The 72,089-nt window shown below is 35.4% G+C and overlaps 2 protein-coding genes and 1 pseudogene across 3 annotated transcripts in view; 2 read left to right on the top strand and 1 right to left on the bottom strand.

Moving 5' to 3' along the window:
- The first annotated feature begins 14,604 nt into the window (after positions 1–14,604).
- LOC148949177 (uncharacterized) lies at positions 14,605–38,454 on the top strand. 2 transcript variants are annotated; one of them, XM_089092855.1, is made up of 4 exons: positions 14,605–14,678; positions 29,163–29,338; positions 32,436–32,646; positions 36,668–38,454. In XM_089092855.1, the coding sequence occupies exons 2-4, from the start codon at positions 29,172–29,174 to the stop codon at positions 38,345–38,347; spliced, it is 2,058 nt and encodes a 685-aa protein (XP_088948981.1). In that variant the 5' UTR covers positions 14,605–14,678; positions 29,163–29,171; the 3' UTR covers positions 38,348–38,454. The 2 variants fall into 2 exon arrangements, with proteins under 2 accessions (XP_088948981.1, XP_088948982.1); XM_089092856.1 differs by lacking the exon at positions 14,605–14,678 and adding an exon at positions 14,707–14,736.
- Positions 38,455–46,804: 8,350 nt separating this feature from the next.
- Positions 46,805–47,840, top strand: LOC148949176 (protein YIF1B pseudogene; annotated as a pseudogene).
- A 14,703-nt stretch (positions 47,841–62,543) lies between these two features.
- The window catches only part of Ost48 (dolichyl-diphosphooligosaccharide--protein glycosyltransferase non-catalytic subunit Ost48), a 53,017-nt gene continuing 43,471 nt past the window's right edge, over positions 62,544–72,089 (bottom strand). Inside the window, exon 8 of the mRNA XM_089093219.1 lies at positions 62,544–62,831. Within this exon, the coding sequence (XP_088949345.1) occupies positions 62,679–62,831 (153 nt within the window). The 3' untranslated portion in view covers positions 62,544–62,678. The remainder of the gene's footprint in view (positions 62,832–72,089) is intronic.

Here is a 72,089-nt window from a genome sequence, read left to right as displayed (position 1 = left end):
ATTTTGTTCAGCGTAGTTGATTTCCAAATAGAAGGGTTTTAAGTTGTGCCCTGGGGGCACATAAGGTTTATATAGAAAGTGGTTGTATAAATCATAGGCAGCACGATCGCGCTGCCTAAGTAAAGAACGGGGACACTCGAGAACGAGACAAGAAACGGGGACTAAGTAAAGAGGAGGACAATCCCCCACAACAGGGCAAGAGTTTTAAGTTATGCCCTGGGGGCCTATAAGAACGATGTTGGCAAAATGTATTATTTATTAATTTTTTCCTTTAGAGCAAGGCGCTTCGCATCGAAGAAGTTGTCGTAGAAACTTCGAAAAGTGCTCATTCAATTGGAAATCGGTGTGGCTTGTGCCCTTTTTAATAGTCAAAACTGATTGGAGGGCGATTAACACCCCTCTGATGCCCACGATTTCCCCTAACACATCCAATCAAAATTTTGAGATAGCCATGTGGCACAATGTGTTTTTTTTTCTTCAGTCGGGCACTTCGTATTAAAGGAGTTGCCGTAGGAACTTCAAAAAGAGCTGATTCTATTGGAAATTGGAGTGGCTAGTGCCCATTTTAATAGTAGAAAGAGATTGGAGGGCAACTAGCCCCCCCTCGCCCCTGATTTCCCCAAACACATCCAATCAAAATTTTGAGATAGTCATTTTGTTCAGCATAGTTGATTTCCAGATAAAAAATATCTTTTTTAGGACGACCCTCCCCGACAACCCTCAGGGCAAGGATTGTAAGTTATGCCCTGAGGGCATATAAGAACGATGTTGGCATAATGTACTATGCATTATTGTTTTCCTTTAGAGCAGGGCACTTCGTATGGAAAGGGTCATCGTAGAAACTTCAAAAGGGGCTCATTTGATTGGAAATTGAGAGTTCTAGTGCCCTTTTTAATAGTCGAAAGTGATTGGAGGGCAACTACCCCCCCCCTCCCTCCCCACGGCCATCATTCCCCCAAAAAAATCCAATCAAAATTTTGAGATAGCCATTTTGTTCAGCGTAGTTGAATTCCAGATAGAAAATATGTTTTCGAGGAAGACACTCCCCCACAACCCTCGGGGCAAGGGTTTTAAGTTATGCCTGGGGGCATATAAGAACGATGTTGGCGCAATGTACTATGAATTATTTTTTTCCTTTAGAGCAGGGCACTTCATATGGAAGGGGTCGTCGTAGAAACTTCAAAGGGGGGATCATTCGATTGAAAATTGAGAGTCCAAGTGCCCTTTTTAATAGTCGAAAGTGATTGGAGGGCAACAAGCCCCCCCCCCACGCCCATCATTCCCCCAATAATATCCAATCAAAACTTTGAGATAGCCGTTTTGTTCATCGTAGTTGATTTCCAGATAGAAAATATGTATTTGACGAGGACACTACCCATCAACCCTCAGGGCAATGGTTTTAAGTTATGGCCTGGGACCATATGAGTTTTTAAAGAAGGCGTTGTCGTAGAAACTTCAAAACAGGCTCATTCGATTGGAAATCCGAAGGGCTAGCACCATTTTTAATTGTCAAAAGTGATTGTAGGGCAACTAGCCCCTCCCCCCTACGACCATCATTCCTCCAAACACATCCAATCGAAATTTTAAGATAGCCATTTGGTTCAGCGTAGTTGATTTCCAGATAAAAATTGTTTTTGAGGAGGATACTCCCCCACAACCCTCATTGCAAGGGTTTTACGTTGTCCCCTGGGGACATATAAGGTTTTTATAGGAGGCGTTGTCGTAGATACTTCAAAAAAGCCTCATTTGATTGGAAATTTAAAGGGCTAGTGCCCTTTTTGATAGTTGAAAGTAATTGAAGGGCAACTAGCCCCCCCACGCCCATCATTACCCCAAACACATTCAATCAAAATTTTGATATAGCCATTTTGTTCAGCGTAGTTGATTTCCAGATAGAAAATATGTTTTTGAGGAGGACGCTCCCCCACACCCTTCAGGGCAAGGGTTGTAAGTTATGCCCTGGGGGCATATAAGGTTTTTATAGAAAGCGTTGTCATAGAAACTTCAAAAGACGCTCATTCGATTGAAAATTCAAAGGGCTATTGCCCTTTTTAATAGTCGAAAGTGATTGGAGGGCAACAAGCCCCCCCCCCCACCCATCAATCCCCCAAACACATCCAATAAATAGTCATTTGTTCAGCGCAGTTGATTTTCAAATAGAAAATATATTTTTGAGGACCTAGCCTCCCCCACAGCCCTCAGGACTAGGGTTGTAAGTTATGCCCTGGGGGCATTTAAAGTTTTTATTGAAAATGTTATCGTAGGAACTTCAAAAGGGCTCATTTAATTGGAAATTGAAAGGGCTAGTGCCTTTTTTAATAGTTGAAAGTGATTTGATATATACTAACGCCCCTGTCACGCCCACCATTTTCCAAAACGCATCCAATCAAAATTTTGAGATATCCATTTTGTTCACCGTAGTTGAACAAAATGTATATAGAAAGTTGTTGTATAAATCATAGGCAGCACGATCGCGCTGCCTAAGTAAAGAACGAGGACACTCGAGAACGAGACAAAAAACGGGGACTAAGTAAATAGGAGGACACTCCCCAACTATCCTCAGGGTAAGGGTTATAAGTTATGCCCTGGGGGCATATAAGAACGATGTTGGCACAATGTATGATTTAGTAATTTTCTTTTCCTTTAGAACAGGGCACTTCCTATCGAAGAAGTTTCGTAGAAACTTCGAAAAGCGCTCATTCAATTGGAAATCGGAGTGGCTTCTATCCTTTTTAATAGTCAAAACTGATTGGAGGGCGATTAACACCCCTCTCACGCCCACCATTTCCCCAAACACATCCAATCAAAATTTTGAGATAGCCATGTGGCACAATGTGTTTTTTTTTCTTCAGTCGGGCACTTCGTATTGAAGGAGTTGCCATAGAAACTTCGAAAAGAGCTCATTCTATTGGAAATTGGAGTGGCTAGTCCCCTTTTTAATAGTAGAAAGTGATTGGAGGGCAGCTAGCCCCCCGCCCCCGTCACACATCATTCCCCCAAACACATCCAATCAAAATTTTGAGATAGCCATTTTGTTCAGCATAGTTGATTTCCAGATAGAAAATATGTTTTTGAGGAGGACACTCCCCCACAACCCTAGGGGCAAGGGTTTTAAGTCATGCCCTGAGGGTATATAAAAACGATGTTGGCACAATGTATTATTTTTTTTCCTTTAGAGCAGGGCACTTCATATGGAAGGGGTCGTCTTAGAAACTTCAAAAGGGGCTCATTTGATTGGAAATTGAGAGTTCTAGTGCCCTTTTTAATAGTCGAAAGTGATTGGAGGGCAACTACCCCTCCCCCTCCTCCACGCCCATCATTCCTCCAAGCACATCCAATTAAAATTTTGAGGTGGCCATTTTGTTCAGCGTAGTTGATTTTCACATAGAAAATATGTTTTTGAGGAGGATACTCCCCCACAACCCGCAGGGCAAGGGTTTCAAGTTATGCCCTGGGGGCATATAAGAGTTTATAGAAGGGCTTGTCGTAGAAACTTCAAAACAGGCTCATTCGAGTGGAAATTCAAAGGGCTAGTACCCTTTTTAATAGTCGAAAGTGATTGGAGAGCAACTAGCCCCCCCACGCCCATTATTCTCCCAAACACATCCAATCCAAATTTTAAGATAGCCATTTGGCTCAGCGTAGTTGATTTCCAGATAGAAAATATGTTTTTGAGGAGGACTTGAGATAGCCATTTTGTTCAGCGTAGTTTATTTCCAGACGGAAAACATGTTTTTTAGGAGAACACTCCCCCACAACCCTCGGGGCAAGGGTTTTAAGTTATGCCCTTAGGGCACAAGAGAACGATATTGGCATAATGTACTATTTATTTATTTTTTTTTCCTTTAGAGCTGGGCACTTCATATGGAAGGGGTCGTCGTAGAAATTACAAAAGGGGCTCATTCGTTTGGAAATTGAGAGTTCTAGTGCCCTTTTAAATAGTCAAAAGTGATTGGGGGGCAACTAGCCCCCCCCCCCCCACGCCCATCATTCCCCCAAACACATCCAATCAAAATTTTGAGATAGCCATTTCGTTCAGCGTAATTGATTTCCAGATAGAACATACGTTTTTGAGCAACCCTCAGGGCAAGAGTTTTAAGTTATGCCCTGGGGGCACATAAGGTTTTTATAGAAGGCGTTGTCGTAGAAACTTCAAAAAAGACTCATTCGATTGTAAATTCAAAGGGCTAGTGCCCTTTTTAATAGTCGAAAGTGATTGGAGGGCAACTAGCCCCCCACGCCAATCATTTCCTCAAACACATCCAATCAAAATTTTGAGATAACAATTTTTTTCAGCATAGTTGATTTCCAAATAGAAAATATGTTTTTGAGCAGGACACTCCCCCACAGACCTCAGGGCAAGGGTTTTAAGTTATGCCCTGGGGGCATATAAAGTTTTTAAAGAGGTCGTTGTCGTAGACACTTCAAAAAAGGCTTATTTGATTTGAAATTCAAAGGGCTAGTGCCATATATAATAGTCAGAAGTCATTGGAGAGTATATAGCCCCCCTCACGCCCATAGTTTTCTCACACACACCCGATCCAAATTTTGAGAGAGTTATTTCGGTCAGCGTTGTTGATTTCCAGATAGAAAATATGTTTTTCAGGAGGACACTCCCCCAAAACCCTCAGGGCAAGGATTGTAAGTTATGCCCTGCTGGGCATATAAAATTTTTATTGAAATCTTTATCGTAGAAACTTGAAAAAGGGCTCATTCGATTTGAAATTCAAAGGGATAGTGCCCTATTTAATAGTCGAAAGTGATTTGAGGGCAACTCACCCCCCTCTCACGCCCACCTTTTCCCCAAACACATCCAATTAAATTTTTTAGATAGCCATTTTATTCAAAGTAGTTGAAAGTTTTGGAAATTAGGTCTTTAAGGATGACAACCCACTCCCCCCACAGCCGTCAGGGCAAGGGTTGTAAGTTATACCCTGGGGCATATAAAGTTTGTATTGATAGTGTTGTCGTAGAAACTTCAAAAGGGCTCATTCAGTTGGAAATTGAAAGGGCTAGTGCCTTTTTTAATAGTTGAAAGTGATTGGATAGCGACTAACACCCCTCTCACGCCCACCATTTTCCAAAACACATCCAATCAAAATTTTGAGATATTCCCATTTTGTTCAACGTGGTTGAACTTTCTGGAAATTAGCTATCATCTTTTAGGATGACACCCCCCTCAGAGCCCTCAGTGCAATGGTTGTAAGTAATGCCCTGGGGGTATATAAAGCTTATATAAAAGGTTGTTGTATAAATCATAGGTAGCACCATCGTGCTGCCTAAGTAAAGAACGGGGACACTCGAGAACGAGACAAGAAACGGGGACTAAGTAAAGAGGGAGACACTCCCCCACAACCCTCAGGGCGAGGGTTTTAAGTTATGCCCAGGGAGCACATAAGAACGATGTTGGCATAATATATTATCGATTAATTTTTTCCTTTAGAGCAGGGCACTTTGTATCGAAGAAGTTGTCGTAGAAACTTCGAAAAGCGCTCATTCAATTGAAAATTGGAGTGGCTTGTGCCCTTTTTAATAGTCGAAAGTGATTGGAAGGCAACTAACACCCCTTTCGCGCCCGCCATTTTCCCAAACATATCCAATCAAAATTTTGAGATAGCCATGTTGTTTAACATAGTTGAAAGTTCTTGAAATTCGGTCTTAAAGGATGACAACAGACCTTAGGGTAAGGGTTGTAATTTATGCCCCGAGGGGGTATAAGGTGTTTATAGAAAGCGTTGTCGTTTCCAAAAGGGCTCATTTGACTGGAAATTGAAAGGCCTAGTACCCTTTTCAACAGTCGAAAGTGATTGGAATGCTTAACATTTTTATCGTAAAGATTGAAGTGGGTATAATGTATTATTTTTTGTTGTTGTTGTTGTTTAGACCAGGGCACCTCGTATCGAAGGAGTTGTCGTGGGAACTTCAAAAAGGGCTCATTCGATTGAAAATAGAAAGGGCTGATGCCCTTTTTAATTAAGTGATTTGAGGGCAACTAATCCCCCTTCCACTCCCACCCTCCCTCGCCCACTCTCGCACGCCAACCCTCCCATTTCTGCTCTTAAAATTTAACCAAATCAAAATAGCGTAAGTGTATCCAAGCTATCAAAGAAAGTAAACAGATTTTACTGCGAATGGTATCAACTTTTCCATTTCAGGTCAACTAGAGAAGGTATGAAACTAAATTAAACAGTACTATTTGCGTCCAGATTTTTAAAGGGGTGTATATTGTTAAAAATTGCTGAAAGTTTTTCTCCAGCATACAAATAGCAGCCCAAACTATAAAGTCTTAAAAAACGAAAAGATTTAAAGTATTATTCTCCTTCTCCCTGAAAAGATTATGTCAATATAAAAAGAACAGAAATTAATTTAAAAAACTTTTTCAATAAAATAATCTTTTCAGAGAAACGTAAAGAGCTCCATTACACAAAAAATTAGCAAAAATAAAATCAAATAATCTACCAAGCGTGAAACCACCACAAATCAGAATCGATAAATAAATAAAAACAAAAAGGACATAAATTACAATAATTAACCGAGTCAAACTCAAAACGAGCAGAAATTAACATAAGTTGGGCCCAAAACCCCCTATACCTTCCCAAGGTCAGAACAAAATTTGCACTTTATGAAAAAATACAAATGAATGTGCATTGTAAGTTTAATATACATATACTGATATTTAGTAATCAAAATTTTAATATTATTTGATTTATTAAAGTTATAAAAGCAAAAACATTTATATGTTTTCAGTAAAGTGTAAATTTTGTTCTGACCTTGGGAAGGCATAGAGGTTTTGGTACCATATGGTACCATAGTTTCTTTAATAATTATGCTTAGGGTTAATTATTTGAATGGATTCAATTTTTTCTGATTCATCACGGGAGATGCCAGGATGCCAAACTGGACAAGTATATTCAAGATGCGGACGGACAAAGGAAGTATAGATCCTTAAAGAATGGGATGGGGGGACTTTAAATTTATTCAAGAGCTCAAAGAGAGACATGGACGCATTAGCTCTATGGACAATATCTTTCACGTTGATATCCCAATTTAAATTAGAGGAAATTGTAACCCCAAGTAATTTAAAGGAAGACACAGAAATATCTGGGGGGATAGGGTTGAGGAACAGGAGTGAGGTTTTAAGGAAACAAATTGGCATTATCATAAATTTAGAGGGGTTTCATGTCTAACTCCGCAGCGTCATCTGCCATATCACAGAGAATACTCATAGGGTTACTTATTAAGTTTCGATAGCAGGTTTCAACAACCGTTAGTTCAGCCACATTTCCATCCGTTTGAAAATTCCTTAGCAATACAAATTTATCATGACAAAAAAAGGAGGGGACCTAGGAGAGTACCTTGGGGTACTCCATTGTGTTCAGGGAGGGGGCTGGAATAAAGATGGGGGCTGGATTGATAAGACAATGCTGGAAGGCTCTGGATGATGGAAGCCAGAAACTTGTTAAGATTATTCGCAGTAACTTCTGGGGATTCAGGTGGGTTGAAGTCAAGCTGGTCTAAACTCCTACCACACAACTTTTTTTTGCCTCGGAATACCGTTTTTTTTTTTTATTGGTAAACAATTCTTTCACTTATTCTTGTAGTAGGATCGGGCAGATTTGCGTATTTCATTTTCAATCGCATTTCTTAGATTATTAGCTTCGTCCAATTTACCATTTCTGAAAAGATTCAATTTTTTCCTAATTAGCGTTTTTATGGGTTAGTTAATGAATGGTTTGTCACTGGAGCACTTTTTAAATCTTTTTTCCGGGAAAGAAATTAGGAATTTATCATTTCGCTTTTTGTGAAAGGTAGTGATTTTGTCATCAAGATCGTGCAAATTATAAATATCAGAACAATTCTCAGTACTCAGCCACGTTCCAAAAGAAAGAAGGACAGCGTTTTGAAGGGGGCGAAAAGAGGCATACGTTACTGAGAATGTGTGCTTGAAATTAAAAGAGGGGGACAGGAGGAGGGGAAAATGGTAACTCCCACCCAATGGAGGCAAAGCTCTGGGGGGACTGTAAAAATTATTCAAATTAGTTAGAATGACATCTAGAGAGGTATTTCCCCTAGTTGTTGGTATTTTAACTATTTGCTTAACGTTTAGAGAGGAGCAAATTGAATTCATCTTAAGTTCATTGGCTTAATTCTGATTAAGTTCTGATTAAGTTCATTAATCAGAAAAAGTCCAGCGTTTGGGTACTTTGAGATAACAAAATCAGCGCTGGTCTGCAACTGCTGGAGAAAATTGTGTTTCGCATCAATATTTTGGTTTGGCGAGTAATAGAAGACAGCTATTGCAATGATATTATAGGGACGGGGGATTACTTTAGGTCTAATAATTAGCCAAAGGATTTCATCGTACTCAGATAAATTAGGAACAGGAATAATTTTTGGGAAAAGGTTGCATGTTGCATTTAGTAACAAACATGACACCACCTCCTTTTTTTCCAAGTGGGTATTCCAAAGGACAAAGCTTAATAAATTCTGAATAATTTGACAAACGAAGAGAACTTTGGTCATGAGACTGTACTTCTGTAACAGCTATTAAATAAAAAAAACAAGTTTTTTAAACTGAAAGTAAGGAGCGACATTAAAACTTAAAACGAACAGAAATTATTCCGTATATGAAAGGGGCTGTCCCCTCCTCAACGCCTCGCTCTTTACGCTAAAGTTTTTTATTGTTTTAAAAAATAAAGTTGTGAGACAGAGTCAAACTTTATCGTAAAGAGTGACGCGTTGAGGAGGGGACAGCCTCTTTCATATACGGAATAATTTCTGTTCGTTTTAAGTTTTAATGTCGCTCCTTACTTTCAGTTTAAAAAACTTGTTTTTTTTTTATTTAATTTCTGATCGTTTTTTAGTTAATGCAGCTTTTATTTTGGCTCGCCGTCATTGAATAAGTAGACAAAATTTGCATAAAAATTTTACTTTTCTTTTGCTAAATGGCTGTCTCTAAATTTGGTTCTGACGTAATTTACAAATTAACTTACGTAACGAACTTCTATAGTCGTATATTTTTCTTCTGGGAAAAAAATACAAAGTCGCAGATTTTCTGATACGCTGAATCTGACAGTGATTTTCATTAAAATTTTTTCACTTTTAGGAAATGTTTCCCCCCTCTTTAAAAAATCAGGTAAGTTTTCTCAGGCTCGTAGCCTTTGATGAGTAATACTAAGCTTAACAAAATTTGTATATTTAGAATCAGCATTATAAGCCCATTCTTTTGATACATTTATTTACACCAAAGTTCCGTTTTTAAAATTTTCGCTTACTATTAAGCCGTATCGCTTGTTTTTTTTTTATTTTTTTTTTTTATTACTTTTATGTTATTACGTATAAAATGGGGTTCTACCCTTATTCAAAAACACACTCTTTAAGTTAAAAGGTAAAAAAATTTAATTCAAACACCCCTGAATCACAAAGGCCGTTTAATTAGAATAGATAGCTTTTTTGAAAGCACTAAAAAAAATTGTAGCGTAAAGAGCGAGGTATTGACTTGGGGGAGAAACCCCTCATATACGTAATAATTTCTGTTCATTTTGAGCTCCTTACATTCAGTTGAAAAAACTTATTTTTTTTTATTTAGTTTCTGATCGGTTTTTAAGTAATGCTGGGAAATCCGGCGCCCCCTTCATAGAAATGTCCCTTACCCCAAAGAAACATCCTCCATGGAAACATTATTCCGATTAACCCCCTCCTCAAGCCCCCTCCCCCCCCACCAAAAAAAATTCTTCCTGAAAATGTCTGTATACTTCCCAATAACCAGTGCAATATGCAAGCAATGGGCAAAGTTGCAGCCCTTCCCCTGGGAACTGTGGGGGATTAAGTCATCGTAAAAGACATATTTATCAGATTTTCGACTATGCTAAACAAAATGGCTATCTCAAAATTTTAATTGGGTGACTTTGAGAAAAAAATGAGCGTGGAAGGGGGCCTAGTTGCCCTCTATTTTTTTTTGTCACCTAAAAAGGGCACTAGAACTTTTAATTTCCGTTAAAATGAGCCCTCTTACTATTTTCTAGGACCACTGGGTAAATACGATTGCCCCTGGGAAAAAAAAAAAAAAAAAAAAAAACCCGCATCCGTGATCTTTCTTCTGGCAAAAAATGCAAAATTCCACATTTTTGTAGATAAGAGCTTAAAACCTCTACAGTAGGGTTCTCTGATACGCTGAATATGATGGTGTGAATTTCATCAAAGCTATATAACTTTTAGGGGTTTTTCCCCCTTTTTCGAAAATCAGCCAAATTTTCTCAGGCGCGTAACTTTTGATGGGTAAGATTACACTTGCTGAAACTTATATATTTGAAATCAAAATTAAAATCTGATTTTTTTGATGTATCTATTGGTACCAAAATTCCGGTTTTTAGAGTTTCGGTTACCATTGAGCCGGGTCGCTCCTTACTTACAGTTCGTTACCAGTAAGTTTGTCGAAACTAAGGCTTTCGGCGTTAGTAATTAAAAATTTTGGAATTTTAAAACGACTGGGAAACATGACTGTCGTTGAGTTTTAGTAATTCTTGGGTTGGTTTTAAATTTGGGCTGTGGGATGGTGTGGATAATTTTTGGGGCGGACTATTTATTAACGGATAATTTTTGCATGTATTAGCTCTCAAACAAGATTACCAGAGTCCCATTGGTAGGGTACTCATGGGTCGGATTTACTTTGGCAAATGACGGGTGGAGGCCCAAGCCAGTCAACAAATTGTGGGTGCATGGAGTGGATAGGGTATGCAAGGGGGTTTATAACTGGGAGGGATATGAGTAAAAAGGGATGGTGGGAGGGTCTGGATGCAGTAATGTCTGCGATGGTAAATTGACTGGTCGTGAGTAAATTTCTTGGTTAGAGGGGCGTTTTGGGGAGAGGATACCTGGGACATGTTGCATTGTATCGGATAGGGAGGTAGGTAACGAGGGGTATTTAATAAGGAAGGAATGGGATCTGTAGTGCTGTCAAAAAAATGGAGCTTTCCAGTGTGGAATCTCTGACTGGTAGCAGCTGGGACTGCCCAAGATTGTGCACTTGGCTTTTGTTTGCGGATTTATTTTTTTTTTTTTTTTGCAAAAAGGATGGTCAAAATTACACTTTGCTTTAGCACACTTGCCAGTGAGGTAAAAACGACATAAATGCAGTAACGAGCAATTCTTTTGGTCGCACTTGTTATATAAAAAACGGGAACAAACTCTTGAACTAGCTTCCTTATATTTTTTGAGGTTATTGATAATAGATCCATGATTATAGGGACACTTCTGACCTAATTTGCAATTTCCTTGCTTAAAAAATTTGCAATTTTTTATATCACTATTATCAGGAACATTTTTTTCCTGCAGCTTGCTTGGAGCAACATAATTCAAAATCACGATTATCTCCTAATTTGCAAAAACCTGCCAATAATTTATTAGCACATTTGCGAATATTAGCAGGGAAGTCTTTATTATTAGGACGATTCACTTCCGTTCCTTCAAAACAAATACAGGCATCTGTAATTGAGTTCTCAAGGTCAGGATTGTAATTGGTTTGAATAGAGGTGAGATTTAGGTCAGGTATAATTTGTGAACTTATATTTATTTCATTTGTAGCGGCTAAAGTTGATTGACTTAATCCTCTACTTCCTTCATTAATATTCATTGAGCTTGGGGACAATACACTTTTTTGATGTTGAGAGTCTAAGTCTAAAGTATTATTTACCTCGTTTGGGATGGGATTATTTGTAGGTTGACCTCTCGAATCACTTCCATAAACTGACTAAAAATCTGTAATAAGCATTAACACATCTGTTATATTTTCTTTTAAAGTAAATATTTTTGAAAATCTAGTTGTAAGAAGGGGGCTGCTGTAACGCTGTGTGTTTGAATATGTTTATCACTGCTGCATTCAGTGGTTTGGCACGATACGTGCGTTGAGCCTTCGGGAAGAACTTCAAAAACTTGGCGCTGGGGTGGGGCATGAGAAATTATAGGACCGATTGAACTAGACCCAGCCTCCTGAGGCACGTTTGATTTTTCTGTTAGAAAAGAGAGCTGGCTGTGTGGAGGGTCAAGAAAAGGAGTAGGACTGCTTAGGCCATTTAGGATGCTAAGCATTCTTTTTTTTTCAACTGGGGTGCGAGGCGTTCGAGGGAAGTCAGAATGGGGTACAGAAAGACTCGGAGAAGGAGCAAGGTTTACCTTGGATTTAGTAGAGCAATCAAGGCACATCCAGGAATTGCTCTAATTAATTAAATCAATCCTAGCACACTTTTCGGCTCCTGCGTGGAACCAAGAGTCACAATTCGCACATTTAATTGAGTTAGATTTAACTCGAAGTCTGCATTCTGGACAATATTGTTTTGTTTTGCCATTTGGTTATGCAAAGGTCAACAATCACGGAATGTACAATAGCTTTGAGCTTAGAGAGATGTTAACAGGTTGAACTCTGACTACCAACTGATGAAATGAGGGTAGGTTTCATATTAAATCAGGTGTTAAGCAGGGTTGTGTTCTATCCCTCTTTATATGGATCATTTTGATGGACTTTGTCTTAAGTCACAAGTTTGTCTTTGTCACAGGAAAGGCAATGGGAGAACACGGAATCAAATGGTAAGGAAAATTTTTCCTTGACTTAGATTATACTGATTATTTCATCCTAAATGAAGTGTGAGTAAAATGAATGATTTTTTAAAGGTTTTACGAGTTCAGAAGGCTAGAAAATATTTGAAAATTAATGTTAAGAAGACTAAGCCGCTAAGGCTAGGAACAAATGAAGATGAAAAGGTGACGTTGGGTAACGAAAAGATTGATCAGGTGGACAGCTTCACTTAACTTGGTAGTATTATAAGTAAAGACGGTGGGAGCAGTGAAGATGTTAAAAGTAGAGTAGCCAAGGTTCAAAGTGTTGTTGTTTTTCATAGTTGAAAAAAGCTTAGAAGAATAAGAAGATAAGTCCGCAAACCAAGATTAAAATATTGGAAGCTACAGTGATGACAGTAGTCAAATATGATTCTGAAGCATGGACGCTCCAAAAAGCGGATGAAGATTTGCTAAATGTCTTCCAGAGAAATTGCCTATGGATTATTCTGGGTATCCGGCTATCTGACCGTATTTCTAACAGTAGGCTGTACGAAAAATGTGGTTCAATCCCGCTTTGTAGGGCTATAAAGAGAAAAAGGTCGAGATGGCCCGGGCACGTTCTGCAGATGAAGGATGACAGATTGTCCTTTTCGGCTAAACGTCTAGGGCTAAACAAAAAGCAGATCGTCCGCGGTTGGGGTTGGAGGAAGTCATAAAGAAACATTTAAGGACAATCGGTGCTTCTTGTGAGTGTGTAAACAGAGAGGCTTTGAATAAATTGGGGTGGAGGAGGAGTTCACGTTGCTTTGTTGGCCTCAGGTGGCTTGGTGCTGTGGTAAGTTGTAAGTAGTTAGTAGTAATAATATTGGCCCCTCGTATCAATTAATAATGTAAATACTTATGGAGCCGAATGGAGACTAAGAAAGACTCCAAAAGACCCTCTCGTAAAAAAGAGCTGAAAAGCCTTTTGCTTGATTTTTGTTGTGCGTTCGATCATTCCAAGATTACTTAACCGAAAAACCTCAATTATTTATTCTTAGCCTAAATGTCATCAGAGCACGAGATTGTTATATTTATTGGTAACCTGATCTCTTACCTTAAATAAGACATGAGAAGGTACTTTTTTGATTGCCTACCCCTTTTCACTCCAAAGAACACCGAAGAAATTTTTTTTGCATTTAATTGGAATTTTTAGACTTGACCAGACAATAATAAATACATAAACAATGAAAATTACAGGAGAAAACATGAATTAATTCAAATAGTAAAACAGTGCTAGATTAATTTTGAAAATACTGCTATTTATTTCAACAAAAATAAATTTGTGTTCTCGCAACAATTATTGTTGACCCACTATTGTTGATCAGCATTACCCACTATTGTTCTCACGATTGTTGATCAGCATTAACATTGTCCATCAATATTTTTTCGCCAGAAAAGTCCCTTAGCGACCAACAAAGATTTTGTTTACTAGCATTGTGGATGAAAAACGACGCACAACATAAATAGCTTTTTGGCAAAACTTAAGTAGGAAAATTCAAGGAGGAATATCATGGGGAAATTTGTTCTTGTTCTTACAATTTTAGACGAGAAAAAACAGTTACTCTGCCGTAAAGGCTGCTATATTTATTATTAGCTTCATTTATTACCTAAAATAAGACATGAGGAAGTATTTTATTTTAAATTAACAGCCTATTTTCAGTCCAAGGGCACTGAAAAATTTATTTGTATGCAACCGGAATTTTTAGAATTTGCTCAGACACTAGTAAAAGGTGTGTAAACAGGGAAAATTATAGGTGTAAAGTTGAGCTTAACCGAAAACAGTAAAACGTCATTCAATTAATTTTGAAAATATTGGCGTTTATTTCCAACAATAATAAAGATGTGTATTCTCACATTATTGTTACTCCACAATTGTTGATAAGCAGATCTTTCTCGTGACTGTTGATGAACAATCTGCTCGCCAGAAAAGGCCTTTAGTTTTCCGTATGCAATGGCGGTAGATGGTATTTGAAACGCTTGTTATTAAAGTTAGGAAACGCAACCTATATTTTTCTATCTAGAAGTGACCTGAAGGTTAGATTGGCCAGATAGAAAAATTGGAAAAGAGTCTGCAAAATCACAAGGTAGGCTAAATAAGTAGGCCTTGCCTAGGTATGTGTGAGCCATCTCTGGACAAGAAATGTAACAGTACAAAATTTTGTCTGTTATCTTCTATTCTTGAGATCTATGATTTGTGGTCCAAGAGAAGCTACACCAAACAGTGAGGTTAATAGGCCTAGGCTAAATGTATTTTTTTCAGCCTTTCTTGACAAATTTAAAATATAGCAAAGGATGAAAACAGATTACAAAAAATTTGGTAAAATTCTACTTTAGCTACTTTTGGGTATCTTGGAAAGGGGTTAGGTTAGGAAAATGAAACTTTCAGGGATGGGTCTACAGGTTAAAGTATGTCCCAGGAAGGTATTTTGAACTACCTACCTCTACTCCTTCTCTCTCTAGAAGGTCCAAAAATTTGCCTACATGACAGGTCTACACCTATTGAAATTTTGATAAAACAACATTTTACTTTAATTTTCACTTATCAGTTTGTTTTTCTCTGGCATTAGTTCTGATAATGCAACTTCTATTATTTGAGTAGAATTTTAAGCCATATCAATGTTTTTTTTTCAAAATTTAGGAAATGTATTTGCATATGTTTAAAACCTTATCAGTTGGGATTGAGTAAAGTTGTGAAGCTGAAAACAATTTTTTTATGCTTTATTTAGGCTAAGTAGAAGATCTAGGCTATTTTGCAAGGTTTCACTTTTATAATACAAAGAATATTAAAGGTCATCAAAGGTCAGGACTGTCTAGAGGGAGAAGGAGTAGAGGTAGGTACTTGCAAATACCTTCCCGGGACATACTTTAGCCTGTAGACCCATCCCTGAAAGTTTCATTTTCCTAGCCTAACCCCTTTCCAAGATATCCAAAAGTAGCTAAAGTAGAATTTTACCTACCATTTGATGCCTTTTTTATGCTCTTTCCAAATATACTTATTGCTTTACTCAGTAATTCAATTTTAAGTCCTTCATTGACCAAGTAAAATTCCACTTTATTTACTTTTGTTAGTTACTTTTGGCTATCTTGGAAAAGGGTTAGGTTAGGAAAATGAAACTTTCAGGGATGGGTCTAAAGGCTAAAGTATGTCCTGGGAAGGTATTTTGAAGTAGGCCTACCTACATTCACTCTGGTAAATATCTACCAAATCATTATATTGAGTTAGGAATAAAATGAATACACCATTTGATGCCTTTTTGGTAAATTTCTACCAAATCATATTATTGACTTATGCATAAAGTGAATATACCACATCATGCCTTTTTCTATGCTAATTACAAATATAGTAATCATTTCTTTCAGAAATGAATTTCAACCCCCCCTATATATGCCAATTCAGGGTAGCCTATATATTTCTGAAACCAAACCTAACCCTGAATTGGCATATATAAGGGGGGGGGGCTGAAATTCATTCCTGATAGAAATGATTATTATATTCATAATCAGCATAAAATAGGCATCAAATGGTGTATTCACTTTATTCCTAACTCAATAATATGATTTGGTAGAAATTTACCACCTTTTTATGCTGATTACAAATATAATAATCATTTCTGTCAGAAATGAATTTCAGCCCCCTATATATGCCAATTCAGGTTATATATTTCTACAACCTAACCCTGACTTGGCATATATGGGGGGGGGGCTGAAATTCATTTCCAATAGAAATGATTATTATATTCATAATCAGCATAAAGAAAGGCATCGAATGGTGTATTCACTTTATTCCTAACTCAATAATATGATTTGGTAGATATTTACCTCCACTCCTCCTCCTTCTAGAGGGTCCTGACCTTTGATGACCCTTAAAAAAATCTGTGTGTTATAAAAGCAAAACCTTACAAAACAGGTCTTCTGCTTAAATGAAGCACAACAAAATTGTTTTCAGCTTCACAACTTTGCTCAATCTTAATTTATAAGGCTTAAAAGATAGGCAAATACATTTCCTAAATGGCACTCCACCCTTTGACTATTGGAAAAAATTAGTTTATAAGCTTATATAGAATGGTACTATCTAATCTCCTTATAATTAAAAGCATTTTTGTCATCTAGTTGGAAAATTTGGCATATCTGTATAGGAAAAATCTAAATTTGCCAACTAGTTGATTAATAACTTCTCACCAGCAAAAGTTAATTTTTCCAACTAGTTGACTAATGACTTCTCCCCAGCTACACTTAAATTTGCCAACTAGTTGACAATAAATGTTGCCCCAGCAAAACTTTCCTTTTCCAACTAGTTGACTAATAATAGTTAGAATTTATTCTAAATTGCATAAAATATGTTAATAATATAGGGTTTTTTAAATCTAATTATCACTATTGTTACAGGATACCACCAGATGGCTAACTTGACAGTGTATATATATATACAAATCTTTGAATTAGCTAACCGACCAATCAGTATTTTAAGCCTAGGAGTCCAGTTGGACATAGGGAAACATATTAAGAAAACAATTCCTACTCCATAATATGCAGAATAATCCTAGTTGACACATTTTGCAGGGGGAGAGCCTTTATCTTCACTTCTTTCATTGTTTTTTAAGTTTTTCTAAGAAATTCATGGATTTTCTAGAACCTATATATTCACATTATATATACATAGAATTGCATCCTCAATCTAAATATAACATCCATTTGCATCACAAATGACATTTACTCCCATATTAGCCATGCGCTGGATGTCCCTAATGTTACTATTGTGTTACAACTTCCTTCTCTCTCCCTGTCTCCCTCTTAATGGGAGATATATTTTGAGTTATATATTGGGCTTTGAAGCCAGGGATTTTTTGTTTTAATTCCCATTATAATTAGTCTTATACCTGGTCCCAAAAGTAAGATTGAATTTGTCAAAGCTTGAAGGGCTATTCCTCCTGCCTGTTTAAAGAAAACAGATGCATATTTGAAGTTTTGTTCATTTCTATCTTGCATTTAATCAACATAAATTGTGTGTGTTCCTTTGTTTATCTATCTGTTTCTTTTCTGGAAGAATATTTTTGTCTCATTTTTAGAATGTTTAATTAATTGTTCCAACTAGTTGACTAATAACTTCTCCCCAGCAAAACTTAATTTTTCCAACTGGTTGACTAATAACTTCTCTGCAGCAACACTTAAATTTGCCAACTAGTTGACTAATAACTTCTCCCAAGCAAAACTTAATTTTGCCAACTAGCTTGAAAGAAACATTGCCCCACAAAAAAAAAAAATCATTTTCCAACTAGTTGACTAGTCACTTCTCCCCAGCAGAACTTTATTTTTCCAACTAGTTGACTAATAACTTCACCCCAGCAACACTTAATTTTGCCAACTAGCTGGAAACAAACATTGCCCCAGAAAACAATTTATTTTCCAACTAGTTGACTAGCAACTTTTCCCCAACAATACTTTCTTTATCCAACTAGCTAGAAACAAACTTACCCTATAAACACTTTTGTTAGCCATCTATTTGGCAAGTAACTTCCTCAGAATAATTTCTTAGCTAACAGCATGATGTAAAGAGAAAAGAAAAAACATACTATTCCTGGTCCAACAAAAATTGGCAGTAGGTGATTTTAACAAATGCACTACAGCTAAGGTAAATCAAACAAACTGAATTCAGGAGTAAATAGTCTTGAAGCCACAGAACTAAAAGTCTTCTCCTTCTATAAGTGTGCTTTCCAATCTTAGGCAACAGTCTGCAAGATAGTCTTACCCCAGGTTCACAGAGATGCAATTTCATTTAAAAATGCACATTTTTGTGGAACCTGCAAAGTTCTATTCATTGTCTGATGCCCATTTCTGCAGTTGTCCTTATATATATATATATATATATATATATATATATATATATATATATATATATGTTTGATTAATATATATATAATGGCAAAAATTAAGTTTTGCTGTGGAGAAGTTATTAGTCAACTAGTTGGAAAAGGAAAGTTTTGCTGGGGCAACATTTATTGTCAACTAGTTGGCAAATTTAAGTGTTGCTGCAGAGAAGTTATTAGTCAACTATGGAAAAATTAATTAAAAATTCTAAAAATAAGACAGAAATATTCCTCCAGAAAAGAAACAAAGACAGATAAATGAAGGAAGATACACAATTTATGTCCATTAAATGTAAGATAGAAATGAACAAAACTTCAAATATGCATCTGTTTTCCTTAAACAGGCCTGAGGAAGAACCCTCCAAGCTTTGACAAATTCAATCTCACTTTTAGGACCAGGTATAAGACTAATTATCTTGGGAATTAAAACAAAAAATCTCTGGCTTCAAAGCCCAATATATAACTCAAAATATATCTCCCATTAAGAGGGAGAAAGATGGAAGTTGTAACACAATAGTAATAATAGTGATGATTAAATTTGAAAAAACCCTATATCACTAACATATTTTATACTATTCAGAATAAATTCTTACTAATATTAATCAAATAGTCGAAAAATAAATTGCTTTCTGGGGCAATGTTTGTTTCCAGCTAGTTGGCAAAATTAAGTTTTTCTGGGGCAACATTTATTGTCAACTAGTTGCCAAATTTAGATTTTTTCTATACAGATGGACCAAATTTTCCAACTAGATGACTAAAATGTTTTTAATTATAAGGAGACTGGATAGTACCATTCTATATAAGCTTATAAAGTAATTTTGTCCAATAGTCAAAGGGTGGATATCCTTCCTAAATTTGAAAAAAAACATTGATAAGGCTGAAAATTCTACTCAAATAATGGGTGAGCAATGTTTGACTATTAAAGTTATTGATTCTTTATACTCTAAGCAACAAATATTGTCATTTACTCTTTTATAGAAAGTGCTATAAAGTCAAACAAAAGACAATATTGTGTTTTCTTTAAACATTAAGAATGATATAAAGTCTTCTGTATGGCTTTTTAAACAACAAATTATTATAGAGAAGTATGAATAAAGTTATACAGAAGACTTTATGGTTTTCTTATTTCATATATGATCCACTAATATGTCACACAGAAGAAATTATATTAGCCTACCCTACTGATACATAGAACAAACAACACAAAGTCATACAGATGGCTTTTTATAGCCTAGGCCTACAGGATTTCATATATAGAGCAGCCTCAATAAAGTCATACAGATGACTTTTTAATATATCATTCTACTATATAGCATTATGAATAAAGTCATACAAATGACTTTTATGCCTTCTGCTATTATAGAGCAAACAAAGATAAAGTCTTACAGATGGCTTTTTATACCTCATACTATTATAGAGCAAACATGAATGTAGTCCTATATATGACTTTTTATGCCTTTCTTTTATAGAGCAAACTTAAATAAAGTCATACAGATGACTTTTTATGCCTCCTGCTAGTACATAAAGAAAACAACAAATAAGTCATACAGATGGCTTTTTATAGCCTAGTCCTACATGATTTCATTTAAAGAGCAGCCTAAAAAAAGTCATACATGTGATTTTTTATGCCTCTTGGTATTATAGAGCAAACATGAATAAAGTCATACAGATGGCTTTTTATACCTCATACTATTATAGAGCAAACATGAATAAAGTCATACAGATGATTTTTTATACCTCATACTATTATAAAGCAAACTTAAATAAAGTCATTCACATGACTTTTTGCCTCCTACTAGTACATAGAAAAAACAACAAAAAGTCATACAGATGGCTTTTTATAGCCTAGTCCTATATGATTTCATTTATAGAGCAGACTAAATTAAGTCATACAGATGACTTTTTAATTTATCATTCTACTATAAAGCATTATGAATAAAGTCATACAGATGACTTTTTATGCCTCCTGTTATTATATATTGCACATTGGAGGGGTGGGGATATATATTCTGTGAATATATAGGCTCTAAGGACTTCATTAATTTCTTAGAAAAAACTGGAAAAACAAGGAAAGAAGTGAATATAAAAGCCCCCTCCCTGCTAAATGTGTTAACTAGGATTATTCTACATATTATGGAGTAAGAATTGTTTTCTTAATATGTTTCCTTTTGTCCAGCTGGACTCCTAGGCTTAAAATACTGGTTGGCCGGTTGGCTAATTTAAAAATTTGTATATATTTACACTCTCAAATTAGCCATCTGGCGGTATCCCCTTTTTATACCTCATAATATTATAGAGCAAACATGAATAAATTCTTACATATGATTTTTTGTTGTTTTCTCTATGTATCAGGGGGGTAATATAATTTCTTCTGTATGACATTTTAGTGGATCATATATGAAATAAGAAAACCAAAAAGTCTTCTGTATAACTTTATTTGTACTTCTCCACAATAATTGATGTTTAAAAAGTCATACAGAAAACTTTATATCATTCTCCATCTTTTCTCTAGAAATAGAAATATATAATTACAAACATACAAGGTATAAAAAGTCATTTGTATGACTTTATTCATGTTTGCTCCATAAAATTATGAAGTTTAAAAAGTTATCTGTAGGACTTTGTTCATGTTTGCCATATAATAGTACAAGGTATAAAATGTCATCTGCATTACTTTATTCATGTTATACATACTTTATTCATACGTCATGTTATACATACGTCATCTGCATTACTTTATTCATGTTATACATAAGATATAAAAAGTCATCAGTATGACTTTATTCATGTTTGCTCTATAATAGTGTAAGACATACTGTATGGCTTTATTTTTGCTTGCTCTATAATAGCATGAGGTATAAAAAGTCATCTGTATGACTTTATTTATGTTTGCTCTATAAAAGAATGAGGCATAAAGTCATCTGTATGACTTTTTATCATTCTACATAATAGGAGAAAGCATGATATTTTCTTATGTTTGGCTTTATACTGCATTCTATATAAGAGTAAATGACAATATTCTATTGCTTAGATATAAAGAAAAAAGTTTCTATATTGTCATATGTAGGTAACCCCAAATAACAAGAATTGCATTTTCAGAATTAGGCCTCAATCCAGAGAAAAAGAAACTGATATCTGAAAATTACAGTAAAATTTTGTTTTGTCAAAACTTCAATAGGTACTTGTGCATTATATGATACCCAGGAAAGAAGTCAAGTTTGGTTAATGCTAATGAAATAAAATAAAATAGGATGGAAATATAATAGTTTAGAAACAAATTTGGGTACTTGTGCATTATACACACTCTTTTATATACTGCTAGTTTGGTTAATGTTAATGAAATAAAATAAAATAGGATGAATATAGAATAGTTTAGAACCAAATTTGGGCTATATATTTGCACATTACAGGGGGGGGGGGGGTAAAGAAAAAAAAGCAGATAAAAAAAGACACATACCCAATTATAACATGTAATTATTGTAATTTTGTTAATAAATCATTATAACTTGGTATCTGTTTTTTTTTTTATATGTATTTTTACACTCTTTTGTCTTCAGCAATAACCCCTTATCCTGAAAAAATCCAACTACCTCTTTTTCTGTCTGGGAAATTCCAAATTATAATTTTATCATTCATTTTAGATCACCCATTTCACACAACTCAACTCTAACAACTGTTTTGTGATTGGGTATCTCTCCTGTATCTGTCCTGGTAACTGCTGCATCTCATTTGACATATATAAAAGAGTGGATATAATGCACAAGTACCCTAACCTAGGTACCTCCCCCCTCCCCCTAAACCCTAAAAAAACAGTTTAACTATTGTAAACTCAATGAGAAACCATGGTTTGTGATCAATTTATCTCTTGCAAATACCTGTTTGATGGGTTCCCATTGGTATTTCCTTGTACAGTCTATAGCAGGGGGTAACATATAATGCACAAGTACCAACCTGTCACATAGGAAAATTTTAGGAGTCTCTAGAGGGAGAAGGAGTGGAGGTAGGTGCTTCAAAATACCTTCCCAGGAAATACTCTAGCCTGTAGACCTATCCCTGAAAGTTTCATTTTCCTAACCTAGCCCCTTTCTAAGATAACCAAAAATAGCTAAAGTAGAATTTTACCACCATCTTCTAAAAGGGCTATGTTAGGAAAACGAAACTTTTAGGAATGGATCTACAAGATAAAGTATGAGGTAATGTTCATATTAATGGTTTATTCCAATAGCTAAGAAACAAACTTATCACTATATTCAGAATTGTATCCTGAATCCAAATTCAACATTCTTTTGCATCAGAAATGAACTTGACCCCACTCCTATAGCCTATATACCAATTCAGGATATATATTTGCATATTAGGGAGGTGGGGGTAAAGTTAATTTCCAATGCAAATGAATGTTAAATTTGGATTCGTGATGCAATTCCAACTATGGATGTAAGTTTGAGCTTTATCTCCACCCTCCAGCCTAATGTGCAAATATATAGGCTACCCTGAATTGGTATATATAGGGTGCAGGTGAAGTTCATTTCCAACACAAATGAATGTTAAATTTGGGTTCAGGATGCAATTGCAACTACAGAGGCAAGTTTGTTTCTTAGCTATCTGAATAATGTGTTAACATAAGCATTACCCAAAGTATGTCCCAGGAAAGTATTTTGAAGTATCTACCTCCACTCCTTCCCCCTCTAGAGGGCACTGACCTTTAATGATGTTTGTGTTATAGATGTAAAACCTTGCAAAATAGATCTTCTGCTTAAATGAAGAAAAAGAAAGATGTTGGTAAATATGGAACAGTTCATATAATTAATCTACAAATAAAGTTAACATGCCACTTGATGGCATTCTTTATGCTCTTTTTAAGTATAATAATTACTTTTCTTGCAAATTCAGTTTTAAGCCTTTTTTGGACCTTAGAAAATGATGATTTCTTTCCATAGTTTTTTGGTATAAAAGGGTTAAAAACTTTGTTTCAAACATACTATATCATAATAAAATCCATTTTGTTTAAGCTTTATAATTCACAAGTATTGATTTGTCACAAATTAAGTTAGATTAAAAAATTCAAAACAATTTCTCCATTTACCAGAAGTTGCAGTCTGATATTCAGCTACGAACCAGTTGTGAAGAACAAGACTTGGGAGTCCTTGTTGATGAGCAACTGAAGTTCCACGGGCATTGGCAACAAATTGTGTCAAAAGCTAATTCAAGTCTAGGCCTGCTGAAATGTACTATCACCAGCTACTCCTGTACTGTCTTCCTGAGACTGTACATGGCTATTGTTAGGCCATTCTTGGACTTTGGAACATGCCTGACCTCCCCCTCCTACAAGCATGACACCAGAATAACTGAAGGAGTCCACAGACGTGCCACCAAATGCATCATGGGTCTGCGAAATATGCCATATGATAAGAGACTGGAGCACCTAAAACTAATGCTGGTCTTCAGACGTCACAGATGTGATATGATGCTGACCTACAAATATAATAGTCAACCAAAAAACACCCTCCTCACAAAACACACAGGTCAACACAACACTAGAGGACACTCAGAGAAGCTAGCAAAGTGAAGAGTGAAGACCAGACACTAAAACTTTTTTACTGAGTGTATTTCCAACAACAGGAACAACCTCCAAGACAAAACTGTGACTGCACCCACTAGTGCCTCCTTCAAGTCAAGACTTGACAAAGAATGGAACAACAAGCCATGGAAATATAAGTGGGATAGTCCATCCATCTCAGTTGCCAACTAATGCAACATCACTGAGCCCATTTCACAGTGACGTTCCAAATTAAAATCATTGACGCAAAGCAGAACAGATCCAGCATGGACCTTATTTCGCTCCGAACTGCGAATTAAGGTGGCCATCTCAAAATTTTGATTGGATGTAGCCTGTTTGGGGAAATGGTGGTTGTGAGAGGGGTGTTAGTTATCCTCCAATCACTTTCAACTATTAAAAGGGCACAAGCCATTCGAATTTCCAATCGACTGTCCTATTTTTAAAGTTCTTAGAATATCACTATGTCTAAAAACCTTACATGTCCCCTGGGCACTAACTACAACCCTTAGCCCGAGGGCTCTGAGGGGGTTATACAACCCAAAGATACAGTGTGTGTGTCTTTTAACCATGTTGAACACACTAGCTATCAGATAATGCATATTGTGATTGTGTTTGGAGAAAAGGTCGACATGAGATGGGGGTTAGTTGCCCTCCAATCACTTTTGACTATCAAAAAGGCAACTAGTCCTTTGAATTTCCAATTGAATGAGCCCTTATTCAAGTTTTTATGACAAAGCTTTCAATAAAATCCTTATATGCCCCCAGGGCATAACTTACAACCCTTACCCTGAGGGCTGTGGGGGGAGTGTCATCCTCAAAGATATAATTTCTGGACCTTTCAACTACTTTGAACAAAATGGCTATCTCAAAATTTTGATTGGATGTGTTTGGAAAAATGGTGGGCGTGGAAGAGGTGTTAGTTGCCTTCCAATCGCTTTTGACTATTAAAAAGGGCACAAGCCATTTCAATTTCCAATAGAATGAGCCCTTTTTGAAGTTTCTACAGCAACGCTTTCTATAAAAACCTTATATGCCCCAGGGCATAACTTACAACCCTTGCCCTGAGAACTGTGGGTTGGTTGTCATCCTTATAGACCTAATTTCCAAAACTTTCAACTATGTTGAACAAAATGTCTATCTCAAAATTTTTATTGGATGCGTTTGGAAAAATGGTGGGCGTGGAAGAGGTGTTAGTTGTCTTCCAATCGCTTTCGACTATTAAAAAGTGCACAAAAGTGACCTAATTTCCAGAACTTTCAACTATGTTGAACAAAATGTCTATCTCAAAATTTTGATTGGGTGTGTTTGGAGAAAAGGTGGGCATGAGAGGGGGGTTAGTTGTCGTCCAATCACTTTCGGCTATTAAAAAGGGCAGTAGCCCTTTGAATTTCCTATCTAATGAGCCCTTTTCGAAGTTTCTGCAACAAAGATTTCTATAAAAACCTTGTATGCCCCCACAGCATAACTTACAGCCCTTGCCCTGAGGGGGGCGTCCTCCTCAAAAACATAATTTATATCAGGAAATCAACTATGCTGAACAAAATGGCTATCTCAAAATTTTGATTGGATGCGTTTGGAAAAATAGTGGGCGTGAAAGGGGTGGTAGTTGCCTTCCAATCACTTTCGACTATTAAAAAGTGTACTAACCATTTCAATTTCTAATTGAATGAGCCCTTTTCCAACTTTCTATGGCAACTCCTTTGGTACAAAGTGCCCTGGTATAAAGGAAAAAAAATACATTGTGCCAACATCGTTCTTTACTCAGGCAGCGCGATTGCGCTGCCTATGATAGCAAAAGGTACATACCTTGTCTACAATTTTACCCATCACTTGCTTTTCTGTATTAACTATCATATTATCAAGCAAATTTTAGTGCTGAGAAGTCTTTAATTTTATGAAAACAACACTCAAATAATGCAGTCTTTAATTTTATGAATATAGCATAGACTAAGAAATAAAAGTTAATAAAAAAAAGTTATAAACCAATGTTTTAACTCTTTTATATACCCATAAATTTGAGAAAATGTATTATCTTTAATGGCTCATAAAGGGATTAAAATTATATTTCTGAGTAAAGCAATTAGCCTATTATATTTGGAAAGAGTAAAAAAGGTGTTGAGTCATATGTTCACCTAATTTGTAGGTAAGTAATGGAAAGATCTGCATCTTTATCCCTTATTCAATGCTATTTCCAAATATAATAATTGCTGTCATCACAACTGTGGGTAAATTTGTAGTTTTCAATGTAATTTACCTAGTATGAAAGTGAATGCATTGCTTGATGCCTTTTTATGCTCTTTCATAATTCAATAATTGGTTCTGGTGAAAACACACCCTATTAACCAAAAGTAAAAGAAAACTGGTCAGTGACCAGTCCCAAAACAGCCCATATTAACCAAAAGTAAAAACAAAACAAAAAAAACTGGCCAGTGAGAAAAAATTGCCATTTGTTACTGATTCAGGAATTGTAATTATTATTTCAAATAAATTTTTTGATTAACTTGCTAATGTGATTGCTAAGAAAAATAAATACCTTTAGAATCAGAATTTCATCCTAAATCCGAATATAACATATATTTGCATCAAAAATGAACTGTACCCCCACTCCTTTAATATTCCAATTTATACCCTGAGTTTCACTCTTTTCTGCAAATTTATTTTATAGTTTGTCAAGATAGTGGAAAATTTATTCTATAAATACAATTCAGGATATATATTTGCACATTAGGGGAGGGCGTAAAGTTCATTTCTAGTGCAAATGAATGCTTTATTTAGATTCAATTCAAAATTCTGATTCTAAAACTGTGTCTGTGTCTTAGATATCTCTTTAGTGAATTAATTAGAAAATTATCTTATTTTCATTAGTTTGAATAGTAGTTTGATGTATTGAAAATAAACTTACAAAATCTTTAGAAAAGAGTCTGAAACCCCTTAACATGATGTCATTTTTTAGGGTTTTCAGATGCTTTTTAATAATTAGGTTAGGTTATGTAATGTTTTATTCTCTTTAAGGGCTCAAAATGTAATTTCATCCAGAAGCAACTTGAATTATGAAAGATCATAAAAAAGGGCATCATGTGAAATATTCATTTTTGTCCTAGCTAAATTAAATTAAAAACTGCAAATTTACCCAGTCTCACATCATGTACCAACTCCTATGAGAAAAAAGAAAAAAAAAGTAATGCAAACCCGCAAAATCAGCCAGCTTTTGCAAAGAGACTAGCCTATGGTCACTCTTATCCCTTAAATCACAACTTCAAGCAAAGGATTTCTGTCCTTATAAGATTCCATGATGACTTGTGCTGCCTGTTATTTTCCATCTTGTTGATAGCTAGGCCTAGAGTAAAAGCTCCAGCTGCTCCTTGTACAGATGCTCTATGCCAGTCCTAGGGTATAAGTATAGAGTTAAGGGTTTAGGGCTGTTGAGAAAGAAACACTATAAAATTCTGAAAACAACTTTAAGAAATCTTAAAATACTTACTCATATCATTACTAAAAGCCTTTCACTTTACTTTTATCTTTAACCCTCCTAATGTGCAAATATTTAGCACAAATCATGTATTTATCATACATTTTTCCATATGTGACTCTCCTGTTTCAACTTAATGCCTATAAATATAATCAATATTGATAGAAACAAGGAACAGAAAATGCATGGTAAAGTTTCTGAGGTTGCATACAATATGAATGAGGTAGAAGCAGTGTTATAATTCGACATATTATCATTTTCATATTCATTTTACACTATGGCCAATGGATGACTGCTTCACATTTGGTGAATGTTGGGGTGTGTGTTTTTGTGACCCCTGCTGTCCTTTCTTTTGAAATAATTAAAATGCTATGGATGGCCAGACCTTCTTTACCAGTTGCAGCTCTGACTTTAAATTCTTTGGCGAGCATCTTGTGTGTGGTTTTATCTTCTCTCAACATATTGCTGCAAAAAAAAAGATGTTCTCAACTGCAATTTTTTCTGGTTCTGCATACTTTCTCTCTTTCACCCTCTGAAGCTGTTACTGTTTATTCCCAGCTGTATAAATACTGTGATATGGCAATGAAATATTGACAGCTTTTTTTGTACTGCTCTCCCCCATGGCAGGCTATGGAAACCATTAGGGACATGAGAGCTAGCAAGATTTGTAGGATTTTAGAAGTCTCTTGACGGTTTGTCTTGGCAAGAGATAGCAGATAACAGTCTTGGTGGATTCAAGAGCACCAAGCATATGTGCTCAGAAGATATTTTAGAATAGTAGTCTCCCCAGTTATGAGTGGGCTCCATTAAATGGGCGCTCATGGGGGAAGGTAGCGTTTTGGCCCACTCCTTGAAGACAAGAAGTGAATGTTTCTTAAACTTTGGAGAATTGCAATCCAAATCATAACTTGGCAAATAAAAGTCCAAAATTCTGGTATTTCCAGAAAAATGGTATGCTCTTATAATAGAAATAAAAGATTTCTTACTATTTTAGCTAATCTTATTAGCCTGTTAGTCTGTATAATTTAGGAATTATTGTTAATAACCTTTATCTTATAATTTACAGTCTTCAATATTGGGCTACTGCAAAAGAAAAGTCTACTAAGACTATGGGTTTTCATGGAATTAGTTTGTTTGATTTTGTTTTCTCAGTTAATTCAAAAACCTTTTTGATGCAGGCTTATCTTATGATTTATTACTTTTGTCTTGTAAGACTAAGGCTTGTGATGGAAAAAGGAGAAGTTAAAGAAAACAAACTGATAACATAGAAAAGTGAAGGTATAATTTGAAAACTGGAAATCATCATGTACAATGCCAAAAACTTATAGATTTTATTTTAAAAACTTAACACCCCAAGAAGCCTTTAGACTGGAAACTTAAGCAAGTGCTCAGGGGAAATGTATGGATGTCATTTAGTTGCTCTGGACCTGGTTACTATGCTTTCTATGATTTATTCATGTGATGGCATAATGCTTACATTTTCAGCCCAATTGGAGTCATATTAAATTGTAGAAGACTCAGTTGTTTTTTTTTTCCACACTAGCCTTTCAAATCACCTTATTGGCCTGGTTGACCTTAGGTTTGCTTGTTTTTAAGACCATTCTGCAACCCCCCCCCTGATTTCAATTTGCTCTTACTATGCATTAAAAATATTCAAATCAACCTTAAATTGTTGCAGGTATAAGAAATGGGGAAACACAAGGAAAACAATAGCTCTAGCAGTGAATCAGTATTTGATGAAACTACAGAAGCTGAAAGCAGCTCCAGCTCAGCTGAGTGTTCTGACAAAGAAATTAACAAAAAGAAGTCTAAAAAATCAAAAGTATTGACTAGTTCCAAGCACAAAAAGACCAGGTGAGTTCCATTTTATATTCTACCTCTTGTCTAGGAGTTGTTATTGGTGAAAGTAGAAAATAATTGTTTAAAAATATCAATGCTTCAAAACTAGCCACACCCAAAAAGCTGGATATTCTCTAAAGAGTGCTTAAAAATTGGGAATTTTGAGCCTAAAATTTTCTTTTCGAGTATCCCCCCCATCCCCCCCAAAATGAGTGTAATCTTTATCATGACTTCAAAGCTCTAGGACCAATAGTGCTCGATTTTTTTTTGCCACATCCCACTTGCTCAGAAATTCTGTTTAACAAGGGAGAGCTGGAGCAGGAGGGATTCTCCAAAAAAAAACAACATAAAAACGGATGACAAACAAATGAAAGTTCAAACGGGGATAAGTCCTTTTATTAGACAGTGAAACAGATACAAAAAGTTCTGGATATTTTTAACACATATACAGTGACCATCATCAGCTGATAAACTAAAGTGTTACAATTGAAACAAAAGATATTTGTAACTGAAAATAAAGTAATTACTCCCAGGTCATAACTTGTTTCCAGTTCATTGGCTGAGAGGGTTCAATAACAGGGTATATTCCAAGTCTTGAGTTGCAAACTTTTCTCCTTAAGTTGTAAACTTTTATTTGTTCATCATAGAAAGGCAGTATGGTCTTCGAAAAAATATCTACGTCATATGGTAGACCAAACAAGTGTATAACTGTAAATTCAGCAGCATACTGTTATGCTGTGTTGTTGGTTTTTTTTTATTATATTTAGCCAAATGTCATTAGAGCAAATAGAGTAAATTCATCCATTCCTCTGAGAAAATTGAAACTCCTTTCATTTTTTTTCTTTCTGTTCCTATTCCTTTGTTTTCCTCTTTCTCTGTTTCTCTCTCACTCTATTGCTCTTTCTCTTTTTCTGTATATCTCTTGTAGACTATGTGGAGTAATCAGTGCTCAGTTCTAAGGCAATATTAAAGATCCTTTTTGCTCCTTTTTTGTCCTGCTTCAAACAAGATGGAGCATGAATAATGTTTACTAAAATGCTGGTGTTGAGAGGTGGCTTTGGAGGGGCCATGGGTCCACTTTATGTCTTCAATCATGCAGATTGAAAATATTTGAAGGGTTCTTGTTCAAATAAGGTGCCACCTACCTACCTTTTTACTAAATAGTTTATTCCACTTTCTACTTCCAATAATATTCTAAAATATTTGCAAGATTCTGCCTTAAACAACCCACATCATGGCTACCTTCTGTTAACAAATTGACAAGGAAAAGTTGGGGATTGGCTATTACTGCCCCTAAACGTCCTAAGAGGCTTGAGTGTTATTTAATCTTTAAACACAGTAGATTTCTATCATGTTTCATTTTTATTATAAATATGACAATAAAGACTGTTAGTTATAGCTTGAACTTACCCAAAAAAAAATTTTTAACCATATATTTGTGTCAAATCACTTTACTTTTACTAATCCAACATGAAACTAATTGTCATCTGTTTTCTTCTTTTTAGAATCCATTCCTTTCAAATATTTAGAAAACCAAACTTTCAACAAAATATAGTTTTCAGTTTAAGCAATCTATTTGGCTTTCAGTAAAGTGCTGATGAAATTCTAACCCTTAGAGTGTAAAGAGAGGGGGGGAGGCTCTAGCCTTAACACAAATTAAACTGTACTTATTTATGGGAATACCTATTCATTTTATGTTTTCTAAGTTAAAGCTAACTCCTTTTACAATTTTCTTTGAGATTAAAAAAGGGATTTGAAAACTTGACCAGAGGAGTATTAAATGTTAAACTTGAGAATGCAGGTATCAGAAAGGTCTTCTGGATCTTAGAAATTTATACCTGAAAAAAACAAATTTACTGAATAATATCTGAAGATTTTATTTTAGGTATGCCTTAAAAACCATAAGGCCAAAAAACCATATTCTCAAGGTTACGTGCTAACGTAGTTTTTTTTTATATAAAATAATGAGAATACAATAATTTTTACCAATTGGGTACTGCAAAAATAGTTGTTCTTTTAAAACATAACAATGTAACCTAATTTGAGACAAGAACAAAATCATTGTCACGATATTTTTTTTTTTTTTTGGGGGGGGGGGGGCATATATTTCTTTAGAATTTTGCACTTTTTAATCCCAAACTCGTCCACTCTCGGCTTTTCTGTTGATGTTATTTTGTGTTATGGCTGCTTATCCTTTGTGCTGGAGAATCACGTAAGGGATCCTTGTTGTACTAAACTATTGTTTGTGTCTTGTGTGTGTCTAGTGGTGTTTGTGTGTTTGTGTTGTATTTGTTCTGTTGATATTGTCTTGGCGTATGGTTGTTTTTCCGTGGTGCTACCCAAGGTTAACGCGAGAGGTCACAATTCAGTTTAGATGCAATATCGTTTGAGCTGTCAATATTTACCATGGCATGTCCTTTAGTATCTCTGGTTGTTCCTATTATGCATATAAAACGTAAACAATGGAGACCAGTTTAGGGTGGGGGGCACCATGCAATTTCCAGGAAGGTAGTAATGTTGTTGTTTTCTCTATTTTCCTTAAGTAAAAATGCCAAAAAAGGGGTTTTTCAATGAAAATACGAAAAAGTACCTTTTTCCAAATCTAAGAGGGACTATCCTACCCTCACTCCAGCGGACATGCCTGATGGAAGTAATTAGTCTCCCTCCAGAAAAAATCCTATTTTTTTTATGACAACTCATTAGTTTTAGGTTGGTGCAAGGAAACTCGTCTACTAAACTTAAAGAACTCAAACTTTTTAACTTTTATTTTGGCCACTAAAGAACTATAATAAAGATGAAATTCCGTGTCAATGCTTTTTTTTTAGAAAGAAAAAAACTTTCTGAGATATCGAAACTCGATGCTCTTTTTATTTATACTTATTACATATTATATATCTATTTACATATTTATTTATATATACCGATTTATACACTTATAACTATTATATATATATTTATACCTATTTATGCCAGCAAGTCAATTCTGACCTGCTGGTTATGGCTCTATTTATGTATACATTTGTGCTCTGCCGGAATCAGTTGATTCAGAGTTCTGACTCGATACTGACTTGCAGGTTTTGGTTCGGTTTATTTATGCCTTTGTTCTCTGCAGGATGAAAGCTAAACCCAAGAGTCCTTCTACTGAAACATCCTCTTCATCATCAACTTTGACATCGTCATCAAGATCTGAATCACCGGTAAAAGAAAAAGAGGCAAAGAAAAGTAAAAAGAGGAAAAGGAAAAGACAAGAACCCTCTTCAAGCAGTGATTCGTCAGAAGAAGACATACCAAAGAAGAAGCGGAAAGACGAAAGGAAAAATATGGTAAGCTTGAGCTATATAGGCTACTTATTTGAAAACTACATATATTTTGTGTTTAAGATGCCAAAGGATCTGGCTAGTAGGATGACTTGTTCTTGCCTTTTTAGCAAATAATTTAAACTGATATTTATGTGCCCAATGTTTAACTGAATAGAATATGATGTGATATGATGAATTATACCCTGATCAGTGAAGCACTATAATAAGTAGGATGACTTTTACTTGCCTGTTTTCAGCAAATAAACTAAATCCAAACTGATAATGATATGATTGGTGTTATGACTGAATATGATATGATGAATGATGTCAATGATATATTGATATATGAAGTGCTACAATAAGTAGAATGACTTGTACTTACATGTTTTCAGTAAATAAATAAATCCAAACTGATTTTATCCAGAAGAATTGTCAAAAGATAATTTTATGTACACAACACTGACTGTACATCAAGCAATCAGCTTTATAATTTACATGGTTAAAAGGTTAGGGGAGTTAGATCATATTTTAAGCCATAAAGATGATATGTTGCCGAAAATCGCGCTTTTCAGCCATCTGGCTAAATTAACCTTGGAACGAAAATCCATGAAAAAGAGGTCAGGCTTTACGTCGTAAAGATGATAGGTTGCCAACAATTGTGCTTTTTAACCATCAGTTGAAATTAACGTTCGAACGAAAAGCTGTAAACAAAAGGTCACGCTTTACGTCATAAAGATTATATCTTGCTAAAAATTATGCTTTTTAACCATCATGCGAAATTAACGTTGGAACGAAAAGCCATGGACAACTGGCCACAGGCAAAAGGTTACTCTTTAACTCATAAAGAGGATAGCTACTACCACTACTACTGCTAACAACCCACTGCAGCACCAAGCCACCTGAGGCCAAGACAGATACGCATGCTCCTTCTCCATCCCAATCTATCCAAAGTCTCTCTCTTTACACCCTCCCAAGAAGTTCCCATTTCCATCAAATCTTTCCTTGCGACATCCTCGCACCCTATTTGGGGACGACCCGCTTTTCGTTTTTCCCTGCACGGTAGGCAGACAATCCTTGGCAATAGGTCATCCTGCATCCATAAAACGCGTCCTAGTCATTTCCTCCTTTGTCTCATTATAGCCCTAGAAAGCTGGATTGAACCACATTTTTAATACAGCTACTTTTTGAGATTCGGTCAGTCCGTTGGGCACCCAAAAAAATCCGTTGGTAATTTCTCTGGAAAAAATCTAGCGACTTCTCTTTCGTTTTTTGGAGTGCCCAAGCTTCAGAACTGTACTTGACCGCTGCCATCACTTTAGCTTCCTATTCTTTCAGACTTTTTTTCAACTGTGAAAAAAAACCATGAGCCATGGCTATTTCGCTTTTAACATCTTCACTGCACCCATCATCTTTACTAATAATACTACCTAGGTAAGTGAAGCTGTCCACTTGATCGATTTTCCCGTTACCTAACATTACCTCTTCACCATCACTTATTTTAAGTCTTAGTAACTAAAAATGGCATTCATTTTCAAACCTATTCTTGTGCCCTGAACTCGCAAAACCTCTAAAAGTTTATTCAATTTGCTAAGATTCCCATCTACGATGCTTAAATCATCATCATAATCTAAGTCTAGGAGAGTTTTACTTTCCCATTTTATTCCGTGTTCTCTCATTGCCTTTGCTATGCGCTTTAGGACAAAGTCACAGGGACTGAGGTCAGGAGTAGAGAGAACCACAGGAATTCCGTCCAAGGAAAGAAATTCTGTTATGGGAATGGCAATATTGAGCAACCATTTCTCTGTAATTTCTGTTCTCATGAGAATAATCCTTTTTTGAGCCTTTCAAGGACGCCATTATGGAAAACGGTAAATCCGTTGAAAGTAATTGCTAACTTAACATTTTCACTGTTAAACGACGATCTGATCTCACAGGAGCTAGGACACATTCAATGTTGTCGTTCTAAGTCGAAGTTGAAGGCCTTCCTAGACGTCGTTCATATTCAACATTTTCTCTGCCTTTCAAAAATATTTTATCCCAGCTGAAAACTTGAGCTCGGGATGAAGAATGCTTCCTATAGGACTCTTTTAACTTTATAAACGTCACCCAACGTTGATTGATTTTCCAGGTTTAATACAACATTTAATGGCACAACGTTGCTCCAAGTTCCGATGTTCCGTTTTGCGTGATGCACAACGAAACACAACTCCATTAATCGCAGTCTCGAAATTCACATAGTTAACAGGCGGAGTAGAAACTTGAACTAAGCTATGGGAAGATTGTGTTACACGTGCTCTCTCAAGGATAAGAGCGCATGGTTGCCAGATCGCTTGCAGTATCGCCAATCTCATTACTTCTCTGCCTCACTTCGTATATCTCCTCTTATCTTTTGTTAATTTGAGTTATTTTTACTTAATCTTATGCCATTTCTTTTTTTAAGCATAATTTTAAACTAGAAACACGCATTATTTAAAAGTCATGTACAGTATAAGCCATCTAATATATAAGCATACATCTAGATGTCTTATAAGGTATCCCTTCATCCTCTAAAAATATTTCAGTCTTGTAATATTGCTTATCTTCATCGTCAGAAATTTTTTCGGGAAGTTCCTATGCTTTTATATAGTGTCGATACAGGTTTGCCCGCTCAGGAGTTTTCGTTTAATTGTTATTGAACTTCTTTTTTTTACTAGTGAAATCTTTTTTGCTAGTTAAGGAAGGGAGGTAGCCTCACTAAAACTCTTGTTACTGAGAGTTGTGCCCAAGCCACAGTGTAATAACAATTGTGGATAAAAACAGATTACGCATGACCACAGCGCCAATAATTATATCCTGTGTGTAGTTTAGTAAGTTGGGCTGCGTTCAACTTTCAAGCGCGACTTTGTGATTGATCAATCAGAGTGGAGATCAACGGCAGATTTTTCACAATCAGAAGAGATGGAAACTTTTTGTATGGTTAATCTACTAAAGGATATAAACACACAGTTTTTTTGTAGAATATACTTCAGAATATGTTATTATTAATATAGACTTTTCAAGCCAATCCTTGCCTTTTTAGTTTTCCGCTTCTTGAACACAAGTGTGACATGAAACTCAAGGGAGAACACAGATCATCCACAAGTCTTCGTTTTTTTATTGATTAGTCAACTATCATACGGCTTGATGATGAATGATTTTATTACGTGACTGCACCAAACAGGTATTTCACGCTACAATACTATATAACTACATTTATACACAAACACTAAAATACTTACACGAACTGCAAAAAAAAAAAAAAAAAAAAAACTAAATTATATAAAATGGAATAAAACCTACCCATTCACTAAACATCCTCAGAAAATTTTCACAATAACCAGAAACATCAAATCTATTTGTGCTATACAGGAATTTTTTCACTATATTCCTAACATTTTTATCACCAATTATCAGACTTAAATCAAATGGGAAGCTAACATTGTGTTCTCTCAATTCAATAATCATATTAAACCTCTGACGAACATAAAAAGGACAATCATACAGGAGATGCTCACAGTTTTCTATACATCAACATTCACACGTTGGGCTATCAGTTATGCCTATTCTATGTAAAAAATGATTAAGTTTCGAATGGCCTGTTATAAGCTGAGTTAAAATATAACTTGGTTCAAAGTGTTGCGGACAGATTAAATCTTCTTTACATCTGAAAAAACCTAACAGGCCAACTACTGACAGAATTTTCAAAAATTTCATACCCTTTTTATAAAGAGCTATTCTTTAAAACACTACGGTTCAGTTGGAAAGGTGAAAAATAATTTTCATCAGAAACTTAACTCCTAGCAACTCAGCAACTATTTCATCGGTAAAAACGCTATGATCAATAGAGTATCTATTTAAAGGAAATTGGGCATTCTAATTTTATTAGAGACATCTTTTACACATAGTGTGACATATTTCAAAGAATCAAGATCGAACTCAAATTATTTCTGAGTTATGGTCAGTATAGTACGTTCTATATTTTATTTTCCTTTTTTCTAGTTAGCCAATTGTTTTTTTTTTTTTTTAGAAACTTACAAAAAAGAAGAAAGAAAGTGTCGTCTCTCTTGTTGAGAAGAAGCAAATGAAAGATATGCTTTCTAAATCACCAGTTGGTAAAGCAAAGGATAAAAATTACAATTCCAGAGAAGAGAAACAACATGACAAAGAAAGAGGTGGTTATAAAAAGAAATTTGACCGCTCAGAATCAAGAGAAACGTCTAGAAAAACGATGTTTGAAACGGAGCGAGAAAGAAAATATGACAAGAGAAAGTCTCCTTTAGGTCGAGGCCGTTCTTTGGAAAACGGTAATGATTTTGAAGACAAATTCCGAACTCAACCATCATCCAAACGTCGGAAAGACGAGGATTTCGTGCAAAATAAGGGAATATCACCTCGACGCGAAAGAAGAATCTCCCGTTCACCTTCTTTTAAAAAATACGAAGAGAGGTCTTCTGCCGCGAGAAGTAGAGAAACAAGAATCGAAAGTTGTAAAGAGCGTTTTGACCCATCACCACGAAGATCTGAACATTTTCGTACATTAAGAGATAAAGACTATTCTCCTGGCCGAAATTTCCCTCAGTCTCGAATAATAGGGTCAAATGACAGAGATATTTCGACTAGGTTTTCTGAGGAGCGTCGCCCTCCTCAGAGAGAAGATAGGCTTAGGAGAGATGATGGAAAGTTTCGTAATCATGTTCATGACATAAATGAACGAGCTAAAAACTATTCCCCCTACCGAAGAAAAGGGTCAGTAGATAGAGAAATACCGGCAAGGTTTTCTGAGGAACGTCGCCCTCAGAGAGAAGATAGGCCCAAGAGAAATGATGAAAAGTTTCGTAGACATAACAATGATATTAAAGAACGAGACAAACACTCCCCCAGCAGAAATGCCCCCCAGCCCCGAAGAAAAGGGTCAGTAGAAAGGGAAATATCGCCAAGGTTTTCTGAGGAACTTCGGGCTCCTCAGAGAGGAGAAGCTAGAAGAAATGAACGAAGGAGAAGCAGAGAGCATGAAAGAGGTAACCGTAAACACGACAGGAATAGGGTAAGACCCTCTAGTAGGCGAAGTAATGAAAGAGAACAAGACATACCAAGGGGCATTACTATAAAAAAAGAGCCTTTAAGTCCTGAACGTACAAAATGGGATAGTGGAAATGAAGCTCACGAATACGAAACAAAAGACGACAAGAAAAAAGCGGCAAAAGAGAAGGAAAAACCTAATTTTGCTCTTTCTGGTAAACTTGCAGAAGAGACGAATACCTTTCGGGGTGTAGTCATCAAATACAGTGAGCCTCCTGAGGCTCGTATTCCAAAAAAACGTTGGAGATTTTATGTGTTTAAAGATACTGATAATATGCCCACTCTTTATATGCATAGACAAAGTGCTTATTTAATTGGCCGTGACAGAAAAGTTTGTGACCTGGCAGTGGACCACCCCTCTTGTTCAAAACAGCATGCCGCCTTACAGTATCGTCTCGTCCCTTATGAAAAGGCTGATGGACGACGGGCAAGAGCCGTAAGGCCGTATATTATTGATTTGGGTTCTTCCAATGGAACTTTTGTGAATAATAAGCCAATTGAACCTCAAAGATATGTTGAATTACGAGAAAAAGATGTACTTAAATTTGGCTTTAGTTCTAGAGAATATGTTCTGCTTCATGATGAAAGCAAAGATGATATTCTTGATGATGATTACCAAGAAGATTGAGTATTTTATCAAATTTAAAAATAATTTTAAGTTATATCTTGATTATGTGTACATACGTTTTTATTTCTATTGTTGAAAGGTGAATTACATTGTGAACTACTTGTTAAGTTTTTGTATACTGATTTTCAAAATCTTCGGCTTCTAATACTAAAAGCTTTTTACTGCAGTAAATATTATTTTTCTATATTTAAATATTATCTTATCACGAGTAAACATTCGCTACAGTATTTAATAATACTAAATACTAAAAGATTCTTCAGCTTCTAATTCTAATGCCATTTCAGTCGAATCTCGGAGTGTTTAAGATATGCTTTATTCTGAAATCACTATATTTTTGCTTTAACTGCCATTTTGTAAGGATTTTGTGCAATCCCTTGACTACCAGGAGTCACCTATGCATCCCTAGGTGCACCGCCATTTCCCTCCTTTTTTTATTGTTGAACGTCGTGTATTAGCCAGTATGGTCTCAGAACCTAGTTATCTCTTGATTTCACTTCACCATTTCCTTTTTAAATTTAACCATCTAAGACTGGATATTCGACTATTTTCACGTAAAGACAATTTGCCGTAGTTACTTTAGATAAAAAAAAAAGAAGAAATTTCAGAAAGTAGGGCTTTAAATTTGCAAGGTACGATTTAAGTAGAAACGAGTTGTTTCTGTTGTCAATTTCTTCCTATTGAATATGCCTATAAATATGCCACCAAATGAAAAAGTTAAGCAATTGAAAGACTATTTAAAATTAGACTGGCTTTAGGCCCAATTAGACAGAATTGGGTTTAGATAAGGTTAGATAGACCATTCAAAATAAACCAACTTTGTTAAGAATTCCTTGCCCAACATTCCCTGTCAGGTTAAAATAAAATCAATTAACCGCATTAAGGATGCCTAAATTGACTGCAGCCTTTCTACTACCATAAAAAAACGCATTAGACAGGCTGCGTTAATGGCTAGGGAAAGGATTCTTGCCCAATCTAATTTTTAAACAGTTTTTCATGTGTTGGCTTATTTTTATTTTGTTTTTAGTCTTTTCTCTGACTCGTTATGGTTTACTTCGAAAGGTTAGTTTTTCCATTATTTTGTATTAACGTTTCCCCTCTCCTTTTTTTCTGTCGAGTGCTGAGGGCGACTTGGCGGAGATCCTTGCCAAGATATCTGCTTTGTCTTTTTGTTACCATATATCCTTAGACTCGGTGATAAGCTTGGAAATTTTTACAGAATCAAACATAAACCAAAGATTGAAAGCATTCAATTCTGAGAAAGATAGACCTGGTTCTGTTCTTGACTGTGGCGTTTACAGGGTCGCATGAATCTGGGAAATTTTACATTGGCAGAACTCTTCAACAGGAAAGACTAAACGAACACTAGCTTTCAATAAATACATATCTTAAGTCTAAAAGTAAAAATGATGATTTTGACTGTTTTAGCTCTCCGCGCTTTTAGACACCCAGATAAACTAGTGCTTTTAGATAATGGTTTACGACCATATTTTAGGGAAGCAATTGGAATTAAAAAACACATAAATAAAGACCTCGCTTTAAAAAGAGATGCTCAAGGTGTTTTTATAAATTCCAGTTTACGAAAATTTAATACAAAGAATCAACTAATTTTCTTCCCATTTTGACCTAAGATCGACTGACCATACTAATACAAATCAGGTCACCAGACATGCTGCAGTGATCCCTGGAGAAAAAATTAATTTTTGAATGGTCTTCCATTTGTTTAGTATGTTATTTTTTTCAGTCGTTTCTTATTTCCGTGCCGTTTACTGTTTTATATATATATATATATATATATATATATATATATATATATATATATATATATATATATATATATATATTGCTTCCTTTTTTTAGCTGTCAGGAAGGCTTGGCAGAGGTCCTTGCTGAAATATCTGCTTTGTCTTTTCGTTATTTCTTTTCCACTGTCTGAAAATCACCCTCGTTTGGCTTATCTTAATCACTTTATTTTTCTTTTCTTCGTTTTTTATCAGAAAAAGTAAAGAACGAGTGAATTACGTAACAAAAAAAATGAAGGAAATTCTAGGATTGGGGGCCGGGGTTTCCATACTTGCGTGGCTGTGCAAGGGCTAAGCTTTAATTTGCATATGTCATATACTTCTGAGGATTCATACGTTCACATTATCTTAGACGTATCAGTATTTCTTTTTTACTAGATGATATTGGAAATTCATTCCCCAATTGACTTTCTTATGTGACTAAAATACTGAAATTTATGAGCGCTCCGTATTCTTTGTAGCTTTCAACCTCGCAATTTTCGCAACCAAATATAAACGAACCTGAATGTGTTGTCAATGCCGTAGGACTTCTCATTAACGCCAACGAAACGAAGTCTATTTCAAACGCAGTCATTCCCGATATTAGAAAAAGACTTCTGGTTAATGGCGAAGAAATCGAAGTGGTGACAGTTTAAATATCTGGGTAGTATCCTTTCGGCGGAGGCGAAATGCGAACGAGAAATTACATGTTGAATAGGCCTGACCGGTTCTGCCTTTAGTCGTCTCAAAAATACTTGGAGGAATAAGAAATTTTCCCAGAAGCTGAAAAGTAGAATTTATAACAGCAAAGTTCTGCCTACCCTTACCAATGGTTGTGCATCTTGGGGTATCTGTGTGCAACAGTAAAAACGGCTTCAGGGATTTGGCAATAAATGTCTAAGGTCGATCTTGAACATACACCGGATAGAACGGGTAACCAACGAAGAAATTTACTGTATTGCTAACCATGCTCCCATCCTTACAATTATTCGATGACGCTTCTAGATGTACTGGAGACATGTGGTACGGAAGGTTACCGCATGATGTGTAGGAATGCCCCCCCCCCCTGGTCTTCGCAAGTCAAGAAAGCCTAAAATGAAACTGGGCCAATTCGTTGAAAAGGAGACATTGCTGGCAAGATATTCCCTGGAGGAGCTGCAGTTGCAGGACAGTAGTCCAGGAGGAGAACGGTTTGACCGGAAACAAATTGCAAGAGAAATGATTCGTTGACTACCCGACTCAAAAAAATGCGCTAATTCTAAATATGCAAAGTTTACTCATCGATGCTTCACAAACAGGTTTTTTAAAATTGAGGTTGATTTTGAAGGGGGAAATTCGTGTATCCATATGTAGGCGTACAACAAAAAAATCGATGTCTAGAATAGGATGCTAGATCACGGTGATTATGAAAGTGACCTTTTTTGAACGTAAAATTAAAATTTCTTTAGGTTAAACGATAAATATATATCAAACTACTCTTAAACTTTAAATTGTCGATTTGAATTGTATATTTGCAAAGAAGAAATAGTGGAAGATTCAGGAAAGGTCGTTCTGGGAGAGGCAGTCTCGGCGAATGAAGTAGTCGATCAAGGAAGTGTGAAGATGTCACAGCAGTTATTGGGGATCCTGTCCATAAGTCATGCAGGTCTAGGTTCACCAACAAGAAATCTATTGAACAGTACGTGTCTTTGTTGTCGCAGGTGAAACACAGTCAGAGGCGAGAATATGCCCATTTATATAGAAGCTGTAACTTCAAATCCGATTGTCTCTTTTGCTCTATGCCAGTTATCGACAGAACGAAGAAGAAAGAAGACGGTTCCAAGATTAGAAGGAGAGACTTTAAAAATACACTAAGAGAAGTTTGTGGAAAGAGAAACGATGACTGGTCAGGAGCAGTGATAGCTACAATTCTTGCTGCCATTGCCGATCTACAAGCTGCTGATGTAGTTTACCAACAATTCTGCTACTTAAACTTTCTGACAGAAAGTAATATCTCCAACAAGAATAGCGGGATTCCCTCACAGTCTGGAAAACGAAACTCTGGTCGACCAAAGAGCTTGAATCAAAACGAGACGTTCAAGAAAGTTGTCGAGTTTTTCCAGGCTAACGATGACGAGCAACTAACACTGAATGATATTAATAGTATGATGAGTGAGCTCGTGGGTGATTCAGGGAATTCTGGATATTGTGAAAGATATAGGAAAAAGAAGAGAAGCGAGAGAGATTTGGTGAAAGCCCAGTATTTGCTTAGATAAACGGAAAACAGAACGTCATTACGCTAAAGGCCACAGCTCAAGTCATTTTCCACGAGTATTAATTAAAGCCATAAAATGTCAACGTAGAACTGGAGAAGGAAGCTATCGCCCGAGCTGCAGCAGCTATAATCAAAAGTGATGCCAAAGGTATTTAATAATAAATGAATGTGCATCCCAATTCTGAAAACCTCGGGGAGATAACAGACAACATCAAATACCTACTCTTATCTTTGTGGCTTTTTCTCAACACTCAGTTCATAGGAGACAAAACAGACAGAAAAGTTGCGTCAGTAGGACAATGCATGTTACAAGCCTTCGACCAAAGGCAATCACACCACCTCTTCAGATTGGATTAGCTGTCCAGTTGCATCATTAGTTTAATCAGCCGCTTTCTAATTGACATGCTTAGTGCTATGGGTGTCAGCTCATCATATTACAAGACGAAGCTCTTGGAGCGTAAAGCTTTGGTTTCTAACAGCACGATCATTGAAGGATTAAAAGGAACTTTTTGCATGCAGCTGGTAGCGTCGATCACAATGTTCGAACCCTGGATGGTAACGCCACTTTTCACGGCATGGGCATTATTGTTTCTCTGACGCCGCTGTTGAGGTTTTCAACAGTACTTGAGAAGAGAAAGTTTGTTACGTCAAGGCAAATAGCTGAACCGAATCGAATTCCAATTAAATATCTCAGACAGACACTAGGACAACCTAACCTTCTGTACGATGCGCTACCACGAGCTTCGATTCTGGATCCCTCAAAATGTTGTGACTTACTATGGAAGATGTCAAGACTTTTTCCTGCACCCTTTCCTAGCTGGCAGGGAGCTGTGAGATGTACGTTGATACGCAGTCCGGCTCTTACACTGGGAAAGCCTCCATTCTCTTCATACCCATGATAGATATGAAACCAAGTGATCCCATTTGTATCTACTCCACACTCAGCTCCGTTTCCTAACAGTGGTCCAGATACAGTGCGAATCCCGTACTGACCTTCGATCAGCCCTTTTACTGGAGAACTCATACCACTATTGCTGCCGAAACGGATACAAGTCCTGTCAAAAAAATCTTCCTGCGGCTGGGTGGCTTCCACACACTCATGAATCCCGTTGGGGCTGTTGGACAGATTATGGAAGACAAAATTTCAAGACGTGGAATATTCTCACCTCGATGGCATACAATGGCAAGTATTATCAAACAGATTTCCTGTTTGTGAAGCTAGACCTGCACGTCTTATGGACAGGATCCCCAATAACTGTTATGAAATCTTCACGCTTCCTTGATCGAGTAGCTTCATTCACAGACTCTGCACCTTTCTCTCCCAAAACAGACTTTCCCGACTCTTCCACTATTTCTTCTTTACAAATGATAGAATTCATGCAGACAACTTAAAGTTCAATAGTAGTTTTCTATATATATTCATCGTATATATCATAGATACGATAGACATCAATTTTGTTGTTGCATGCCTTTATTTGGAAACACGAATTTCACTTCCTCAAAATCAACCTCAACCTCAAAAAAATATTTGTGAAACAGCTAGATGAGCAAACTTTGCATATTTGGAATAAGCGCATTTTTCTGAGTCGGGTAGTCAAAGGATCATTTCTCTTCCAATTTGTTTCGGGTTAGGCCTTTTTTTTCACACGCTTCCTGGACTACAGTCAAGATGGCGATCTATGTCGCTGCCTCATATGGTGTAAATGTATGACCATTTCACTACATAAGGAGATATGTTAAGAAAACAATTTTTACTTCATAATATGCAAAATAATCCTGGTTAAAATATTTTACAGGGGGAGAACCCTTATCCTCACTTCTTTCACTGTATTTCCAGTTTTTCAATCACATTTTTCAATATTTATGTCTACTTTCCAAGTCTTAAAAATCGTTTATAAAACAAACACCCAAGAGCCATCTAGCTAATCTAACTTAACCTAATTTAAGTAGGGTTTCAGACAAGGTTGTTCAAATGATGTACTTTTGTTTTTGTCTGACTCTATTTTTAGAAATTCTGGGTTTTATATTTCTTAGCATTGGACTGATCATCTCTTACTAGGTTGCTAGCTACTGCTGCCACTCGGTTTTACATATATAGTAGTAATGAGAGGCAGCATGGCGGAGTGGTCCGAAGTACTGGTATTAGCCACCAGTATCTTTGGAGTCGTGCGTTCAAATCTTACAGCTGGTATACAATTAAGATTTATGTACAAAAATCAAATATCTTTGGAAAGACTGCAGTATGAAAAGACATCAAAAATGCAGTTTCTAATTAAAAAATTTATCCTCTCTTAGAAATAATTTATTTTAGTTACAAAAGATTTTTAACCCAATTAATTTCCTTTAAAATGAGCCATTGAACAACTCTCTACGATGTTCCAGTGCCAAGCTATCTGTGTAAAACAAGAAAGAAAAAAGAATAAAAAATATCCCGTTTAGGCAGAATGTTGTAGTAGCTGCCACTTTTATTGATTTTCAAGCCAATATATTTCCCTTGCTGTTCAAGCCAAAGGACAGAAAGTTTCCTATACAGGGATTTCGAACAAGGCGGTTCTAATGGTGCACTTTTTGTTTTGATCTGACTCCTTTTTTTTAGGAACTATGGGTTTTTATATTTCTTAACATTGGACTTGATCGTCTCTTACTAGGTTGCTAGCTACCGCTGCAACCCGGATGTTTGATGTGAAATTACAAACCAAAAAATATCATAATTTTTAACTCAACTGGGTGAATTAGGAAGTGGTGCTGGCAGAGGAGGTGCTGGCAATTTTAGAGTCAATTTTAGAACAAGGTTGTTCAAATGATGTACTTTTGTTTTTGTCTGACTCTATTTTTAGGAGTTATGGGGTTTTATATTTCTTAGCATTGGACTGATCGTCTCTTACTAGGTTGCTAGCTACTGCTGCAACCCGGATTCACATATATAGTTATGAGAGGCAGCGTGGCCGAGTGCTCCAAGGCGCTGGTATTAGCCACCAGTCTCTTCGGAGGCATGGTTTCAAATCTTTCCGCAGGTATACGATTAAGATTTATGCACAAAAATCAAATATCTTTGAAAAGACTGCAGTATGAAAAGAATTGAATCTAAAATTGACTAATTTGTTAAAACTTATTTTCGGCAGGAATCGAACCTGCAACCGTTGTATTAGTATTCCAACGCACTTTCCATTGCGCTAAGCAAGCTATGGTTTTATTGATAGCTGAATTAAAAACTAAATTAAATCGACCCCGAGTGGCCTTGAACCTTTTGGTTAACGGCGTATCGTGCTAGCCACTGGTACCACGAGGTCAATAACTAAAGTTGTAAAATTAATAATATAATTCCGGGTTGCAGCGGTAGCTAGCACCCTTGTAAGAGACGATCACGCCCAATAGTAAAAATAAAAAAGTCCATATCTTCTAATACTAGAATCAAATCAAAAGACCAAAGTACACTATTAGAGCTGCATTGTCCAGTACCCTCGATGAACAATAAACTAATTACCGTACATTTGATTTTATGTATGAACCTAAATAACGTCTGGTTAGCATAAAGAAATAGAAATAGTAGAGTGAAATGTATGTATGTGCATGTATATATGAATATATATTATGTATATATGAATATGTATATATACGTAGACTTGGTATAGGAAACTTACCGTTCATTGGCTTGAAAAACAAGGAAAATATATTGGCTTGAAAATCAAGATAAGAGGCTGAAACTACGATATTCCGTATCGACAGCAGGTTTTTTTTTTTTTTTTTTTTTTCTCAGCTAGCTGGGCACTGGAAAATTATAAAAAGCTGTATAATAGCTCATTTTAAAGGAAATTGATGTATTTAAAAACCTTTTATAATTAACGCAAATAATTTCAAAAACAAAATCATTTTTTTACGAAAAACTGCATTTTTCTATAGCTCTTTAGTAGAAAGTGCTATGCTTGTCTCCTGGAGCCAAACTTTTTTTTGCTCAACTCCTAAAGTACTTATCTCTATAATGTTGTTCTTTAAATTCGTAGAATTTTTTTTTTATTTTAGTTCTTAGTTCAAGATCGCTAAAGTTATTATGTAAAATACAAAAATATTATAGTGTATGAGCAATAATTTAAATTTTTCATTAAAACTAGAAAAATAGCTGAAAATTTTTTAATTTGTTTAACTTATTACGTCATATAAGACGTAAGAAGTGAATGCAATATTTATATACATTTATCTTTCGACAAGATCATTTTATTTTAGTTCTCAGTTCAGGATCGCTAAAGTTATTATGTAAATTAAAAAAATATTTATGGTGTCAGTGGAATAATTTTAATTTTTTAATTAAAACTAGAAAAATACCTGAAAATTCTAAAATTAGTTTCACTTATTACCTCATATAAGACATATATATCAAAACAAATTCAAAAATCTTGGGCTGAAAGATAGCAAAGAAGAAAGAAAAAAATGAATCGGGCTTCAAGAAAACCTAAAAGAAATAGACCAGGTCCTGAATTTGCTGCTAGCTATATGTATCCGGTAAAACAAATGTATTCTATGCCTCAGCGGGGTTATGGTCAGGAACAGTATCTAGGTTTTAAACCAATGATCCATCCTGAATATTCACAAGGTGTTCCAGTGCAACCGGCATCAATTGATCCCCAGCAACCAACATTTGTACCACAAGTGCCTCAAAATCAACCAGCAGCATGTTACCCTTCAGCTCCTTCTGATGTTGCAAGTGTCCAATGTGCCAAATACACTGTTTCAGCCAGCTACTGCATCAATGGCTATGCAATTCGGTGAAGAAATTGTGAGCCAGGGAAAGCAGGCGTTGGATCGAGAAATTGGAAGATATATTTCAACTAAGAGTCTCAAGTATTATTTTGCTGTTGATACTGGCTATGTTATTAATAAGCTACGGATTTTGACGCTTCCATATATACATACAGATTGGACACTGAAATACAGTACTGATGAATCTGTACAACCCTGTCTTGATATAAATGCCCCCGATCTTTACATACCGTTGATGGGTTATATTACATTCATAGTTTTATCAGGAATTGCCCAAGCTGCACAGAACAAGTTTACTCCCGAAGCACTGGGCATAGAAGCATCTTCAAAGTTGGCCTGGTTGACCGTAGAGGTTCTAGTTATTTTACTGACTTTATATGCTATTAGCATGCCTACATCTTTGAAAACCTTGGATATAATTTCTTTTTGTGGATATAAATATGTAGGGATGATTGCAATTCTACTGGCCAGTTTCGTTTTTTATTCATCAGGTTATACCATTGCGTGGATTTTTTACAGTGCCAACGTTATGTTCTTTCTGGTGAGATCTTTGAAGGGACGTGTTCAGCTCCATGACAACCGATCCTATGGTATCAAAAGATCCATTGATCTTCTTTTATTCATGGCTGGAATTCAGCCGTTATTGATGTGGTGGATGACGAGACATTTGGCTGTGCAATTTCAGTTCGCATCTCCGTGTGAGTGAAGTTGTGACAGGGTCGTTTCTAAAAAGTGGGATTTGCTTTGTTAAAGTGATCTGTTTATTTGATTGGATAACTTAACTTATTTTTGGACTTCTCAAATAAAAAATGAATTTTATGAAAAATAAAAGAGTCTATCTTGAGAGTTCATACTGCAAACACCGATTTTGGATATAATCTCATTCATACAGTAAGACTGTTAATACGGTAAGACATTTGTGATTCCCTATGGTCTTTTATTGAGTTAATTTCATAATCGGACTTGAACTTGAAAATAGTTCACCTTGAACTTGGATTATATTATTTGACCAACATATTAGATTGACCTACTAAATATATAATTTGATTGGAATACTTCACTGTCCCTGGCTATGATAATTAAATTGCGCAATGACCGATCAAAATAGGAAGATTATTTTAAATCCGTTGCTGAACGTTGTCTCCAGATCTATTCTGATGGTGCGAAAATTGATCTGATTGTCGGAAAAGCTGTGAGTTTTTTTGATCGTGGTACTATTATCAGTGCTAAAGAGTTTCTGTAAAAGGAGCTGAATATTAAGAGCCGATGTGTGAAACATGCAAAGGATGAAGATAATGTATTTGACATTTGTAAACAGTTAAATCAGGCGGCAAAGGATAATCTGCCTATTCCTACTTTTGTTATATCCTCACCTTCTGAAACCCCAACATTCGGGGAGGCAGTCTCGGCTACTTTAGTCTCAAAAGTTAATGAACTCTCTCGGAAAATTGACGGCTTTTTACAGAATGCAACGCATTCAGGCCCTGTTTGGCCAGCAAGAATTGATAAAAACGTAACAATTATCCCTGCCCTAGCTCCTACGTTTGCCGTTGTATCCGGGTTGCAGCGGTAGCTAGCAACCTAGTAAGAGACGATCACGTCCAATGTTAAGAAATACAAAAACCCATAGCTCCTAAAAAAGTAGTCAGATAAAAACAAAAAGTACATCCGGGTTGCAGCGGTAGCTAGCAACCTAGTAAGAGACGATCACGTCCAATGTTAAGAAATATAAAAACCCATAGCTCCTAAAAAAGGAGTCAGATCAAAACAAAAAGTACACCATTAGAACCGCCTTGTCCGAGACCCCTATATAAGAAACTTTCTGTTCCTTGGCTTGAACAGCAAGGGAAATATATTGGCTGGAAAATCAAGAAAAGTGGCAGCTACAACATTCTGCCTAAGCGGCATATTTTTTTCTTTCTTTTTTTTTCTTTTCCACAGAAAGCTTGGCACTGGAACATCGTAGAGAGTTGTTCAATGGTTCATTTTAAAGGAAATTAATTGGGTTAAAAATCTTTTGTAACTAAAATAAATTATTTCTAAAAGAGAATAAACTTTTCACTAAAAACTGCATTTTTGATGTCTTTTCATACTGCAGTCTTTTCAAAGACATTTGATTTTTCTACATAAATCATAATCGTATACCAGCTGTAAGATTTGAACCCACGCCTTCGAAGAGACTGGTGGCTAACAACAGCACCTTGGACCACTCGGCCACGCTGTCTCTCATAACTATATATGTGAATCCGGGTTGCAGCAGTAGCTAGCATCCTAATAAGAGACGATCAGTCAAATGCTAAGAAATATAAAAACCGAGAACTCCTGAAAATAGAGTCAGATCAAAACAAAAGGACATCATTAGAACCACCTTGTCTGAAACCCTACTAGATAAATAATGAATGTCGTCATAGCTTAATTAGAGCTATGACGTGAATAGAAAAATACGACATTATGTTGTTGTTTCTGAAGACGTCATGGAAGAATGTCATTAAGCCATGACGTCATGAAATAAAATCATTACGCCATGACGTCATAATTACTATATAAAAAGCGACAAAGATGTAAATGGTCTCATTTATGATTTTACATAAAGGACCGATATAGTTCATCATAAATTGTATTTGTCAATTAGGTTTTTTATATAATTATCTATTATTATGTTAAATGCAGTAATTTTTGGGGGGTTTTATCCGGGTTGTCCGGGTTGCAGCGGTAGCTAGCAACCTAGTAAGAGACGATCACGTCCAATGTTAAGAAATATAAAAACCCATAGTTCTTAAAAAAAGAGTCAGATCAAAACAAAAAGTACACCATTAGAACCGCCTTGTCCGAAACCCCTGCATAGTAAAATTTCTGTCCCTTGGCTTGAACAGCAAGGGAAATATATTGGCTTGAAAATCAAGAAAAGTGGCAGCTACTACAACATTCTGCCTAAACGGGATATTTTTTCTTTTTTTTTCTTTTTTTTTCTTTTTTTGTATCCAGAGATAGCTTGGCACTGGAACATCGTGGAGGGTTGTTCAATAGCTCATTTTAAAGGAAATTAATTGGGTTAAAAATCTATAGTAACTAAAATAAATTATTTCTAAAAGAGAATAAATTTTTCCACCAAAAACTGCATTTTGATGTCTTTTCACACTGCAGTCTTTCAAACATAATCGTATACCAGCGGTAAGAATTGAACCCACGCCTCTGAAGAGACTGGTGGCTAACACCAGTGCCTTGGACCACTCGGCCAGGCTGCCTCTCATAAATAAATATATATGTGAATCTGGGTTGCATCCGGGTTGCAGCGGTAGCTAGCAACCTAGTAAGAGACGATCACGTCCAATGTTAAGAAATATAAAAACCCATAGTTCCTAAAAAAGGAGTCAGATCAAAACAAAAAGTACACCATTAGAACCGCCTTGTCCGAAACCCCTGCATAGGAAACTTTCTGTCCCTTGGCTTGAACAGAAAGGGAAATATATTGGCTTGAAAATCAAGAAAAGTGGCAGCTACTACAACATTCTTCCTAAACTATAGTGTAGGGTCGCTTAACTATAGTGTAGGCTTGTAAAGTTGTATTTAAAGTCAACAAATTAAAAATTACCTACAACGGGGAATCGAACCCCGATCGCCCTCTTGACAAGCGGTTATGTTTACCATTGTACTATTGGATACTCATGATGAATATGTTACATATAAGACATGATGAAAAATGGTTAACTTACTAAGAAAATTAATTACATAAAGGCTCGATCATCGAATTTAAGCTGAAACTAAGTAAAGGACAATTATGCCTCCATATATTCACAGTGATGTATAAGATTTCCCATTACATCTGTAAACTGTTCCACAGTTGCCGGTCCTATAATAAAGAACGACTTCTTGCCTATACTAAATTTTATACGCCACTTAATTATAGTATAGATTAGTAATTCAACAGATAGCATGGCACTGGAACATCGTAGAGAGTTGTTCAATGACTCATTTTAAAGGAAATTAATGGGGTGAAAAACATTTTGTAATTAAAATAAATTATTTTTATTACATTCAGAAATTTTAATTATGTTTCTTAAGAAATCATCATAAGTAAAAATTTCCAATACAGAAATTGAACTCAAGAATACTGGGTGAAAGCTATCCCAACCTCTAGACAATATAAAATATATTATCCGGGTTGCAGCGGTAGCTAGCAACCTAGTAAGAGACGATCACGTCCAATGTTAAGAAATATAAAAACCCATAGTTCCTAAAAAAGGAGTCAGATCAAAACAAAAAGTACAACATTAGAACCGCCTTGTCCGAAACTCCTGTATAGTAAACTTTCTGTCCCTTGGCTTGAACAGCAAGGGAATATATATTGGCTTGAAAATCAAGAAAAGTGGCAGCTACTACAACATTTTGCCTAAACGGGATATTTTTTTTTTCTTTTTTTCTTTTTTTCTTCTTTTCCAGAGATAGCTTGGCACTGGAACATCGTAGAGAGATGTTCAATGGCTCAATTTAAAGGAAATTAATTGGGTTAAAAATCTATAGTTCATAAAATAAATTATTTCTAATCCGGGTTGCAGCGGTAGCTAGCAACCTAGTAAGAGACGATCACCTCCAATGTTAAGAAATATAAAACCCCCAACTCCTAAAAAAAGAGTCAGATCAAAACAAAAAGTACACCATTAGAACCGCCTTGTCCAAATCCTCTATAAAGGAAACTTACCGCCCTTTGGCTTGAATAACAAAGAAAATATATTGGCTTGAAAATAAAGAAAATTGACTTTTACCTCGTTATTCTCCACAAACGGGATATTTTTTTCTTTCCGCTTTATTTCCTGCTTAGCTAGCTGGGCACTGGAAAATCATAGAGAGCTGTAAAATAGCTCATTTTAAAGGCAATTGCAACATCTAGTGCCTTTTGTAATTAAAAATAAAATACTTTTTAAAGTGGAATCAATTTTTTCAAAAAAATTGCATTTTTGATGTATTTTCATACTGCAGTCTTTTCAAAGATATTTGAATTTTGAAGCAATCAAACAGTTCATGGTAATGAACTCTATAGTAATAATTTACATGAAGTTATTATATTTAAGGTCAATATATTAAAATTTTCCACTAAAAGACGGTCATTGGAATAAAACCCAATACATACATTTGATTTAGTTAGCTACTTGATTGTTTGAGGCTAGTCTCTTACTATTTCCGGGTTGCAGCGGTAGCTAGCAACCTAGTAAGAGACGATCACGTCCAATGTTAAGAAATATAAAAACCCTGAACTCCTAAAAAAAGAGTCAGATCAAAACAGAAAGTACAAAATTAGAACCGCCTTGTCCGAAACCCCTAAAATGGAAACTTACCGCCCTTTGGCTTGAATAACAAAGAAAATATATTGGCTTGAAAATCAAGAAAATTGACGTTAACCACGTTACTCTCCACAAACGGGATATTTTTTTCTTTCTTTCTTTTCCACAGATAGCTTGGCACTGGAGCATCGTAGAGAGTTGTTCAATGGCTCATTTTAAAGGAAATCTCTAGATCTAGCGCTATTTGTACTTATTTTTTTAATTAATTATTTTTTACAAAAAACTGAATTTTCTATTTACAATATTGATCAATGACGTCATAGTCTTTGGATGTAAGTTAGTGCATAAAGTCTCGATCATCGAATTTAAGCTGAAACTAAGTAAAGGACAATTATGCCTACATATATTCACAGTGATGTATAAGATTCCCCATTACATCTGTAAACTGTTCAACAGTTTCCGGTTCATACCTTGGAAGCTTTTTATTACATCAAAAGACGATCATTGGAATAACAAACAATTGCATACATTGGAATTAGCTAGCTACTTGATTGTTTGAGATCCGGGTTGCATATAATAAAGGACGACATCTAGCCAATGTTAACTTGAAAATAAATGGGGATTACAAACCATGGGACATATTAGACTTAGTTTTTCCGGGTTGCAGTGGTATCCGGGTTGCAGCGGTAGCTAGCAACCTAGTAAGAGACGATCACGTCCAATGTTAAGAAATTTAAAAACCCATAGTTCCTAACATAGGAGTCAGATCAAAACAAAAAGTACACCATTGGAACCGCCTGGTCCGAAACCACTGTATAGGAAACTGTCTGTCCCTTGGCTTGAACAGCAAGGGAAATATATTGGCTTGAAAATCAAGAAAATTGACTTTAACCACGTTATTCTCCCCAAACGGGATATTTTTTTCTCTTTTCTTTTTTTTTTGTATCCAGAGATAGCTTGGCACTGGAACATCGTAGAGGGTTGTTCAATAGCTCATTTTAAAGGAAATTCATTGGGTTAAAAATCTATAGTAACTAAAATAAATTATTTCTAAAAGAGAATAAATTTTTCCACCAAAAACTGCATTTTCGATGTCTTTTCACACTGCAGTCTTTCAAACATAATCGTATACCAGCGGTAAGATTTGAACCCACGCCTCCGAAGAGACTGGTGGCTAACACCAGTGCCTTGGACCACTCGGCCACGCTGCCTCTCATAAATAAATATATATGTGAATTTGGGTTGCAGCAGTAGCTAGCAACCTAGTAAGAGACGATCAGTCCAATGCTAAGAAATATAACAAAACTCCTAAAAATAGAGTCAGATCAAAACAAAAGTACATCATTAGAATTACCTTGTCTGAAACCCTACTAGATAAATAATGAATGTCATCATAGTTTTATATTAGAGCTATGACGTGAATAGAAAAACAAGAAATTATATTGTTGTTTCTGATGACGTCATGAAATAATATCATTGCGCCATGACGTCAATAATTATAATAAAGAACGACCTTTTGCCTATACTAAATTTTATAGGCCACTTAACTATAGTATAGGTAATATATAGTATATAGTAACAAAAGTACATCATTAGAACTACCTTGTTTGACATCCTACTAGATAAATAATGAATATCAGTCATCATAGTTTTATATTAGAGCTATGTTATAGTAAAGAACGGCATCTAACCAATGTTAACTGGAAAATAAATGGGGATTATGTAATTTTCATCGGGATCATAAACCTAATAAGGAACAAGCCATGGGACATATTAGACTTAGTTTGATTTGCAATTATAAAACCTAGTAGAAGACTAGAAACTTAGTAAAGAACAAACCATGTCACATAGTAACTAAAAGATAAGATAACATATAATAAAGAACGACCTCTTGCCTATATTGAATTATATAGGCCACTTAACTATAGTATAGGTTAGTAAATTTACATTAAAAGACGATCACTGAAATAACAAACCATTCCATACATTGGACTTTGTTAGCTACTTGATTGTTTGAGTTTCGTCTCTTACTATTTAAAAGAAGAAAAAGCCGTAGGCTTTTTCCTGTTTGTATTTATAGTTAAAAAACGAACTCAAGTCCAAAGAAACTGAACCCTGTGGTACATTCATATTATCTTCATTATTTTAGCTAGAATATAAATAGGCAAGTTTATTTTTTAAATTTTAAATTGAAAAGATAGTACTTTTAATTCAACATATTAAAAGTTCTCCCCGACGGGGAATCAAACCCCTTCTCCCAGGTAACAAGTGAGCATGCTTACCATTAGACTATCAAAGATTTATAAAATTAAAGTTTAATATAAGATATGATAATAATTTTTTAATCCGGGTTGCAGCGGTAGCTAGCAACCTAGTAAGAGACGATCACGTCCAATGTTAAGAAATATAAAAACCCATAGCTCCTAAAAAAGCAGTCAAATCAAAACAAAAAGTACACCATTAGAACCGGCTTGTCCGAAACCCCTGTATAGGAAACTTTCTGTCATTTGGCTTGAACAGCAAGGGAAATATATTGGCTTGAAATTCAAGAAAATTGACTTTAACCACGTTATTGTCCACAAACGGCATATTTTTTTTGTTTCTTTTCCACAGATAGATTGGCACTGGAAAATCGTAGAGAGTTGTTCAATAGTCCGGGTTGCAGCGGTAGCTAGCAACCTAATAAGAGACGATCACGTCCAATGCTAAGAAATATAAAGACCCCTAACTCCTAAAAAAGAGTCAGATCAAAACAAAAAGTACACCATTAGAACCGCCTTGTCCGAAACCCCTGTATAGTAAAATTTCTGTCCCTTGGCTTGAACAGCAAGGGAAATATATTGGCTTGAAAATCAAGAAAATTTACATAAAGGATCAATATGTTTAAAGAAAAGAATGAATAGAAAAACCCATTAGGAGACTAAAAGCTAGTAATAACTTAGAAAAGAACGAACTCAAGCCCAGAGAAACTGAACCCTGTGGCTCATTTATATTAAGCCACATATTCATTTATAAACTTTACAGTAAAGAACAATCTCTCTCCCATAGTAACTGATATGTTACATTAAAAGACGATCATTGGAATGAAAAGTTATTGCATGCATTGGACTTAGTTAGCTACTTGATCGTTTGAGGTTCGTCTCTTACTATTTCAAAGAAGAAAAAGCCGTAGGCTTTTTCCTGTTTGTAATATTTTACTGTTTGTTATCAGGGTTACAGCAGTATCCAGGTTGCAGCGGTAGTTAGCAACCTAGTAAGAGACGATCACGTCCAATGTTAAGAAAAAAAAAAAACATAGCTCCTAAAAAAGGAGTCAGATCAAAACAAAAAGTACACCATTAGAACCGCCTTGTCCGAAATCTCTGTATAGGAAACTTTCTGTTTACAATAAAGAATTATAATAAAGAACGACCTCTTGCCTATACTAAATCTTTTAGGCCACTTAACTATAGTATAGGCTAGTACAGTTATTATATTTAAGTTCAATATATTAAAATTTTCCACTAAAAGATCCGGGTTGCAGCGGTAGCTAGCAACCTAGTAAGAGACGATCACGTCCAATGTTAAGAAATATAAAAACCTATAGTTCCTAACAAAGGAGTCAGATCAAAACAAATATAATAAAGATCAAACTCTTCCCTATACTAACTTGCATACGCAACTTCACTATAGTTAATCCGGGTTGCAGCGGTAGCTAGCAACCTAGTAAGAGACGATCACGTCCAATGTTAAGAAATATAAAAACCCATAGTTCCTAAAAAAGGAGTCAGATCAAAACAAAAAGTACACCATTAGAACCGCCTTGTCCGAAACCCCTGTATAGGAAACTTTCTGTCCCTTGGCTTGAACAGCAAGGGAAATATATTGGCTTGAAAATCAAGAAAATTGACTTTAACCACGTTTTTCTCCCCAAACGGGATATTTTTTTCTCTTTTCTTTTTTTTTTCTTTTCCACAGATAGCTTGGCACTGGAACATCGTAGAGCGTTGTTCAATAGCTCATTTTAAAGGAAATTAATTGGGTTAAAAATCTATAGTAACTAAAATAAATTATTTCTAAAAGAGAATAAATTTTTCCATCAAAAACTTCATTTTTGATGTCTTTTCACACTGCAGTCTTTCAAACATAATCGTATACCAGCGGTAAGATTTGAACCCACGCCTCCGAAGAGACTGGTGGCTAACACCAGTGTCTTGGACCACTCGGCCAGGCTGCCTCTCATAAATAAATATATATGTGAATTTGGGTTGCAGCAGTAGCTAGCAACCTAGTAAGAGACGATCAGTCCCATGCTAAGAAATATAACAAAACTCCTAAAAATAGAGTAAGATCAAAACGAAAGTACATCATTAGAACTACCTTGTCTGAAACCCTACTAGATATTATAATAAAGAACGAACCCTCGCTTATACTAACTCAAATCTTTAATATATTCCGGGTTGCAATGGTAGTCACATTAAAAGACAATCGTTGGAATAACAAACAATTGCATACATTGGACTTAGTTAGCTGCCTGATTTTTTAAGAGTCTAATAAGAGACGATCACGTCCAATGTTAAGAAATATAATCCGGGTTGCAGCGGTAGCTAGCAACCTAGTAAGAGACGATCACGTCCAATGTTAAGAAATATAAAAACCCATAGCTCCTAAAAAAGGAGTCAGATCAAAACAAAAAGTACACCATTAGAACCGCCTTGTCCGAAACCCCTGTATAGGAAACTTTCTGTCCCTTGGCTTGAACAGCAAGGGAAATATATTGGCTTGAAAATCAAGAAAATTGACTTTAACCACGTTATTCTCCCCAAACGGGATATTTTTTTCTTTTTTTTTTCTTTTTTTGTATCCAGAGATAGCTTGGCACTGGAACATCGTAGAGGGTTGTTCAATAGCTCATTTTAAAGGAAATTAATTGGGAAAAAATATATAGTAACTAAAATAAATTATTTCTAAAAGAGAATAAACTTTTCCAATAAAAACTGTATTTTTGTACAATAAAGAACGACACCTAGCCCATGTTAACTGAAACATAAATAGGGATTATGTAATTACATAAAGGATCGATAACATTTATGGTAAATGGGGCCTAAGCTACTTTTAGTGGATATAGTTGAAGCCGAGTAAAGAGCAAACCATGGCACATAGTAACTAAACGTTAAGATAATAAATTCAACTTTTAAATGGAAGTTTGGTACGTGACTCTTTCAAGGTCGTCTCTTACTATTCCAAATAAGAAAAAGCCATGGGTTTTTTCCTGTTTGTCACAGTCAGAACCGAAGTCTATCTCATAGTAAGTGATCCAACAGGGAAAAGAAAAAGATCAATCGTTACCACAGAGTGTGTTGAACTCAAATATAATAAAGAACGACCTCTTACCTATATTAATTTATATTCTTTATAAATTATATAAATGAATATTCTTATTAGCTTGTGTAAACTGCAAAAATATCCATGGTATCTGAGCAATAGTTTGAATATTTCAATACAAGCTAGAAAAATACCTTAAAATGTTAAAATTAGTTTTATTTTTGGTTAGGTTCTAACTACCCGATGTGGGATTGACTATGTAGTTTAAGACCAAAAAATTCCATTTTTTAATATTTACAATAAAGAACGACACCTAGAACATGATAACTATAATCTGGGATGCAGCAGTAGCTAGCAACCTAGTAAGAGACGATAACGCCCAATGTTAAGAAATATAAAAACCCCTAACTCCTAAAAAAATCCCCAAAAGCTCCATCAGCTTCGTGGATAGTTCCACCACCTCCTCCTCCTCTGCCAGCACCACTTCCTAATTCACCCAGTTGAGTTAAAAATTATGATATTTTTTGGTTTGTAATTTCACATCAAACATCCGGGTTGCAGCGGTAGCTAGCAACCTAGTAAGAGACGATCAAGTCCAATGTTAAGAAATATAAAAACCCATAGTTCCTAAAAAAAGGAGTCAGATCAAAACAAAAAGTACACCATTTGCCTATTATCTTTTTGGTAGATGGCAGTGATGGTGTTTAAATTTCATATATAGACTATTTGAAAACGGATAAATGCAGTCAAATCTATGTTCATTTTTCACAATTTTGTTGTTCATGTTGTTTCACAAAAAATTGTGCAACAGTGAAAGAAGTGATGATACAGGTTCTCCCGCTGGAAAAAAAATGTTAACTAGGATTATTTTGCAAGTTATGAAATAAGAATTCCATATTATGAAGTTAAGAATTTCTTAACATGTCTCCTTATATAGTGGAATAGTCATACATTTACACCCCTTATGCGCCTCAAGGCGTAGGAGGAGCTAAGTATAAGCAAGTCGCACTTGTGCTAAAGAAGTCGATAATTTAAATGGTGAGAACATGAACTGAAAGCATAAATATTTAATCATAAGTGTGAGAGCGAATACTAGCAACTGCAACTGCAATTGTAACTGCGACTGCCGCTGTGACTACTTGCAGCTGCAACAAATTTTCTCTCTATTACTTTACAGCAATACAGCATTTTAATGCTCTTTTATAAAAATTTAGAATTCAGAATCTGCTACCTCAATGTTCTACCTTTTCTAATTGCAAGAAATATCCTAAACAAATGTTCCCTAATAAAAAAAAAAAAAAAAATCAATTTAAATTTAATAGTGTTAGGATTTGTTCCCTATTACTTTACAGCAATACTGCGCTTCGATACATTTTATAAAAATTTACAAGTCCAAAACTTGCAGCTTGAAGGTAAATTTTATGTCTTTCCCAGCTGTTTTTAACGGCCAAAAAATTTAATCTAATTTTATCAAGTTTAATTTAAGTTTAATAAAAATTTAGGATTTGTTCCCTCCTAATTTATAGTAATGCAACGTTTTATAGAATTTACGAATCCAGAACCTGGTGCTTGAAGGTTCTACCTTTTCTAATTGCAGAATATATCCTTCCCAACTGTTCCCTAATAGCCAAAACTTTGCTGTTATAAACAATTACTTTCAAATTTGAACCTAGTCCAATCCTCAATCATTGGCATTAAAGTCATGCGTAATTCTGTTTTTATTGGCAGATTTAATTAAAGCGTATTTGGAGCATAGTGCCAGATACACATTGTCATTCCGTAACATAAAATATTTAACGCGAGAATGTAAAACGGTCTTTGATTGGGCAGCTAAAAATAATCCACCAATCGGAGTCGACTTTACATTTTTATTGACCTTAAGTATGTCAATGTAAATTGTGTTGAAAACCAATGTTTAATTATAGCGTACTTGGAGCATAGTGTTAAATATTTAACGCTAGAATGTAAAACGGTCTTTGATTGGTCAGCTAAAAATAATCCACCAATCGAAGCCCATTTTACATTCTTATTGACCTTAAGTATGTCAATGTGAATCGTGTTGAAAACCAATGTTTAATTACAGCGTATTTGGAGCATAGTTCCAGATACACATTGCCATTCCGTAACATAAAATATTTACCGCTAGAATGTAAAACGGTCTTTGATTGGTCAGCTAAAAATAATCCATCAATCGGAGTCGATTTTTTATTCTTATTGAACTTAAGTATGTCAATGTGAATAGTGTTTAAAACCAATGTGAATGGCATAAGTGTCGTAACATAAGATAAATTAATTCTAATTTTTAGAACTTTTCAACAATTTTCAACTAGCCAGGCCAAATTCTCAAAAAGAAGCAAAAGATAAAATGGTTCAAATTGCCTTTGTCATATCATTTGCCTTTGTCATGCCTTCGTCATATCATGTTATGACATGACAAATTGCTTTTGTCATGTCATGTCACATCTGAATATCATAAAGGTTGTCTGAATATAGAACCTTATAGCCGGAGCATGGGATTCATTACTGCAACCAATCTTCCACCTACGATATCGAAGTATAATTTTATCTACTATATATTTCCCTATAAGATATATGTAGACATAAGATATCTATAGATACAACATAACCTCCCTATAACATTTGTATTGTATATTTTACATATAGGATATTCACTAAAATATTTCACGCACAATATTGGAGTGAAGCAGCCGACCCTTGTGGCCTGAGCTTCGAATTAGTTTTGTGAGTATAGCTGCGGCACAATTTTGGAATTTTCATCCACAAATATAAATAAATATTTTGATCTTTTTAAAATACAGTCTGAATATGGGACATATGTACGAGTATTAGATAATTTTTTTTTTAAATGTGTCAGAAGATTCTTTTTGTAAATTTTATTCTACTACTAACGTTTGGCGAAACGTCTTTGTGTGGTTTCTATACTAAGAGAAGGAGGTAAGTGAAGCGGATTTTGGGGCCGTCTCTAAGAATCCATCAATTACATCTAGTTAAAATACTTTTTGTTAGTAATCTTAAACATTCTTAAGCGAGACAGAGGTTTTCTATTAAGGAAAATCTTATTTGGATAGTAATTTCCAAGTTGCTTTTACGAGCTTTCTTTGTTGCTAGAAAGTTATTCCCACTAACACTAAACTTTTAGGTCTTATACTCTCCTCGGACTTAATTTATGGGTAAGCCCTTGTAGTCTCAACATATATTTCTAGTTAAACTATCAGTACAGCTAGAGATTTTTCTTAAGATTTGACTGCTGGTCAGCTGATTAACTGCCGCTTAAAAAATAAATAAGTGAATCTAATAACGTGTAATTTTCTAAAGAGGGGTTGATTTCTCAGATCACAATTCCTTTCCATTTAGAAGTGAAACAAAAATATAATGAAAACGGGTATTTTTTTTTTAATAAGACAGTGAAAAGCAAATGAAAAACTTTTTTGTACAAAAGTATTAATAAAAATCCGAATATTTCGGCACCGCATCCGGAAGCCTTTATCATCGAAAGAAAAACACTTAAAAAATTAACTAAACAAATCATATGAACAAAACAAACAAAAAGGCTAAACAAACGAAAAAGAAACGAAAGGAAAATAAAATCCAATAGGGTATTTCAATAAAGCACAAGGCATGCCTTCTGATATGGGATGATAGCAAAATGGCACAGTCTTTTCTTAAGTCCAAAAAAATTCCTAGATTCTAGAATCCTTCGCTAGAAGATAATCTAGAGGTACATCTGGATAATCTGGAGTATATAGCAGACATCTTGTCTTGTGACGAAAATCATATTCGATTTTGGTTAAATATAAGTTTACATTTCTTTGTTTTTGTATAGTGTTTGTGGTTTTTCGTGGCTTTTTTCGCATGTTTTTTTTTTGCTGACAAAAGATTCCGGATGCGAAGCCGAAATATTCGGATTTTATGAATATTTTTGTATAAACAAAATATTTTCATAACAAAACATTTTATAGACAAATATATTTTTATCTATTTTCACTGTCTTATTGAAAATATTACCCATTCCTAATATATTTTCGTTTCAATTCTAAAGGGTGTGGGGGGATTTCTCTGGGAGAATTTCCGATCCAATCTTGTTATTCAGTAATATCGCCAATAGATTTCCTCATTTACAACATGCTACAAAAAACCTTTAAATTGGTTCGTATTGACTAGGGAGCGAACCCCCTAATATACGTATTAAAAATCTATGAATATAGAAGTTCGTTACGTAAATTACGTACACTTATTACTAATAAATAACGTTCGTAAATAAAATTAAACAAGTTTCGACAAAAACCATTTAACCAAATAAAAGTAAAATTAATATACAAATTTTGTTTTAATTATTCATGTACGGTGAGCCAATATCAAAACCTGCATTAATTTAAAAATGTTCAAAAATTAAATATAAAAAAAACCAAGTTTTCTTAACTGAAAGTTAGGAACGACGTTAAAACTTAAAACGAACAGAAATTATTCCGTATATGAAAGGGGCTGTCCCCTCCTCAACACCTCGCTCTTTATGCTAAAGTTTGACTTTCTCACAAATCTATTTTTTTTTAAACAATAAAAAACTTTAGCGTAAATAGCGAGGCGTTGAGGAGGGGACAGCCCCTTTCATATACGGAATAACCTTTCATATACGGAATGACCTTGAATCTACATTGCTTTGTCCAAACATAAGAGCGTCACCTCTTGACTACAATGGACTAAAAGCAGTCAAAACTCCTAGGGGGCGCCCCTAGTCAAAACCCTTTAAAGGTGATTCGCCCCCTAGTCTTTTTTACGTTAAGCACAGTAGTATAGGTGACAAAAAAGAAAGAACCAAAACTTTTATGAAATCTTATTCAGAGCATACAAAACAAAATTAAAATTTTTAACACATACACCCGGATTCACTCACCAAATTCTTCAAGCACATTTAACTTCTGGTAAAAAAAAAAGTGGAATATTTAGTCAGACTTTGACTTTGTGTCTTTTAAATGCGTAAAAGCGAAACTAAAGACTAGAACACCAGCCATCATACTAAAAGCTGAAAAGTAGTAGGGATAGGCAGCTGTAATGAATCGTTCATATTGCGTATGTTGAAGTGGCCGCACTGATACCTGGAAAAAAATTAGTTATTTCTGCAGACAATTTACAATGGATATTCTGACTAAAACTTACTTCTAAATACACTTCTTACTTACTCAAAACTTACTTCTTACTTACTTCTTATACTCGAATTCTCATTTTTAAAAATTTTCTCAAAATCAAGTTGGTCGGGAAAAACACCAAACCTAGGTAATATTTTAACAGCCTGAAACTACTCTTTAGGGCCTAAATATTCTGGTGGAGAGGGAAGTTTCAGATTAAACTAGGGGCAGCTCCCCCTGTCCCTCTGGTATGCAGTAGTGCACATAATGATGCCAGAATTCCATTAAAATGACATTGGCTTTAAAAAACCTGCTTCTGTACCGGGAGTAAAACACGATATATTTGAAATACCAAAATAAAGTTCCTTCTTTAATTCGGACTCCTATAATTAAGCTAAATCTAGTTTCAAAAATGAAAAAGTCTTTAATCAGAAAAGAAATTGCAATCTTTGGATTTCGCTAAGACAGTGAGCAATAAGAAAAGTGCTACGCACAATATTTTTAAGGAAGTTTAAACGATAAGAACCGTGTGAACGCCTAAATCATCAAAAATATTTAAGACGTATTATTGGACGAGGGGTCGCGTCCTTGGGGCCCGTGAGCCAATGGCAGGCAGTCCCTAGAGCGCAGGACGAAAGAACTGCGTTTGGGAGTAGGGAAAATGTGTTTTTTAATTTAAATATGAAGTGAGATCTGAAACGTTTAGTACGAAATTATTTTGGTCACCATTATTATTGTCTTTGAAGTGACCCATTGCTGTACAACTAAGCATGTAAGTTTAATAAATCTATTATCTTTTTATATGTGTTCGTTTCTCTTATATGTCTGAGTCTAGTCCGATAATAGGTAACTAGTTCGCCAGTCCCCATGGTAAATGCTCCCTAAGGAATCTGATCTCCAAGCGGCGCTATAGGAGAAATCTCTATCGCCACGAGCAAACCTTTGCAATTACTACGAATATTTCTTCAATGGTACAAATGGCGCGTGTCGGAAATTGGAGGAAAACTGCGAACTAGTTACGCTATTTAAACTCTGTAATTCAATTTTAATTTTCGGAGAGATACAGACATATAATAAAATTTATTTGGCATATAACCTCTTGGATACTATTGTAAACCCATTATATATAATTGTATATATTAGCAAACCCAAAATTAGTTTAATTAAATTTAATTAAAATTTTATAAAACCGCAAAAAAAGACACACGAAAATATTGACGATATAAATTAATTAATATTATTGCATTATTTGGTCGCGAAAAATATATAAATATCAAAATCTATACCGGAGTAAAATTGTCAATAAGATATTGACGAATTTAATATACAATTGACCCAGTTTGTACAATTAACAAAAACAGACGTTGAAGCATTAAAAGACATGCTGCTTCTACGATTAAGAGGCCAGGCCTTAACCTTTCTAAAACAGGTCGAGCATACCATAGGAAATAACGCCAACTTGCCAATAAATACGGTTGATGACTTGTTACAAGCATTCAAAGAGAGATTTATAGAAACTAGTTCAATAAATAAATTAAAACATGGAGTAGTGAACTTTGATTTTTCACAAAATATAAGGGAATATCTGGATAATATACGCATTTCTGTAGAAGCAAAATACGGAAGTGGTTCTGGGCAACTGTATGAAAAAGTCATACTAAACACCTTTCTGCAAGGGCTACCCCCAAAACTATATCGAGTAGTAATATCCAAGAACATTCAGACGTTGGATCTTGCAGTCCAAGAGGTAGAACGACTAAGTGAAGTTGATAAAATGGTTGCTAATCATAGTAATACAAAAATATACAGCCTAGGCGACTCACCCGCGAACCTAATCTTCAAGGGCGATCAGACATCCCCCAAATTCTTTTCAAGGGATAACTCCCCAGTAGCACAAAGAAACAAAACGCCAGAACCCGCTAGGCAGAAAACAGTACGTTTTCAGCCCATTAACCCTACAATAATAAGGTGCTATAACTGCAATCATGTTGGCCACATAGCAAGAGAGTGCCACTACGTCACCAATCCCATACCAAGAAATACTGTCAGTAATACGCAAACTTACGTTGACCATTTGTTCAGAAGAACAAATTTTTGCACCAGTCGTACACTAGGCTATAGCAAGGGGGGAGTGCTCCAATCAGTACCTTATAATGCGTACCACCAAAATCTGTATAACACTCTCCCTAACAGGCAAATTAATTACCGGTTTGAAAACCCAAATACTCGCCAATGTCAATATAATGCGAGAATGCAATATAGAAATCATGAAAATTTGCCGATGAGAAATGAAAATTTTACAAGCCAACGGCACTGGCAGTCAACGCCAGCAAATGGCACTGACACGAGACATCCACGTTACCATAATAATACATGGCGAAGACAGGCAGACGTAAATCATTTAAATATGCCTACGGAGCCTAATACGTCTGAATATCTATTACAGGCACCGACAAATGAAATAAATTCTCAGGGAAACGCTTCAGGCCCCTCAGAAACATAAGTTGAACCCCGAGGGTGCCAGGGATATTTAATAGGTCCAGAACAATACTAGTGCCTTCTTGTAGTGATATTATTAACAAGTTACCTATATTTAATGATTTTTGTGTAGAAAACGTTTACTTTACGGCCTTAGTTGACGGTGGAGCTACTGTAAATATCATAAACTCTTGCGTATTTAATACGTTGCCTCTGCACATTAGGCGACAAAAGAACCCTAAGAATCCCAATTTAACAAGTGTTACAGGTCATAAATTAAATGCAAAAGGGTCAATTTGCCTAAACGTAAAAAGAGACAACAGAACCTTCATGACAAATTTCATTGTATGTGATAATCTCCCATATGAAGCTATTATAGGGGCAAATTTTCTAAGGTCTAATAAAATACTATTAGACGTAGCCAACGAGAAGTTCGTATACCCAGCTAAGGTGGGGGAAAATATTTCTACCTTAAGAAATCGTAACAGAGGTTACGAAGATAACATAACAGTAAACAAAACGTCTAATTGTACAATTTAAAAGTACTTTTAAACTCATGTCTAGCAAAGGCAGATCTCTATGGGGCATTTATTCTATAATACCTAGAAATATTTAAGAACGAAATTAAATTCATATATTACAAACATCAACTCTGCGACACGAAACAGAGGAGATATGAGACCGTACAGATCACATGACCTCAAGACAATAGTGGACTGGTGGAAAAACACTATACTACCCAACTAGACGCCACAAGATTCCGCAATTGTGCAGCATAGCACCAGTATGAATCTATTAAACCATAAAAATGAAGAGACATGTTACTAAGGTGCGATAATTAAAACGGAAATCACTCACAACCATATTCAAAAAATCCTACGATAAAAGCGTAACTAGCCAATTAGTATAGAGTAATACATTTGTAATGAGAACCAGTATGAAAGACATGACCATATTTCCTACTAGGACAAGAGTATATATTATGACACCTGGGACGGTTTTATTTTTGTAGCCAACAACCATGAAAACAATACACTTACAATTCAAAAGGGGACTTGTTTAGTCCAAATCCAGGTTTTAACGGAAAATGATTTAAATACATGGGAAAATTCAAAAAGAAACCTAGTTAACGGTATTAAAACTTCAAATAACGAATATCCTTTGACTAAATCGAAATTTTTAAACAAATTTAAATTGTATCATATTACGTATATGGACCTTAAGAAAAAATTATGCGAATTATTATGTAATTTTAAGGATTTATTTTCTGCATCTGAAAATGACTTCGGGATGATCCCATTTTACCCGCTTTCAATTTTAACGACTGGTAATCCCGTAGCAAAACAGCCATATCGTGTGCCATATAAGCACAAAGAGTGGTTAAAAAATAAAATCCATGAATTAGAAAGGAACGAGATTATACGCCCAAGTATAAGTCCGTATAGTGCACCAATAATCTTAGTACCAAAAAAGAATGGAGATTTTAGGCTCGTTGTAGATTATAGGGTTCTCAACAAACAAGTAGTTAGCGATAAATTTCCTTTACCAAGAAGAGATGAAATTCTTGATTCAATTTCCAGTAAAAACTTAATTTGTACCTCTTTGGACCTGACCCAAGGCTAACACCAAGGAAAAGTAGCCGACAATAACGTCCATAAAACTGCATTTTCAGCATCCGAATATGGATCTTATGAATACTTGAGAGTACCATTTGGGCTTAAAACAAGTTCAAGCGCGTTTTGTAGACCCCTATTGCACCTGCTAAGAGGATTAAAGAATATAATTCATTTTGTTGATGATATTATATGCGTGGGGGAAAACACTGAGCAACACTTGGCAACTTTAGCTAAGGTGTTCGAGAAGTTCAGGCAAGGCACTTTAAAATGCCGGCCTGAGACAGTAAATTTATTTCAATCCAAAATTAAATTTTTAGGAGTAGTAGTAACCCAGGGAGAGATATCCCCAGACCCTGATAAAATAAAATGTGTTGAAAACCTCAAGCCCCCCAGAACTATGAAAGAATTAAGGGGACTTTTAGGACTTACTGGCTACTTAAGAAAATTTGTACGCAATTATTCCCAAATTGCGAAACCCCTCACGGAATTAACGAAAGGAAACTCCCATCGTGTTACCTGGTCCCAGGGAGCTCAGACTTCCCTAGACCAACTCAAAAAGGCGCTCACTTCTGAACCATTTTTATCACTCCCTGATTTCGAAAACGGAAAATTCATCGTTACCACTGATGCTAGTTCAAAGGGCATATGCGCTATCCTTTCGCAAACCATCCCAGTAGAAAACCCTAACCCTCTACAGGGAACACCTAAACAAATAGAACAAGTTATATGCTATTCAAGTAAAACTTTATCAAAGGGCGAAAGTAGTTATTCCGCCACAAACTTAGAATTATTATCTATTTTCTACCACTTGGAAAAGTATAGGCATTTTTTAATTTTTAGAACATTCATACTAAGATCAAACCATTCACGCTTGCAGGACATGTGCACAAGTAAAAACCCAACGGTCATTCTAGATAAAGTGATCATGAAAATTAATGATCGAGTCTACAACATCTAACATTTGAAAATAACACACAATATGGCTAACGAGTTTTTGAGTCGAGACCCAGAAAATAGTCCGTTGGAAACTGAAAAAAATGAAGTTAATGCTATCAATGCTAAAAGCAAACATGGATATAAGAAAAACAAAGTCAAAGACGCAGTAAAAGAAAATAAGATTAACTATTGTCCCTTGTCTTTGGAAAATATAAAAAGAAAGCAAAAAAAGGACGAAATATGCGTAGCACTAATTGATTATTTTGTGAATGATGAGGCGTTACCGGATAAATTCAAAACTCACGAGGAAATAAAAACCTCGGTATGGTCAAAAATAGAGAAAAACAAAGGAACGATAAGGCTTACAAAAATAAGAGAAGCATTAGATTCACAGATTCCCCTATTTACAAACGAAGACCAAAGATTATCGTATGTAGATAATAAATACGGATTGTTCTCGACCAATTTCTGGTGGAACACATTACTGGCCGTATGTTTCGTATTCGCAACCTCCCTGACACTAAGAACCCTATTGACTTGTAATTACGGAAAAGTCTTAAGAATAAGAAGAAGAAAACCAAAAGAAGAACACGGAGAAACAGCTGAAATGCTGAGAATAAACCCGGAGCCACATGAAAACGTCTAAGCCAAGAAATAGGGAAGACATCAGAAAACTAGTGGGTATAGAGGTCTCCACTAGTCCTTGTTATGTCTTGTTCCCCCATTGTAGTATCGTTTGCGTAAAACCGTGTGGTTATGACGCTGCAACATGCATTTCTTATACAGCACGGACTTGCGTGAACAATGCAGGCATGAAAAATATTGTAAAAGTAGACCTCAAACTTAATAATGTAGGGTAAATTATGTTTATTTAATATCGATACTTTCGTTATCAAAACAAATTTGAAGAAATTTCTGTTTTAGATTTCCATTGTGAATGCTAATATTAGTGTATTTATTTAATTCTGTCTCATAGCTAAGAAATTATAACCCAATTATTTCGTGAATTATTGTATGTGTATTTACTTCAAAGAACATTTGATTCTGCCGCGTTGTTTTTATTACAGGAAAGTAAATGGACACTTTGGTCATTGAGTATTTCAATAAGCTGCCCAGTACAGATACGACCCAGGAACATATATTTTCATCATATCTCAACCAGCGAAGAGTACTCACCATAACTTCAGGCAATTTCCATCCCAGCTTCGTCTACGAAAACAACAGTTACCTTCGATCGTCGTTTCTTCGACCATGAACCATATTACGTATCAGGTAACACTATATTTGAACCTCAGTATCAAGTGCTTTAACGAACTAAATAATCAGATAAACGCTGAGAAACCCATCGGTCAGTACAAGATATAAATACGTAGATATCGCTGTTGATACTCACTATGGACCCCAGAATAATTTGACAGTATAGTGATGATATTTGAATCTAAACGATATTAAACGATATTTAAAGTTAAATGACACTTAAAGAAATTTCAAGATATTTGAAGACGAAATTAAAGACAACTTGAAGTTTAATTCTGAGAACTCCATCGATCAGAACACGATAAACGATATTTGAAGTTAAATGACACTTAAAGATATTTGAAGATATTTGAAGCATAAATTAAAGACAATTTGAAATTTAACTCTGAGAACACCATCGAGCAGCACAAGATAAACGATATTTAACGATATTTGAAGTTAAATGATAATTGAAGATATTTGAAGCTGAAGTTAAAGACAATATATTAAGAGAGTCACTATAGTATGACGACAACCCGTTTCAACAGGCACAAATGAAAAATTTTACGCGAGAATACATTCTCTAAGTGCCTCAAAAATCCTAAAAATGATATGCTGATAAGAAAAACACCAACACCTGTAGTGGGAAGAATCATTTACCAGTTGACTATTAGAACGATATTTAACGGTCATTTCCCAGTTGACTATTAGGGAAAACATACCGTGTAAAGACAACTAGACTCGAACTGTTCCATGAAGAAACCATAACGTAAATGCTTCGAAATTTTTGCCACGACAAAAGGAGTGAAGGACCGTAATTTACAACAGAAGGGTGTAGTACACTAAGGACACGAAAGGTGATGAATAGATGTGAAGCTACATGTGTTACTTCCTAACAGCTTTGACAATGCAAAAATCTCAATAGTGAAAGTGTTTTAATGTCATCTGTGAATATGTTGAACCAAATATCGTATTTTATAAATAATTTTTTTTTTTACCACAAGTATAATTTTGTGTAATTTTTTTATTTTAGTAATTTAACTTTTTTTATATATTACTTTTTACTTAAAATATAAAGCAAAAAAAAAAAAAAAAAAAGAGAACTAACGTAAAATTATAAAATTCCCAAACTTATTTGAAAATTAAAATTAAAAATTGTTAGATATAGAAAAAGAAAAAAAAAAAATCTTTAGTATAGTAGCTAACCTACAACCAAAAAATAATCTTAGTCCGGCAGATGAATTTTAGATAGGGATGTAGAATAAAACAAGAAAAACAATTGAAAAAATTTAAAACTCCTGAGGGGCAGTAACTAATGAAGGGGCGTCATTATTTCATGGGAAGGGTGATATGTACCGGGAGTAAAACAAGTTGTATTTGAAATACAAAAATAAAGGTCCTTCTTTAGTTCGGACTCTATAATTAAGCTAAATCTAGTTTCAAAAATGAAAAAGTCTTTAATCAGCAAAGAAAAGAAATTGCAATCTTTGGATTTCGCTAAGACAGTGAGCACTAAGAAAAGTGCTACGCACAATATTTTTAAGGAAGTTTAAACGAGAAGAACCGTGTGAACGCCTAAATCATCAAAACTATTTAAGATGTATTATTGGACGAGGGTCCGCGTCCTTGGGGCACGTGAGCCAATGGCAGGCAGTCCCTAGAGCGCAGGACGAAATAACTGCGTTTGGGAGTGGGGAAAATGTGTTTTTAATTTTAATGTGAAGTGAGCTCTGAAACGTTTAGTACGAAACTATTTTGGTCACCATTATTATTGTCTTTGAAGTGACCCATTGCTGTACAACTAAGCATGTAAGTTTAATAAATCTATTATCTTTTTATATGTGTTTGTTTCTCTTATATGTCTGAGTCTAGTCCGATAATAGGTAACTAGTTCGCCAGTCCCCAAGGTAAATGCTCCCAAAGGAATCTGATCTCCAAGTGGCGCTATAGGAGAAATCTCTATCGCCACGAGCAAACCTTTTCTATTACTACAAATAATTCTTCAATGGTACACTTCCTGACATGACTATATAAGGCTTTTTTGCGCTGAGTCGTACCTCTGGCTGTTTATGAGAGGTCACATTGATAGTCCCTTACCTAAAAACCATAATATTTAACAACATATTTTTTACTAGTTCCTAATGCTTTTGACATATTAACAGAATTTAAATCGTTGATAACGGTAATAACATAAAAAGTTACAAAAACATTTTATATACCGAGTTAGGAGGAGGAAGGGGGATTGACAGAAGAATCCATCTCCTTCTAATACTAGCACAAAAAAACGAGAAAAATTAATGATAACCTGTGGACTAAAGATGTACTTTCGTAGTTATTCTTGCGAAAAATACCTCTAATACCTTAAACCCCACTTATGGTTAGACTCGTGTAACTATAATTACCAAATACCAAGGCGTTCCAGAGCGCAGAACAGGTCAATAGAGACATAAAGTACGCCCCCAAAAAAAATTTACTCAGCTATTCTTGTAACTTACAAGTCCCCATTGAGACTTTTGAATTACAAGTGGACTTTATTTTCTCTTCTCGAAAACGAAAATTACAACTTTTTAAAAATTTTCAGCGAGCTGGTCCATGGTCTGCGTAGCGCAGGTATCGATCTCCTGATTCTCTGCCTTCGGCCGGGAGCGCAATGCGTGGTTGGGGGCAAGTCATACGACGCTTCCCGAATTATCCCCAAGATTCCTCCAGGTAGCCATTTGGAGCTGGGTCAACTTTTGGCTGAGATTACAGAGACACGCCGCTGACCTCTGTTCCAAACCATATAGCCGGTGACATCAGGACTCGAACCCCCTGTCCTCACGGACAAAAGATTTCAAGTCTAGCACGCTAACCACTCGAGCTTCCGATTTCCAAAAACAAAATTTTCTGTGCTTCCAGTATTTCTGCGGTATTCCAGTACTTAGCTCTAGTGACCCTGTCTCCAGAGCGTGAGGGGAATAGG

Source organism: Artemia sp. Qi Xiang Cuo, chromosome 8 (genome assembly GCF_049724085.1).
Source record: "Artemia sp. Qi Xiang Cuo chromosome 8, ASM4972408v1, whole genome shotgun sequence".
Classification (NCBI taxonomy): Eukaryota; Metazoa; Arthropoda; class Branchiopoda; order Anostraca; family Artemiidae; genus Artemia; species Artemia sp. Qi Xiang Cuo.
The sequence above is the reverse complement of the archived record's forward strand: the minus strand, read 5'-3'. Positions and strand labels throughout refer to the sequence as shown.

Coding starts and splice junctions, on each gene's coding strand:
- LOC148949177 (XM_089092855.1), top strand. CDS start 29,172: ATGGGGAAACACAAGGAAAACAATAGCTCTAGCAGTGAATCAGTATTT. Junction 29,339..32,435: donor TCCAAGCACAAAAAGACCAG/GTGAGTTCCATT, acceptor TGTTCTCTGCAG/GATGAAAGCTAAACCCAAGA. Junction 32,647..36,667: donor AAGACGAAAGGAAAAATATG/GTAAGCTTGAGC, acceptor TTTTTTTTTTAG/AAACTTACAAAAAAGAAGAA.